The sequence below is a fragment of the Ovis canadensis genome, chromosome 18, assembly GCF_042477335.2.
Source record: "Ovis canadensis isolate MfBH-ARS-UI-01 breed Bighorn chromosome 18, ARS-UI_OviCan_v2, whole genome shotgun sequence".
NCBI classification, from domain to species: domain Eukaryota; kingdom Metazoa; phylum Chordata; class Mammalia; order Artiodactyla; family Bovidae; genus Ovis; species Ovis canadensis.
Window position 1 is genome coordinate 70,432,641 of NC_091262.1, and position 71,888 is coordinate 70,504,528.

The 71,888-nt window shown below is 40.5% G+C and overlaps 2 protein-coding genes across 7 annotated transcripts; one reads left to right on the forward strand and one right to left on the reverse strand.

The window, feature by feature from the left end:
- Positions 1-6,855: 6,855 nt before the first annotated feature.
- On the reverse strand, positions 6,856-18,034 carry NDUFB1 (NADH:ubiquinone oxidoreductase subunit B1). Of its 2 annotated transcripts, none has more exons than XM_070289371.1 (3): positions 17,950-18,034; positions 7,878-8,022; positions 6,856-6,972 (listed from the first exon to the last, which is right to left on the reverse strand). In XM_070289371.1, the coding sequence occupies exons 2-3, from the start codon at positions 8,015-8,017 to the stop codon at positions 6,936-6,938; spliced, it is 177 nt and encodes a 58-aa protein (XP_070145472.1). In that variant the 5' UTR covers positions 8,018-8,022; positions 17,950-18,034; the 3' UTR covers positions 6,856-6,935. The 2 variants fall into 2 exon arrangements, with proteins under 2 accessions (XP_070145472.1, XP_070145473.1); XM_070289372.1 differs by lacking the exon at positions 17,950-18,034 and adding an exon at positions 17,756-17,846.
- Positions 18,035-18,259: 225 nt separating this feature from the next.
- CPSF2 (cleavage and polyadenylation specific factor 2) lies at positions 18,260-50,268 on the forward strand. Of its 5 annotated transcripts, none has more exons than XM_069559686.1 (17): positions 18,260-18,435; positions 19,230-19,349; positions 21,778-21,839; positions 26,833-27,014; positions 28,095-28,254; positions 28,344-28,449; positions 29,583-29,712; positions 31,880-31,995; positions 33,129-33,316; positions 33,978-34,268; positions 42,668-42,768; positions 43,117-43,317; positions 45,648-45,800; positions 46,495-46,720; positions 47,132-47,431; positions 48,597-48,731; positions 49,122-50,268. In XM_069559686.1, exons 4-17 carry the CDS (start codon positions 26,866-26,868, stop codon positions 49,212-49,214), a joined length of 2,349 nt encoding a protein of 782 aa, XP_069415787.1. In that variant the 5' UTR covers positions 18,260-18,435; positions 19,230-19,349; positions 21,778-21,839; positions 26,833-26,865; the 3' UTR covers positions 49,215-50,268. The 5 variants fall into 5 exon arrangements, with proteins under 5 accessions (XP_069415787.1, XP_069415789.1, XP_069415790.1 ...); XM_069559688.1 differs by having other exon boundaries at positions 18,268-18,435; positions 19,124-19,349; XM_069559689.1 differs by having other exon boundaries at positions 18,268-18,353; positions 19,124-19,349.
- Positions 50,269-71,888: the final 21,620 nt, after the last annotated feature.

Consider the following 71,888-nt stretch of genomic DNA (forward strand, 5'->3'; position numbering starts at 1 on the left):
TCTGTCTAGTCAAGGCTATGGTTTTTCCTGTGGTCACGTATGGATGTGAGAGTTGGACTGTGAAGAAGGCTGAGCACCAAAGAATTGATGCTTTTGAACTGTGGTGTTGGAGAAGACTCTTGGGAGTCCCTTGGACTACAAGGAGATCCAACCAGTCCATTCTGAAGGAGATCAACCCTGGGATTTCTTTGGAAGGAATGATGCTGAGGCTGAAACTCCAGTACTTTGGCCACCTCATGCGAAGAGTTGACTCATTGGAAAAGACTCTGATGTTGGGAGGGACTGGGAGCAGGAGAAGAAGGGGACGACCGAGGATGAGATGGCTGGATGGCATCACGGACTCGATGGACTTGAGTCTGAGTGAAGTCCGGGAGTTGGTGATGGACAGGGAGGCCTGGTGTGCTGCAATTCATGGGGTCGCAAAGAGTCAGACACGACTGAGCGACTGAACTGAACTGAACTAAATATATTGGCAAAGACTCTGTTTCCAAATAATGTCTTTGATTCTGGATGAATTTGAATTTTGAAGGATCATGATTCAACTCTGCTGCTGCTGCTAAGTCACTTCAGTCATGTCCGACTGTGTGCAACCCCATAGACAGCAGCCCACCAGGCTCCCTCGTCCCTGGGATTCTCCAGGCAAGAACACTGGAGTGGGTTGCCATTTCCTTCTCCAATGCATGAAAGTGAAAAGTGAAAAGTGAGGTCGTTCAGTTGTGTCTGACCCTTAGCGACCCCATGGACTGCAGCCTACCAGGCTCCTCCGTCCATGGGATTTTCCAGGCAAGAGTACTGGAGTGGGGTGCCATTGCCTTCTCTACTGTAATTAATTGCTTGTGTGTGTGCTCAGTTCTTTCAGTCATGTCTGACTCTGAGACCCTATGGACTGTAGCCTGCCAGGCTGCCCTGTCCATGGGATTCTCCAGGCAAGAATACTGGAGTGGGTTGCCATGCCCTCCTCCAGGGGATCTTCCCAACCCAGGGATCAACCCACGTCTCTTATGTCTCCTGCACTGGGAGTAGGTTTCTTTACCACTAGCACCTCCTGGGAAACCAGATTAATTCCTTACTGGGATGTATTAATAAACTTTCCCAAATGACTGTATGCTGCTGCTACTGCTGCTAAGTCACTTCAGTTGTGTCTGACTTTGTGCGACCCTGTAGACGGCAGCCCACCAGGCTCCCCCGTCCCTGGGATTCTCCAGGCAAGAACACTGGAGTGGGTTGCCATTTCCTTCTCCAACGCATGAAAGTGGAAAGTGAAAAGTGAAAGTGAAGTCACTCAGTCGTGTCCGACCCTTAGCGACCCCATGGACTGCAGCCTACCAGGCTCCTCCATCCATTGATTTTCCAGGCAAGAGTACTGGAGTGGGGTACCATTGCCTTCTCCGAATGACTGTATAGATTTGTTCAAATCCTTAGCATGTAGAACAGTACCTGGCAATATTTAGTACTGTTGAATTACTGATTACTTCATTAGGCTTCACTACATATTGAGCATGTAATTAATAGCAAGCAGCATAAAATGAAAAGATCACTGCCTGGAAGTCAGAATCCAAGTTGTGGGTTTGGCTTTGCCACTGAAGCCATGTGTGATTTGGGTGTTAGATTTGTTGCATTTCCTATCTGATAACTCCCCTCGATATTTGGCAAATCCCAAATTTGACCTTCATAACGTAACTCATATTGTTCACCAAAACTGAGAGACCACACTCTCCAGGAAGTGTTCCCTCCTCTTCAACTAATGAAGAAGTCCCTGTCCCTGTTCTGAGCTCTTGTGTGTGTCTGTATCGTATGTGGTACCTTTTATACAGTATCATAATAGTTGGTTTGACCATATGTTTTCACTAATACCCTGTAAATGGCAGGTGCATTGCATGCTCAGTTGCTTAGTTATGTCTGACTCTTTGCAACCCTATGTAGCCTACCAGGATCCTCTGTCCATGGGATTCTCCTGGCAAGAATACTGGAGTGGGTTGCCATTTCTTTCTCCAGGGGATCTTCCTCACCTAGGGATTGAACCCTTATCTCCTGCATCTCCTTGCATTGGCAGGAGGATTCTTTACCATTGAACCACCTGAGAAGCCCATAAATGGCAAGGATCCATGTCTTATGTGACTTTATGTTTCTTGTAGTCAGTGTCTTTCAGATGAACTGATTGTTATGCTCCGAGCCCATATCTCCGAACCGACCAAGAGAGCAAGTCCACCACAGTAATGCAAAAACAAGAAGGGAGTTTATCTCTAGCGCGCTAGGGCTCAAGTCTCATCCCACACAAGGGAATCCGACAAGAGCCGCGAACAAAGGAGTATGGCGGCTTATATATAGGCAGTTATTTGTCTCAGTTACAGGAGTAGCTGGCGTTACATGATTGGCCAGGCAGGATGAGCGCATATCCTGTCTCTTTCTGGTAAACATGACTCAGGTCCTAGAGACCGTCGTTTGGTCCCTAACACTAATTAAGCTAGTATCTGAAAGTCATTCCTGATTCTTTCCCCTCCCCATTTTCCCATGTCACCTTTTGTTCCAATCAGTCCTCAAATGCTGTGTGTTCATGTCCCTTTCCTGTCTGCATTGCTACTGCTTTGCCCTCTTAGTCTCTTCTGTAGTCCAGTCCCAGGATCTCTGAATCGGTCTTCTAATTCCAGTTGTAATATGTTCAACTCATAGCGCTGTCAGTGATCTTTCAAGAATGTAAACCTCACCAATATTTCTCTGAACAAATGGAATGTAACTGTGTATCAGGCACTGGAACTATAATCATGAAAGAGACAGTTTCACTTTCACAGAGCTTATATTGGGAGAAATCTTTACATACATAATTACACAATATTACTCTCCTTGAAATCTCTCAATGCCTTCCTGTTGCTGGTTTAAAAAGTTCTTTGTGATCCAGACCAAATACGTATCTGGTTTTATCTCCCAGAATTCCCTCTGCTCCAGTCACACCAGCTTCCCTTGACTTCTGGAAATCCTCTGAGGAAAAGTCCTTTGTGCCATCACTATACCTGGCACCTGCCTGTGGGGCCCTAAATGGGAAACCTTAAGAGATGGGTTAGCTTTGCGGTGGGAAACAAAGATGGCGCCTGGTGGAAGAGATAGGGGCGTGGTCTATGTTAGTTTTTGATTGGCTCTCTTGATTTCTGTGCACGAGGACAGCATGTGATCACCATAGACTCCTGTTATAATGAAGGCACATGACGATCTGACCTTTACCGAGATTGGTGCAACTATGGCACATGACGATTTGACCTTTAAAGTGATTGGTGCAACTATAGAAAGTGCCTCCCAAAACCCCCCTGCTTGCCTATATAAACCAAGAGTTTGTGGCAATAAAGCGCAACTGCTTAGATGGAACCCCCGTGGTATCTGATTGTCTCTCACTCGCCGAGGGGCTGGGTTGGCGGACGGCAGGCTCACCTCTCCTCGGGACCCCTAGGCTTTGCTGAGGGAAGTTCCACTGCCTCTCTCTTTCTATGGAGCACCCCCTGCACCTGCCTACTTTAAACTCTCATTACAACATACTGGACTAGTTTATATGCTACTGAACTATCATCTTTTGAAGGTCAGAGTCTTACTCTTTATATCAGGGTTGGTGCAAGTAGTGAATAAATGCAAGGATTTTGGGGGGGCACAAAGTATTACAAGAGTTCAGTAGGAAGATGAGAGGTTACTGAGTTAAATCGAGAAAGAGTTCCTGGAGACAGAGGAGATGGAACAGACGTACTTCCAGGAAACACCTGTCACCTTGGATAGCTCAACTTTTCTCTAAATCTACTTCATTGAAATCAAGTAAACAAGTGAGATTGCACAAGGATAAGTCTTCTTGAGCACAGACTCTTTTAGACTGGCCTATATTTTGTTCCCCCAACCAAATAGTTTAACAGAATTTTTAATGTGTGGCATTTTAATATGTATGTATCAGCATAAATGTCCTGAGTTCTGAAAAGAATGTGACAAGACTATCATTTCGTTGTTATTTCACTTCCCCTGAATCCAATCTTACCAAAAACAAAATTTGCTTTCCAAAAAGAGGTAGTTGGATATAACAGATGACGTGTGTGTATACAGAGAAGCCATAAGCACAATCATGACTACAAACATACTGTACCTATTTCCTCATGTCCATACATAATCCTTTTCTCCAGCTCCTTCCTGGAGCCCACTCACTCCCTGGCAGCCACTGACCTGCTTTGTTATTCTAGATTAGTCTGCAGTTTCTAACATTATGTATAAATGTGTATATCAATAGACCATTGCTTTTTATTGCAGAGTAGTATTCCATTAATACAATTTACTCCTTTGTTGATGGGCATTTGGGTTCTCTGTAATTTTTGGCTTTTACAAATAGAGCTGCTATGAACATTTGTGTAGACATCTCTGTGTGGATATATGCTTTCTTTTGGCATGTATGCATTTCTTCTGGGTAAATACCTCAGAGAAGAATGGCTGGATCAGATGGTAGGTGTATGTTTATCTTGAAACTGCTCCACGGTTTTCTAAAGTGGTACAACTCCTAGCGGTTTTACATTTTCCATTCCTGCCAGCAGTGTGAGTTCCAGTTGCTCCACACCCTTGCAAACCCTTGATAAGATCAGTCTCATTAATTTTAACCATTCTTGGAGAAGGAAATGGCAATCCACTCCAGTACTGTTGCCTGGAAAATCCCATGGACAGAGGAGCCTGGTACGCTACAGTCTCTGGGGTCGCAAAGAGTCGGACACGACTGAGTGACTTCACTTCACTTTAGCAGATGTGCAGTGATTTCTTGCTGTGGTTTTCATTTGCATTTCCCTAATGACTACTGATTTTGAGCATCTTTTCACATGCATATCTGCCATTTTCATATCCCTTTTTCAGTGAAGTACCTGTTTAAAATCTTTTGCTTTTTAAAAATTTGGTTATCTTATTATCGAGTTCTTTACATACTCTTGGAGAATGGCACCCTACTGCAGTACTCTTGCCTGGAAAATCCCATGGATGGAGGAGCCTGGTGGGCTGCAGTCCATGGGGTTGCTAAGAGTTGGACACGACTGAGCGACTTCACTTTCACTTTACACTTTCATGCACTGGAGAAGGAAATGGCAACCCACTCCAGTGTTCTTGCCTGGAGAATCCCAGGGACGGTGGAGCCTAGTGGGCTGCCATCTATGGGGTCGCACAGAGTCCGACATGACTGAAGTGACTTAGCAGCTTACATATTCTAGATATAACTTCTTGTGTATTTTGCAAACAGTTTCTCCTCATCTGTGGCTGCATTTCCACTATCTTGTGTTTTCTTTTAAATTGAAGGGTAATTACTTTGCAGTATTGCATTGGTTTCTACTAAACATCATGAATCAGCCATAGGTTTACCCATGTCCCCTCCCACCTGAACATCACTTTCACCTCTCTAGGTTGTTATTGAGCCCCGGTTTGAGTTCCCTGAGTCATACAGCAAATTCCATTGGCTATTTTACATAAGGTAATGTCTGTTTCCATGTTACTACCTCCATACCTCCCACCCTTTCCTTCTCCCTTTAAGTGCCTTTAAAAAATTTTTTTTGCCACACTGCATGGCATGTGGGGGTCCTAGTTCACTGACTAGGGTCTGAACCCATGTCTCCTGCATTGGAATCACAGAATCTTGTCAGGCAAGTGTATGCTCCTCGGTTCTGTCTGGTCACAACAAAGATTTGGAGTGATGGACATTTAAGCCCTTGGTTTGTCACAGCTCTCAGGTCTTGCACAGACCATGTTATAGCTCTTAGACAAATCAGTGTTACATACAGCTCCATGCTGCAGCTCTATTTTATTCAGAAGATAGCAAGAGAATCCATCCTAAGGCGCAAGGGCATGCCGACCCAAAGACATGAAGAGAAGAGTGGGGGAGTGCGGCAACGCGTGGGGCGGGGGGTGGGGGAGAGAGAGAGCAGGCTTTGGCTCCTCTTTCATGTTTTTTCCCTCCCCCTGGGCCTGCCTTATGTAAACTGGGCTAGCCAGGAGTGCTGTTTGTTCTACCTGAGGTCCTCACTCAGGTCCTCGGACCTTCCTTTGTTCTATTTTTGCAGGCTTTTCTCTTCCCTGTCTTTTCAGTTCAGTCGCTCAGTCATGTCCGACTCTTTTCGACCCCATGAATCGCAGCACACCAGGCCTCCCTGTCCATCACCAACTCCCGGACTTCACTCAGACTCATGTCCATCGAGTCCGTAATGCCATCCAGCCATCTCATCCTCGGTCATCCCCTTCTTCTCCTGCCCCCAGTCCCTCCCAGCATCAGAGTCTTTTCCAATGAGTCCAGCTCTTCTCATGAGGTGGCCAAAGTACTGGAGTTTCAGCCTCAGCATCATTCCTTCCTTCCAAAGAAATCCCAGGGTCGATCTCCTTGTAGTCCAAGGAACTCTCAAGAGTCTTCTCCAACACCAGAGTTCAAAAGCACCAATTCTTCGGCGCTCAGCCTTCTTCACAGTCCAACTCTCACATCCTTGTCTTTTAGCCACCGCCATTTTGGACTCATGTTTCCTATTCTAACTACCTAACAAACTTAACTACTAAACCCCCAGCAAAGTCCCTGAATAGTGTCTTTTAAAGAGCAAGTTTTTAATTTTGATAAAGTATGTCTTGGTTTTAAAAACTGGCGCATGCTTTATACGTTATATTTAAGAATCTTTGCTAACCCCAAGGTCACTAAAATTTTTGGTTATTGATTTTTAGCAAATAAAATCCTACCATATTCTTTTTAAAGATCCTATGAAGCCAAGGTTTGAAAAAAATTTCTGAATAGTTGGGCTATGATTCAGTGACTATTTTTTAATCACTACGTCTGTTATCGAAATGGGAGAGATTATTTCAGCCCAAAAAGGATCACACTTGAAATTCTTCATATTAAATAATGAGTGTTTTTATTTCTCTTATAATTTAAAAAACGTGAACATTCTGTAATTTAGCTGTAGCCATTACTTCCAGGTGACTTCTTCATTAGGTTTCAATTCCCTGCATAGAAAGACAAAAAAAAGGAGAAGCAAAAGTGTAAAGAAAACTTTTATGAAAGGAATAAAAGGGAAAGTCATGAGAATATGAATTTGGTGTTTTATATTGTATTAAACCGACCCATTCAAAAATTATTAGATTGAGAATATTCATTCTATTCTATTGTAATTTTAAACGTTTTACCACCTCTTCAATTTCATTTTTCCAGATTAAACAACTGTAATTTCTTTTCTAACAACTAATTTCTCATTAGTCTATAGGAAAGCAATTATCCTCTCAGTGACTTCATTTAATGTTTTAGACCCTTTGTAGCTCATTTTATCTGTCTCGAAATCCCTAACTATGAATCTCCTCTATACACCTCCTGTGGCTGCTGCTCGATTCTCTTGTCCTGTGAGCTTCCTCCTTCCCAGCATCACAGCCAGTGGCACATACCCTGTCTTGCTAACTCTAACTCTGCTGCCAAGTAAGCCATCACCAGAGACACAATGGGACAAGGCGGCTGCCAGTTGCTATTTGATCACCCAACCATCCTGCCTAAAGCTCTTGAGGAGTGTTGCTTAGGCCAGTGCCTCAAGCCATTAGTGCTGTTGATTTCAGCTACATCATGGACTAAGTAAGATAGTATATGATAATGTATGTTAAAGCTGCATACAGAATAGGCTTTGATGAGATGGTATAAAACTGTTTCTACATTAAAATGTACCTTGAAATAAAAGACTTTCAAAGATCTGAAACAGCCTGTTCAGAAACTAAAGACTTGTTTACACTGCAAAAGTAATCATACTGCTTTATGTAAAGGCTTTGGAGGAGCAGGAATTACCCCTTCTGTTTATTTTTGGCACAAATGACATTAAGAAGATACTTCCAAAAGCTGACTGTTGGTTTAAAAAAATACAAAAACTAACCTTTTATATAACAGACTCTTGTTCCGGAAGGCAGCTAGTTTTTCATCATTCTTCCTGTCTAGATAATATCCAAAGACAAATCCCACAGGGACAAGTACATGTATCCAGTGGTCACGCACAACCTGAAGTAAGTTCATCATGAATGCTATAAAAAACAAAAAACAAAAAACCCTGAAATATAGCCACTTTTAAAATATCTTTCAAATCACACCTGAAACAGGAAAATAGCTCTAAATATAGTAGATCTTAAAAGCATAATAAGCCTCTTCAGAATGTAATATATTACTTAAAAATCTACTTAATGAAGATTACATAGGTGACAATGAGTATGAAAATTACCCTGCACTAAAGTCAGTTTATTAATTTTCAAGTCCCACCAGTGATCTGATATATCACAGGAATGAAGAGAGTATTAAAAAATTCAACCTGCAAAAGCTGAGTATTTTCACCCTTCTAGAGAATTCCAGAGCGAGAAGAAGAGAAGGCAGTGGCACCCCACTCTAGTACTCTTGCCTGAGGAATCCCATGGACGGAGGAGCCCGGTGGGCTTCAGTTCATGGAGTCGCTAAGAGTCAGACACGACTGAGCGACTTCACTTTGACTTTTCACTTTCATGCATTGGAGAAGGAAATGGCACCCCACTCCAGTCCTCTTGCCTGAGGAATCCCATGGACGGGGGAGCCTGGTAGGCTTCAGTTCATGGAGTCGCTAAGAGTCAGACACGACTGAGCGACTTCACTTTGGCTTTTCACTTTCATGCATTGGAGAAGGAAATGGCAACCCACTCCGGTGTTCTTGCTTGGAGAATCCCAGGGATGGGGGAGCCTGGTGGGCTGCCGTCTATGGGGTCGCACAGAGTCGGACACGACAGAAGTGACTTAGAAGCAGCAGCAGAGAATCCCAGGGATGGGGGAGCCTGGTGGGCTGCCGTCTATGAGGTCGCACGGAGTCGGACACAACTGAAGCGACTTAGCAGCAGCAGCTGCTGATTTAAAACTTTTACACATGTAAAAATTTTTAGATTTTAGCATAGCTCACAATGTTAAAACTGATATAACAATAATATTGTCAGAAGCAGAATTTTTTAAAGCTATGATTATTGAAAACTATTTTTTAAAACTGATTTTAGAAAGGAAATGAAAACATGAGAAATTTTTTTAAGAACCATCCTGAATAATGTCACAGTAGATCTAAATATTGAATAACTCTACAAAAGATGCAGAGAGAAGGGACCTTACACTTGTAGAATGACTACTAGGCATCAGAGCCATGACAATGTATAACATGAAAAATTATTACTCTTATTTTACAGATAACAAAACAGTTTAACCCAAATAGGTATTACATATAAAGCTGGAATTCAAACACAGGTTCATCCCAAAGGCCTGCTGCTGCCGCCAAGTCACTTCAGTCGTGTCCGACTCTGTGCAACCCCATAGACAGCAGCCCACCAGGCTCCCCCGTCCCTGGTATTCTCCAGGCAAGAACACTGAAGTGGGTTGCTATTTCCTTCTCCAATGCATGAAAGTGAAAAGTCAAAGTGAAGCCGCTTAGCCGTTTAGCAATCCCATGGACTGCAGCCCACCAGGCTCCTCCATCCATGGGATTTTCTAGGCAAGAGTACTGGAGTGGGGTGCCATCTCCTTCTTCGTCCCAAAGGCCTAGATCCTCCTATTATATTGAAATGCCTCTCATAGAGACCCGTCCCCAAATTGACATTGGTATTTATGGTACTTAAGACTTATTAAGTTTTTAAGAGTTTCCAGGGCTCCCTGGTGGTCTAGTGGTTAAGAATCTGCTTGCCAATGCAGGGTACACGGGTTCGATCTCTGGTTTGGGAAAACCCCACATGCTGCAGAGAGACTAAGCCTGTGCGCCGTAACTGAGCCCATGTGTTGCAACTACTGAAGCCTGTGAGCCAAGGGCCTGTGCTCTGCGACGAGAAGCCACCACAAGGAGCAGCCTGTATACCGCAATGGAGTAGCCTCTGCTTGCCACAACCAGAGAAAGCCCACATGCACAACAAAGGCCCAGTTTAAAAAATAGTGTTTAAAGAGTTTCCAAAAGGCAGAAGAGGATGACACCTTTATAGAAGAACTAGAAGTCATCACATGGAAAATGAATCTGCACTAATTCAACGGAAACATAGCTGAATCATCAATTTTCTGTAAAAATTTGGATCTAAAGATGAAATACATATGTATGCACATGAATCTATAATGAATAAATGCTATATAATGTCTGAGAAGACATGGCAACATCCCAGAAAGAGAATACATTACTGCTAATAAAAGGGCTTAGCTATGTTTGGGAAGAAGCTGTGCTTTCTTATCTTAGCACTCAACTGTGCTAGGATTATGTAGACTGGATTCCTGCCTCTCCTAAGAAACTGGTTCTCACACACATTCTAATTATTTCTCAAAGTCTACTCACTAGAGGCACTGAGTTAGGAAACAGACATGAAGTTAAAAGTCACACAACTATTATACACTGCTTTCATAGAGTATAGTATTACACACAGCAGATTCCAGTCTGAGTATCAGAGATCTAAGCAACACTACCTTGTTCCTAGAAGGCGGTGGTTTTCTTAGCATTGTACCTCCCCTAAGTAACATTATTTGCATTCAGATCTTTAAGACCTATTTAATAAAACACTCAGGAACTTTTTGTGATTCTGATCAAGTTAGCCACTTGTTTTTTATAAACTTGAGCCAGTCAAGTATGGGAATAACAATGTGTGCCTTAATCAAATTACGTAACCTGGAAAGCACTAACCTACAAAATACTAGACAATATAGATCTCTAGAGAAGTCCTATATTGTGGAGAAGTGGGGAAGGAAATGGCAACCCACTCCAGTGTTCTTGCCTGGAGAATCCCAGGGACGGCAGAGCCTGGTGGGCTGCCACCTATGGGGCTGCACAGAGTCGGACACGACCGAAGTGACTTAGCAGCAGAGAAGTCCAGGGATCATCTGTTCTTCCACCTGTCGTAAGTCTCTTAAGAGGTGTCAATTTTAACCCTCAGCACAGCTGACTGTTAGATAACCGTACCAACACTGACTGGACAGACAGGAATTTGAGCAAACTCCAGGAGATAGTGGCTTCCCTTGTGGCTCAGATGGTAAAGAATCGGCCTACAGTGTGAGAGACCTGGGTTGGATCCCTGGGTTAGGAAGATCTCCTGGAGAAGGGAAAGTGAAGAGGAGCTAAAGAGTCTCTTAATGAAAGTGAAAGAGCAGAGTGAAAAAGTTGGCTTAAAATTCAGCATTCAGAAAACTTAGATCACGGCACCTGTTCCCATCACTTCATGGCAAATAGATGGGGAAACAATGGAAACAGTGACAGACTTTATTTTCTTGGGCTCCAAAATCAGTCACCGCAGATGGTGACTGCAGCCATGAAATTAAAAGATGCTTACTCCCTGGAAGACAAGCTATGACCAACCTAGACAGCATATTAAAAGGCAGAGACATTACTTTGCTGACAAAGGTCCATCCAGTCAAAGCTATGGTTTTCCAGCAGTCATGTATGGCTGTGAGAGCTGGACCATAAAGGCGGCCGAGCACCTAAGAATTGATACTTTTGAACTGTGGTGTTGGAGAAGACTCTTGAGTCCCTTGGACTGCAAGGAAATACAACCAGTCAATCCTAAAGGAAATCAATCCTGAATACTAACTGGAAGGACTGATGCTGAAGCTGAAACTTTGGCCACCTGATGTGAAGAACTGACTCACTGGAAAAGACCCTGATGCTGGGAAAGACTGAAGGTGGGAGAAGGGGACGACAGAGGATGAGATGGTTGGATGGCATCACCGACTCAATGGACGTGGGTTTGAGCAAGCTCTGGAAGTTGGTGAGGACAGAGAAGCCTGGTGGGTTGCAGGCCATGGCGTCACAAAGAGTCAGACACGACTCAACGACTCAACAACCAGGAGATAGCCAAGGACAGGGAACCCTCGTATGCTGCAGCCCAGGGCGTTGGAAAGAGTCGGATACAACTTAGCGACTGAACAACAACACAACACTGAACCAAAAAAAAAATTAATTGCTGACTCTTGGTCCAAGACTTTAGCCCACGGCCACCTGTGGGTTAATAAGCCATTACTGTTTGCACTCTTCTAACAGGGCCAGCAATGGCACCCCACTCCAGTACTCTTGCCTGGAGAATCCCATGGACAGAGGAGCCTGGTGGGCTGCGGTCCATGGGGTCACTAAGAGTCGGACACAACTGAGCGATCACTTTGACTTTTCACTTTCATGCACTGGAGAAGGAAATGGCAACCCACTCCAGTGTTCTTGCCTGGAGAATCCCAGGGACGGGGTAGCCTGGTGGGCTGCTGTCTATGGGATTGCACAGAGTTGGACACGACTGTAGTGACTTAGCAGCAGTAGCAGCAACAGGGCCAGCAGGCATTTCTGTCTGCCGTTTGACAGATTGTGGTCCACTGGAGAAGGGAATGGCAAGCCACTTCAGTATTCTTGCCTTGAGAACCCCATGAACAGTATGAAAAGGCAAAATGATAGGATACCAAAAGAAGAACTCCCCAGGTCATTAGGTGCCCAATATGCTACTGGAGATCAGTGGAGAAATAACTCCAGAAAGAATGAAGGGATGGAGCCAAAGCAAAAACAATACCCAGTTGTGGATGTGACTGGTGATAGAAGCAAGATCCGATGCTTTAAAGAGCAATATTGCATAGGAACCTGGAATGTCAGGTCCATGAATCAAGGCAAATTGGAAGTGGTCAAACAAGAGATGGCAAGGGTGAACGTCGACATTCTAGGAATCAGCGAACTAAAATGGACTGGAATGAGTGAATTTAACTCAGATGACCATTATATCTACTACTGTGGGCAGGAATCCCTCAGAAAAAATGGAGTAGCCATCATGGTCAACAAAAGAGTCCAAAATGCAGTACTTGGATACAATCTCAAAAACGAAAGAATGATCTCTGTTCGTCTCCAAGGCAAACCATTTAATATCACAGTAATCCAAGCCTATGCCCCAACCAGTAATGCTGAAGAAGCTGAAGTTGAATGGTTTTATGAAGACCTACAAGACCTTTTAGAACTAACACCCAAAAAAGATATCCTTTTCACTATAGGGAACTGGAATGCAAAAGTAGGAAGTCAAGAAACACCTGGAGTAACGGGCAAATTTGGCCTTGGAATTCGGAATGAAGCAGTGCAAAGACTAACAGAGTTTTGCCAAGAAAATGCACTGGTCATAGCAAACACCCTCTTCCAACAACACAAGAGAAGACTCTACACATGGACATCACCAGATGGTCAACACCAAAATCAGATTGATTATATTCTTTGCAGCCAAAGATGGAGAAGCTCTATATAGTCAACAAAAACAAGACCAGGAGCTGACTGTGGCTCAGATCATGAACTCCTTATTACCAAATTCAGACTTACATTGAAGAAAGTAGGGAAAATCGCTAGACCATTCAGGTATGACCTAACTCAAATCCCTTATGATTATACAGTGGAAGTGAGAAATAGACTTAAGGGACTAGATCTGATAGACAGAGTGCCTGATGAACTATGGAATGAGGTTCGTGACACTGTACAGGAGACAGGGATCAAGACCATCCTCATGGAAAAGAAATGCAAAAAAGCAAAATGGCTGTCTGGGGAGGCCTTACAAATAGCTGTGAAAAGAAGAGAGGCGAAAAGCAAAGGAGAAAAGGAAAGATATAAGCATCTTAATGCAGAGTTCCAAAGAATAGCAAGAAGAGCTAAGAAAGCCTTCTTCAGCTATCAATGCAAAGAAATAGAGGGAAACAACAGAATGGGAAAGACTAGGGATCTCTTCAAGAAAATTAGAGATACCAAGGGAACATTTCATGCAAAGATGGGCACAATAAAGGACAGAAATGGTATGGACCTAACAGAAGCAGAAGATATTAAGAAGAGGTGGCAAGAATACACGGAAGAACTGTACAAAAAAGATCCTCACGACCCAGATAATCATGATGATGTGATCACTAATCTAGAGCCAGACATCTTGGAATGTGAAGTCAAGTGGGCCTTAGAAAGCATCACTACGAACAAAACTAGTGGAGGTGATGGAATTCCAGTTGAGCTGTTTCAAATCCTGAAAGATGATGCTGTGAAGTGCTGCACTCAATATGTCAGCAAATTTGGAAAACTCAGCAGTGGGCACAGGACTGGAAAAGGTCAGTTTTCATTCAACCCCAAAGAAAGGCAATGACAAAGAATGCTCAAACTACTGCACAACTGCACTCATCTCACATGTTAGTAAAGTAATGCTTAAAATTCTCCAAGCCAGGCTTCAGCAATACGTGAACCGTGAACTCCCTGATGTTCAAGCTGGTTTTAGAAAAGGCAGAGGAACCAGAGATCAAATTGGCAACATCCGCTGGATCATGGAAAAAGCAAGACAGTTCCAGAAAAACATCTATTTCTGCTTTATTGACTATGCCAAAGCCTTTGACTGTGTGGATCACAACAAACTGTGGAAAATTCTGAAAGAAAGGAGAATACCAGACCACCTGGCCTGCCTCTTGAGAAAGCTGTATGCAGGTCAGGAAGCAACAGTTAGAACTGGACATGGAACAACAGACTGGTTCCAAATAGGAAAAGGAGTACATCAAGGCTGTATATTGTCACCCTGCTTATTTAACTGATATGCAGAGTACATCATGAGAAACGCTGGACTGGAAGAAACACAAGCTGGAATCAAGATTGCCGGGAGAAATATCAATAACCTCAGATATGCAGATGACACCACCCTTATGGCAGAAAGTGAAGAGGAGCTAAAAAGCCTCTTGATGAAAGTGAAAGAGGAGAGTGAAAAAGTTGGCTTAAAGCTCAACATTCAGAAAACGAAGATCATGGCATCCGGTCCCATTACTTCATGGCAAATAGATGGGGAAACAGTAGAAACAGTGTCAGACTTTATTTTTGGGGGCTCTAAAATCACTGCAGATGGTGATTGCAGCCATGAAATTAAAAGACACTTACTCCTTGGAAGGAAAGTTCTGACCAACCTAGATAGTATATTCAAAAGCAGAGATATTACTTTGCCGACTAAGGTCCGTCTAGTCAAGGCTATGGTTTTTCTGTGGTCGTGTATGGATGTGAGAGTTGGACTGTGAAGAAGGCTGAGCGCCAAAGAATTGATGCTTTTGAACTGTGGTGTTGGAGAAGACTCTTGAGAGTCCTTTGGACTGCAAGGAGATCCAACCAGTCCATTCTAGAGGAGATCAACCCTGGGATTTCTTTGGAAGGAATGATGCTGAGGCTGAAACTCCAGTACTTTGGCCACCTCATGAGAAGAGTTGACTCACTGGAAAAGACTCTGATGCTGGGAGGGATTGGGGGCAGGAGGAGAAGGGGACGACAGAGGATGAGATGGCTGGATGGCATCATGGACTCGATGGACGTGAGTCTGAGTGAAGTCCGGGAGTTGGTGATGGACAGCGAGGCCTGGCGTGCTACGATTCATGGGGTCGCAAAAAGTCGGACACGACTGAGGGACTGAACTGAACTTACTCTGATAAGAAAAGATAACCACGCCCCACGGGCTCTTGCTTAATACAGATTCTCAAAGAGACTCTACAGATAAGGCAGTAGGAATGACAGATAAAAGGATTCTTTACACTTAGAACCCAGAGTCGGAGTCAATCACCATGATGGATTTCCCTGATTGCTCAGTTGGTAGAGAATCCACCTGCAATGCAGGAGACCCTGGTTCCATTCCTGGGTTGGAAAGATCCCCTGGAGAAGGGAAAGGCTACCCACTCCAGTATTCTGGACAATTCCATGGACTGTAAAATCCATGGGGTTGAAGAGTTGGACATGACTGAGAAACTTTCACTTTCACTATGATGGAAGCTATTTCCATCCCTGAGAGAAGAATGGCAAATCCTTCTCCCAGAGGCATTTCATATTACAACTGCAGAATCTACTACTACATAATGGGCTTTGGGACCAGTGAAATGGAACGTAAAATTTGTCCTGCATATGTCACTGCAAGTGGATGACCTGGAAAGACAAAGACTGATGAACATAAAAAGTGAGCTAGATGTCTGGAAGAAACCAACATCATTTTGTAAAGCAATTATCCTTCCGTTCAAAAATAAACAATTTTTTAAAGAAAGTGAGCTAGAATGATCCCCTTGAGAAGGGATAGGAGGAGTGTAGACAGGTTCATGGTCACAGGCCCAAGACCATAAGATGGCTCTATTTGATGGACGGAGGGCAGGAAGCATCTGGGACAGTCTCTAATGAGACAAGTCTACTGCTGCTGCTAAGTCGTTTCAGTTGTGTCCGATTCTGTGTGACCCCATAGACAGCAGCCCACCAGGCTCCCCCGTTCCTGGGATTCTCCAGGCAAGAACACTGGAGTGGGTTGCCATTTCCCTCTCCAATGCGTTAAAGTGAAGTCGCTCAGTCGTGTCTGATTGTTAGTGACCCCATGGACTGCAGCCTACCGGGTGCCTCCGTCCATGGGATTTTCCAGGCAAGAGTACTGGAGTGGGTCCATTGCCATTGCCTTTTCCGAATGAGACAAGTCTAGGTATGGATAAAGAGTGACATCCACACGGGTGCCCTCAAGGGCACTGTACATATTACTAGTGTCTTCTTTATATGAAGACTCAAGAAAAAGTTTGCTTCTACTTCAGAACTGAGAGTAGCTATGGTATTCCTGAAAGAAAGGAAAAAAAAAAAAAACCTAAATGGCTTTTAATCTTCTGAACTCAGGTTATTTTGGTATCCTCTGATACCAAAATTATCCAAAATTTTCTCCCTACTTTTAGAAATAAAAGCTGACTTTTAGAGCATTCTCTGTCAAGCATGGTTCTTAACTGCTTTTCATAATGCCCAATCCATGTAATCCTTACGTTACTATATATGCATTAACTAATGCCATGTCCCCAGTGAAGCAGGAATACTTTTTTCAGATGAGGAAGTCCAGGGACAATCAAGTTGTCTAAGGTCACAGAAGCAGTAAGTGCCAGAACTGGGATTAATACCCAGACAGTCTTGTTCCTTGGTCCATGCTCTTTATTCATGCTTTTCTGTCTTTTGCAGTAAGCATAAAGGTCAATGTGTACATTAATCTTACTCTTGGCTTATCTTATTTTTCCTACTGAAAGCATAACTTGAGATATTACAAGTTTCATTCCAAACCACTGCAATAAAGCGAATATAGAGATAAAGTAAGTCATGAGAATTTTTTGGTTTCCCAGTGCATATAAAGGTTGCCATACACCTTCAGTTTGTAAAAAGTGCATTATCTGTGAAGCACGATAAAATATTTGCCTTATTACCTTTTCTTCAACCCAATTTTTCCCGCTTAACATCTATAAAGAAAATTGTATATGGTATGATTTTTTTGAGTCCTCCTAAATCCACACCGGAAAAACATGGATGGTTAGACATTAGTCCTTACAGCAATTTATGTGTATTGATCCAAAGTGTCGACTTAACCTATAAAAAAATCAGTTCTGGATGCAAGGAGAAACTGAACTCTTTGAGGTCCGGAACCTCGATTGAATGACATGTACACTCTAAAAATCAAGAACAAGTATTACTTTCTTAAAAACTACATTTAAAAAAAGGGTGTATTTGGGGGCTTGGCGGCTCAGGAGGGTTTGAGACTTAAAAGAGAGTAAGGTTAGTTTCCAATCCTGAATAACGAGGAAGACAGAACTCTGAAACTTGGACGAATCGGAAATGCTCGCGGAGAAGCTGCCCCTTTCAGGCTGTATAGCCCGGGAGCTGTGATCCCGGCCGGTTTCCCCTCCGGTCCCATAACATCTAAAGATGTTTTCCAGTTAGGACAACCTCAGAATACCCTTCCTCAAAAGCGCCAGGCGGGAAGCATGAGCGCAGCCTCCCACCTTAAAGTCCGCTCCTTTCCTTTCTCGGTCTCCTTCGCCCAGAAGTCTCAGGAAGCCGTTCCAGTCCCGAGGAGGCCCAGACCAGCCCAACCCCGGTGCACACGCCGCCGCCGAGCGCTTTCCTAGAGGTGCACCCTCCCCGCCTGCACAATGGCGAGAGTCCCCGCTTCGACTGCCCTAGACCTGAGACCCACCTGCGGCCTCTGAGCCAACAACGACCCCGCGACCAAGGACAGCGGCGAGCGCAGCCACTCGCGCCGGCGGAAGCGGCGGCCTCGGGACCCACCATTAGCCGCGTCCGGTCCGTGAGAGGGGTGGCTCCGGGACATCATATTTCTTCTTCCTTTGACTGCTCGACTCTTCTCATATTTATTTTAGCTTCAACACGTTATAAATCCTTGAGAAATGAAACTTCGGCCCCAGGTGATGAGACTCGGTGAAGCGCCACCCCCTTCCTCCAGTTTTGTCTCCCCCCGCCGACCGCCGAAGATGGTATCACCCCGTGTCTCCCCGCCTTCGCGGGGTCGCCATCAGTTTCAAAATGGCGGCGGCCATTGCGGGGCTTCTGGCTGATCGTCACCGGCGCTGCTGAACCAACGTCAGCTTTTCTCGCTCTTGAACGTGGATTCGATTAGGGGGTTGGGAAGGGCAGTGGGCCGCGTTGGGGGAGGACTGATGAGGCAAGTGGGGGCGGAAGGAAGCTGTGCGCCTTTGGATGGGGGAGGGGGGTCTCGGCCCTCGGGGAGAGCCCGGCTCCGACTCCGCCCGGGTCTCCGCGCGGGGACGTGCCCCCCAGGGCTTCGGGTGCGACCGTCCGGGTCGTCCCTGGCTGAAGTACTCAGCGAGGGAAAGACAGTGACTTCTCCGTGGATCCAAAGCTCCCAGTCTTTCGTGGCAGTTCCTACGATTCACTCCCAAGCTCTCCTTCCCTCCTTTCTGCCGTTTTCCGCCTCCCTTTCAGTCTCTCGATGCTGGAGGAGTTAATCCGACGCCAGCTTCGGTTCCTTAGCCTTTTGGCTGACTTGCTCTCAGCCCCCTTCCTCTGGGTCTTCCCGTCGTCTCGTACTGAGAGACGACGAGGCTACTGGGCACAAAGTAGGCGTTCTTTTTAGTTAATCGACTCCATAGACCTTGAAGACGTTACCATGCTTTTGAAAACAGTCTCCGCAACCCCACTCCCGGACCCTCCCCCGATCCCCGCATCGCCTTTGCGCGCTTCCAGCGTCATCACTCTATATACATGCTCAACGGTAAACAGGAGGTCAGAAAAATTTTAACTTCGGCAGGTCTGGCTTCCTGTGACCTGGCGAACGTGCGTTATCAATTGCCCGTGCTCTGATTTTTTTTTTTTTTTTTTTTTAATTTTAGAGCCTCCTGGAGCCTTTTATGAAACTAATGCTCTCCCGGAACTGACGAAGAGGAGACTTTTCTCACTCGAGCTCCAGAGCTAACCCAGACTCTCGTTTTCCCTTAGATTTTGCATGGTTCCCCTTTGTTGTCATCAGCGTATTGCAGCCCTTATTGAGAACGAGTGGCTGTGACAGATAATTGAGGTGAAATGGTCAGCAATCCCCGCCTAGAAGGAATTTATATGGTGAGGATTCATTCCGTTCAGTACACATTTGTGTTGCTTTGAGCCTTGTGCTTGGCATTGGCGATAAAAAAAAAGATTCATTTTACTCTTTCCCCATTCATTTAACATCCATTCAACATATACGCTTTGCACATACATTCTTTGTGCTCACTTGTGTTAACTAAAAATGAAAAACATCGCCTGGAGACACCAAAATAGCTTTCAGGTGAACTGGATCATTAAGGGTCAAAAGGAAAGTACTAAAATCAGGAAAAGGTCGTCCCTGGATACAGTACAGAGATGCAGAGACTGGAGAAGTTTTGGCTTACTTAGGGAGAGCAGGAGAAAGCAGCCTTGAGCATGCAGTGCAAGGGTGGGTGGTGAAGCAAGAGGGAGAGTAAGGTAAACTTGGGAAGGACCTTGCTTTCCAAGGAAGGTGTTCAGACCTAGTAGTTAGCTGGAAATCACAAGAAAGAGGCGCGAAGATGTTTGTTTTTTAGGATGGTCTGTGATTGCTTTGTGGAGAATCAACTTGGAACAGAAAAACTAGATGAGAGGAAATTGCAGTCATTCAGGTAAGGTAATGGGTGCCTCCGCTGAGGCAGGAGAATAAAGGATGTCAGAGAGACTTCTGAAATGTCAAATAGGGTTTAACTGATGGGAGCCAATTTGGTGGTCAGAGGGTGACGTAATTTTTAGCCTGGGAGATTAAGTGGTTGGTGATACCATTAAAATCAAGTCTAAGACATGAATGTAAAAATAGTATGATGCGAGCTTACGCTTTAGGAGTGGCAAAGCACAGTCCAAAGCATTGATTTTAGAGTCTAGACTTGGGCTATTACAGTAGCCACTAGCTACCTGTAACTGTTGTGCACTTGAAATTGTGGTTGGTTTGAATTGAGAGGTGTTGTAATCATAAAATACAATGAGTTAGTACCAAAATTCATTAATGTCTTAATGACTGCATGTTGAAATGATATTTTGGAAATATTGGGTTAAATAAAATGAACTTCACAAACTTCAGTGTGACTGTGAAAAAATTTTAATTACGCTTGTGGCTTGCATGATATTTTTGTTGGACAGAGCTGTTCTAGTCTAGACTAATGATACAGGGATTAGTGATGATGATAGATTTGAGCTGGGCCTTAAGATGGTGATAGTGGTGATCTCAGGGCAGCTTGCTGGCGCCCTCTGTTGCCTGTTAAGGCATTCAGGTTTTGGTTTTTTTTTTAAACAGAAGCCTTCAGAGATTTTTCAGCAAGGCATCATATTTCAGGGGTGTTTTGGAAGGTTAATCAGCAGTTAGGTTTATGTTGAGATAAAGGAAGGAAAGGCTGCAGGCCAAGAGAAACTCTAAGGTAGTGAGACCCTGTGTAAGGGTGCTTGCAATATGAATGGAAAGAGAAGAATAAATGTACAAAAGCATTCTAAGGGGGAAATAATCAGGAGTTGCTAACAGTCTAATAGTCCAAGGAGTAAAGGAAGCAGTCGAACATCTAGAGTTTCAAGTCTTGGTTACTTAAATAACAACCAGTGGATTCTGTGTCATAGAGTTATAAGGTACATGGGGCTAAAGAAAAGTGAAAGTGAAGTCACTCAGTCGTGTCCCACTCTTTGGGACCCCATGGACAGTAGCCTGCACCAAGCTCCTCTGTCCATGGGATTTTCAAGGCAAGAGTACTGAAGTGGGTTGCCATTTCCTTCTCCAGGGAATCTTCCCAACCCAGGGATTGAACCCAGGTCTCTCGCATTGTAGACAGACACTTTACCTTCTCAGCCATCAGGGGAGTCTGGGGCTAAAGAAAGTTAGTCTCAAAATAGAACCAGTAAGTTTGAAAGGAGGAAGTGGGCTGCTAAATACTCTTTTTTTTTTTTTTTTAATCTCCTTGCATTTTCTTTCTTCTTTATCTAATAAGTCATGTATACCAGCTAGTTTTTTTTTTTTTTTAAATACAGAACTACCTGTATCGTGTCATCTTGATAATTGACCTTAAAATGCCTCTGTTGTCTCTTCTCTGTTTAGCAATTATCATTAGGTCCAAAGTTTCCAAGGTCTTCCATTAGCTGACCTTTTTCTATTCATTAAGACTTTTTCATTTTTTTGATTCCATGAAATTGTGCCAGGCAAGTTTTTGTTTTGTGCTTTTGATCATGTTTTCCCCTTGTTTAGAATACCTTTTCTCTTTATCTCTTTTTACCCATGGCCTACCAGTCCATAATGAATAATTTAAGATCCCACCTCTTTTATGATTCTCAATAATATAAATTAATGTCAGTTTTAAAAATCTTATTTCCAAGATCTTTTTTTTTAAAGGACCATATATTATTGTATTTGCTGCTGTTCACTGTCTTTATCTTAGGAGAAGACATAGAAGTTAAACACCAAAATTAAAAACAGAAGTAAATCATTATACCACATTCATGAGACTCTTATTTCTTTATTTTTTAGATATATAAAGAAGTCTTCCTTTGAATTCATGGTGTTTCATCCCAAATACAACTGAGATACCAGTAAGTAAAGATTGTCTAATAAAGATACAGCTTTATTATAAGCAATTATAATAAAAATATCTTTTCATCTGTTGCAATCTGGGTTTGGCTGCAAAAGTTATAAATGAGCTCATTCGGTTCTATCTGTAAGACGCTTTGTATTTTCATGTCATAATCTAAATATAGAAAGTGGGAGAGTAAAGTAGATTTAAGGTGGAAAAGGGTTTCTCTTAGGCCATTATTATAATTGGTACATGGAGATTTTTGACAGGGAGGTTGAAGTCCTATTTAAAACTGTATTTATAAACACGTTTCTTCAAATAGAGAATTAGTATCTGTATATTTCTCATCCCTTAAAAATAGGAACACACTAAGTCAATGTATTTTTTATTTCAGTTTGTTTGTTTTCGCAACAGTGATTGTTAAACATGCACTGTGTAAGACATGCGTATATAGTAAGGGTACAAACATAGAACAAACCTAGTCCTGCGTTCAGAGACCTCTCCCAAACCAAAGGAAGTGCATATAAATAGGTAGCTGTTCAGTTCAGTTCAGTTGCTCAGTCGTGTCCGACTCTTGGCGACCTCACGGACTGCAGTACGCCAGGCTTCCCTGTCCATCACCAACTCCCAGAGCTTACTCAAACTCTTGTCCATTGAGTCAGTGATGCCATCCAACCATCTCATCCTCTGTTTCCCCCAGTTTCCCCCTCAGTCTCTCCCATCAGGAGGGTTCCATAAGCCTCTTTTCCTTCTCCATCAGAGGGCAGACTGAATGAAAACCACAATCACAGACAACTAACCAATCTGATCACATGGACCACAGCTTTATCTAACTCAGTGAAACTATGAGCCATGCTGTGTAGGGCCACCCAAGACGGACAGGTCATGATGGAGAGTTCTGACAAAATGTGGTCCTCTGGAGGAGGGAATGGCAAACCACTTCAGTGTTCTTGCCTTGAGAACCCCATGAAGAGTATGAAAATGCAGCTGTTAATGGTGTGGAAAAGCTCAGTATTAAAGCTCATTTAATACTAGCCATCTTCATTTATTCATTTAAGAACCACTTATTGTCCACCACTATGTGTTTAGGCACTGTAGGGGTGCTGGAATATAATTATAATCAAAATAGACAAAAGTCTACTTTCATGGAGTCCTTATTTCTGGTGTAGGGGTTAAAAGGAGATAAGGGGCTGGACAAAGTGAGCAAATAAGCAGCAAATAGAGGTGGATACTGTGTATTTTGAAGAAAACAGAAGGAAAACACACATTATAGGATGTAACTGAGGTGGGGGTGGACTTTAGGTTTGTCAGAAAATGTCTCTGAAAGAATGAATTTGAGGTAGGGAAAACAATAACTCAGACTAGTTAGCAATCTTGGTGACAGCGGAGATAGAAGGAAATATATGAGAAATTATTATACTTGAGAAATATAATAGAGGTAAAATGGCAGGATTTACTGATGGATTAGATGTGAAAAACAAGTAAAAGATCAAGGATGATGCCATCAGAGACCAGATGATCTTAAAGCTGTAAGACTGGAAGATTACTTAGAGAGAAAAGAGAAAGTCCTGCAGAAAAGAGAAAAGAAAAGAGAAAGCACTGCCTCATGTAGAGGTTGGGGGAGAAGGAGGAATTAATTAAGGAGTGTGAGGAATGGCCAGTTAGATAAAAGGAAAATCAGGAGAGGGTTGACCCAGAGGAGCAGAGGAAGGTGTTTCTGGGAGGATGGAGCTGTTCTGTTGAATGCTGCTACAATTTCCAGTAAGTTGGGACCACAGAAATGTCCATTGGCTTCAGTTGTATAGAGGTTTGTCAGTGACCTTCATGAAAGCTCTTCTCATGATATGGTGGAGAAAGATATCAGATTCAGTGGTTTGAATGGAAGATAAGAAAGTAGAGACAGGTCTGTGGACAAATATTCTGAGAAATTTTGCTGTGAATGGAGAGCGTAGAAGTGATGAAGCAGTTGCAGGGGACTGTAGGATTGAGAGAGGGATCTTTTAAGTTGAGAAATTCTAGAGTATCTTTGTATGCTAATGGGAATGGTACATCAGTGATCCATTGATAATGTAGAAGGAGGGGATGACTGAAGAAGTTATGGAGAAGATAAACAGGAGTGGGATTCTGAGCACACACACAGGATTGGCCTTGAATGAGAGCTGGGCTCTTTGTTCTGAATGATGGGAGACACAACAGCGTATGTGCAGATAGCTTAATGTAGTAGCTATGGTATTTGGAAAATGTGGAGTTACTGTCGGATTACTTTTGTCTTCTAATTGAGGAATGAGGTGATATTATCAACAGAGTAGGGTGGAGGGAAGGGTGCGTGATGCTTGAGCAGAGAAGAGATGTGAAATGATGGTCTCAGATGGAATGTCAACTTACTAAGAAAAATCAGATTGGTAGGTAGGACATAGTGCCTGTTTGAGATTTGGCCATGAATTTAAAGAGCAAGTAGCATAGTTGCGTGATTGGCTTTTTCCCCCTCTGGCAGCATTGAGCTGCTAGAAAAGACAAGGTGCATGATTGGAGTGAGTGAGGGTTAGGATTTTGCCAGACTTGTACAAAGAAGGACTAGAGCTGCAAAACACTTGAGTATTTGCAAAATAATCATGATGGCTCGTGGATCCATATAACATGAGTGAAGACAGGAGGTGGTCATGGACAGTGAAAAAGTAGTCAGTAAATTAGAGATACAGTGAGGCCAAAGGGTTTTTGCAGTGGGAATTCTAGAGTAGGGAAGGTGGGAGTGAGATGGGGAGATCGTTGAAAGTGAAGTTTTGAAAGTGCTGCAGTCATGATAAGGTTGTGATAAGGTCATGGTTTTGACTGTGGTGCCGGGTGGCTGAAGTGAAAAGACTATTGGAGTTGAGAAAGTCAAGAAGAGAAGAGGTCAGTAATGAAGCTACTCAGAGGAAGACTGAGTCAGGAACTAAAGTCCTCCATTAACGAGGAAGGACAGGAAAGGCTCACAGCGAGCTGGCTGGGCAGCATGAGTTCAGCAGGACTCGCGTGTTTCCAGGAGGAAGGAGAAGACATGCACTGGAGGCTGCGGTGATGAACAGGGAGCACATGCTTCCTGCTTTTGAGGTCAGGGAATCCAGGAGATATAAGGCCTCTTGAGAAGGCTGGAGGAGACACAGAATCATTTGAGGAGAGCTAGGTTTCTGTGAAGATCTGTGGATGAGGAAAACCTTCAGAGAAGAGGGTGAAGTTCTCGGTGAGTGTAATGGTTCCAGAGGGAATACTGAAAGGATTTGGAAGGCAGAAGAGGTAGTGAATTGGTCCCACTAGGTGGACTTTGGTGACGATGGACAACCTCAGAGTCTTGGGTCTTTGGCTGTGACCGAAGTAAACAAGGATGGGAAGATGTGGTGACAGTCTGTTAAGAAAGCTGGGCAATTTACCTTAATTTGTTGATATGACCTTGGGCAGATGTTGAAGGATCATCAGCTGTGCAATGACCTCTCTCTTTTTTTCACATAATAATAATTTTAATAATAGATGCTATAGAGCAACATTAACAGTAATGAAAAGGCACATTAATTAGAGGGAGGTCTAATAACTTAGAAAACTTTTGAATCTTTCAACATCCCCTTTTCTTCTAAGCACTCTAAGGATACATAACTGTGAATGAATAATTCTCTTACTTGCATAGTTAACCAGAAAAGGCAAATTTATTTTAAGAACCTAAGATCTGAAATCTTGCTGTGGAGTTGTGCTTTGCTAATGAATGTTTTTAATAACGTCTATATCAATTCAGTTCAGTCGCTCAGTCGTGTCCGACTCTTTGCGACGCCATGAATCGCAGCACGCCAGGCCTCCCTGTCCATCACCAACTCCCGGAGTTCACTCAGACTCACGTCCATCGAGTCCGTGATGCCATCCAGCCATCTCATCCTCTGTCGTCCCCTTCTCCTCCTGCCCCCAATCCCTCCCAACATCAGAGTCTTTTCCAATGAGTCAACTCTTCTCATGAGGTGGCCAAAGTACTGGAGCTTCAGCTTTAGCATCATTCCTTCCAAAGAAATCCCAGGGTTGATCTCTTTCAGAATGGACTGGTTGGATCTCCTTGCAGTCCAAGGGACTCTCAAGAGTCTTCTCCAACACCACAGTTCAAAAGCATCAATTCTACGGCACTCAGCCTTCTTCACAGTCCAACTCTCACATCCATACATGACCACAGGAAACATCTATATAGTAGCACACAATTCTAGGTCCTAAATCCCAATAGATGTTTTCATGTTGTATCTTCTTGAAATACATAGTAAGTATCCCAACTGTATGCCATCAGATATGTTTTGAACACCTGCTATATGTCAGAATCTCTTCAGGAAGTGCAAACTATAAGGTACTACAATTGTTTATCAGTTGCTCATGTTCCAGTGCAAGGCTTCTTAACAAAATTCCCTGAAAAATATGTGAATTGCTACATGTATATGGACCTTTTTGTTTTTTTAAAGACTGAGGGGAGCAGGAAAGATCCATAGTTTTTATCACATTGTCAAGCGGTCCTTTATTTAAGGACCACTGGTTTAGTAATAGAGAAAGACACATAAACTAATAACAGTGTAATGCAGTGTAATCACTGCCATCTCAGAGCAAAATAAAGGAGGAGCAAATTCACCTTGAAGAATAAGTTTGCTAGTTTAGTACACTACATTTATTTATTGAGAAACTTGGTGGTCTCCCTTCTAGGTAATTTATACATCATTTGAAATCTTCTAACATCCTTTTAATGTATATTATTAATATTCATATTTTATAGGATACATAAGTGAGGGAAAATTTAACTAACCTGCTCAGAACCATATAAGTATAGATTCAAATACAGGTCAGTCTGATTCCAAAACCTACTACTTTTCATCAACCACATTGGGGGGCCACTGAAGGACTCTATATACAGGAGGGTGTAAGATTATGTTTGTACCTTCACACTTAACAATGATGGAAATAGGTCTTTAAAATGACTCTGCTTTTATGTTTAACCATGTTTTTATTTCTGTTGAAAGAACCTTTTGGATTGTTGTTGTTGAACCGAAAAAATGACATCTATTATCAAATTAACTACCCTTTCTGGGGTCCAAGAAGAATCTGCTCTTTGCTATCTTCTCCAAGTCGACGAGTTTAGATTTTTATTGGACTGTGGCTGGGATGAGCACTTTTCTATGGATATTATAGATTCCCTGAGGAAGTAAGTTACTGTTAATATTTCTACACTTTTAGTAAATCAACTTCTCTTTTCCATGCTGTAATACTATTTTGATGTTACACAGTCTTTGCTGTTTTGCTCTAATTTAGTTGAGAGTAAAACAGTTTCATTTAAACTGAAGAACCAAAAAATGACTTTTTATTTGCGTAGTTTTGATTGACTTGTAAGCTGTGTTTATTGAATGTCACCAAAATCTTAAGTTAACTGTTACTTGATCAATGGATCTCAATAGAAATTTTTGCACCCTAATTTTAGAAAAGAGCAAAATTAAATTTATAAGAATTTGAAGAGAGGAAAACTGTACTTGTAAAAGTTCTGGAGTCAGATCAGATTAGCTTATTTTCTTTTAATCTTTTGATGCTTAGACATTTGAGAATTGGTGCTTAGAATAAAGCCCATGGGATTCAAAAGGATCTAATCCATCAAAGAAAAACTTAGTTGTGTTAGCAGTATTGTACTAATTATGGAATGGACGAGAACTTAAATATTGAAAAAACTGAATAAGAACTTATAGCAAAGAATTTTTTTATTTCTTTTGTTAATGAGAATATATTATTCATTGACTAAAGTTACACTATCATGAATATACTGTCAGTCATTATGCTAAAAAGCTGAGACAAAAATCCATAATAAATATGTGGCCTTTTAAATGTCCTTTTCTTAACAATTTCTTAAATGCTGAGTTCTTGAACTTTAATAGTATATGAGATAGCCTCTTGAAATCAGTTTATAGGTGGTGTCTACTGTTTTCCTTCCTTTTTTGAAAAAACATGTCTAGACACTATATATTTACGTGCAACTCATACCAGTTTTGGTCTCTGTGTAGGACAGGGGTAGTACTAATTGAAATTCATAGGTGACGTAATTTTAGCTCTCAGTTGAGCATGGGTTCTCAGAGTCGGACATGACTGAGTGATTTCACTTTCGCTTTCACTCTTTTACCCCATCATAGTCTTCAGCTCAGAATACTGAGAGGAATCAGAACCGGCAAATCAATTTTGAGTATCGTGCCTGTTCCTTTAGGAACAAGACTCAGTAATAGCCGTCTTGCTTGTGTCCTAGGCACGTTCACCAGATCGATGCGGTCTTGTTGTCTCATCCCGACCCCCTCCATCTTGGCGCCCTCCCCTATGCTGTTGGAAAGTTGGGTCTGAACTGCGCCATCTATGCAACCATTCCCGTTTATAAAATGGGACAGATGTTCATGTATGACCTTTATCAGGTAATTTAAGCAATTAAAAAAAAAAACCTGTTTTAACACCCCTGCAGTGATCATTTTTAACCTTTTATTTGTATTATTTTTTTTTTTAGTCCCGACACAATACAGAAGATTTTACACTCTTTACCCTAGATGATGTGGATGCAGCCTTTGATAAGATACAACAGTTAAAATTCTCTCAGATTGTGAATTTGAAAGGTAAAACATGTTTCCAGTAGCAAATAATTGGGCAAATGGTGTTTGAACTACTGAAAAGTACAAGGGAAATTTGTAGTAAAAAATTATAGGCACTATTGTCTGAAGAATAAAAAAATAGCATTTTTTTTCAGAGGGAACTGTGAACTTCCCCCAAATCATCTGAATTTTAAAATATTCCAGGCTAAATTTTAATAAAATGTAACAGCTCAGGCCTCCTTTTCACATTTAATTTAGGAAGACTTACTTTGTGATTACTGTATATAATGCACAAAGGTAACATGGTCAGATTCTCGTTCAAAGAGCTCACAGTGAGGTTGAGGAGAAAAAGTAGCTCAGATGACTAAACGGAGTGATGGAAGTAAATGAAGTGCTGTGGCAGCACAGAGTAGAACATGACTGAATTCTAGAACATGAAAAGAATTTGTCATTTAATTAGGACAGGAAGTCATATATATATATGTCCCTAAATATATATTTATCATCTGTAGAGAAGGACATGGCAACCCACTTTCTTGCCTGGAGAATCCCAGGGACGGGGGAGCCTGGTGGGCTACCGTCTATGGGGTCACACAGAGTTGGACACGACTGAAGTGACTTAGCAGCAGCAGCAGCAACAGAGAGAACTATTTAAATATTTTCAGAAATTTGGTACCATAAATACGAAAAAATGGTGTACAAGTGGACTCTGAAGTTTAGCCAGAAGTAACAATGGTCTCAGCAGTTTGGCTGGTACTTAGTTTTCTATAGGATGCATTCTTTACCATAATGAGATTTGAATTGTCAATTTAGAGGTTAGCGAAGATGGAAACACTTCATAATTTAGGTGCACAATATGAATAGTAAAGTTTATTAGTTCATACTAAGTTATTGAATAGTAGTGGCAGTCTCTAGCCTTTTATTTTTCATGCACAAATATTATGTACAGAGGCATGATGAAATTATTAGCATGCCTCCATGAAGGTATGAGGTAGCTGGGGGACTGGAGGGTGAGACTTGCATTTCACTGATGCCTTTTTACTTTTGAATTTTGTATCATTGCACATGTTACTTATTAAAGAATAGCTAATAATAAATAACCTTTGTTTAGACTTGTAATAAGAAATCTGAGTATTGTCATTATCTTGTTGACCTAGGCAAAGGACATGGCTTGTCTATTACACCTCTGCCAGCTGGTCATATGATAGGTGGAACAATATGGAAAATAGTCAAAGATGGAGAAGAAGAAATTGTTTATGCAGTTGACTTCAACCACAAGAGGGAGATGTAGGTATATCAAGATAAAAGCTAATGGAAATGCTGGTCTTGTTTCATTGTTTGGAGGGAAATTTAAAAACAGTTTTCTTTAAACTAGAAATCTAGGGCAATTTAAAAGTACCAAGTAGTGAATATTTTCAAAGTTACTTGAATTATTTGCATTGTAAGGAAAAAAGTTTGATATGAGATATAAGATACTGTTTTGAAATTTACATGCAGATATCTACTCTATAAAAGAAGTATCTCTCCGGAGATGTTGCATAGGAGATTAATTTTTATGCATGAAATTATATTTTATATATTCTTGACTTGTTATTTAGAGGAACTTTGTGGGTGGGTTTTTAAAAAATTTTTGATAAAATTCATTAATACCATCTAATATAATGATTTAAAGTCAGACTCCCTTTAGAAGAGTAGGTAGCCTACCCCTTCTCCAGCGGATCTTCCCGACCCAGGAATTGAACTGGAGTCTCCTGCATTGCAGGTGGATTCTTTACCAACTGAGCTATCAGGGAAGTCAACTTAAAAGGGGACACAATAGTTTCATTTGAAAACTTCATTTTGTACTTACAGCATTTCTTTTGTAATTTTTATACATTAAGTACATAACTTTTATATTAGTATATAGTATCCTGAAGATCTTTTGTATCATATTAAGAAACATTTAAGGCTAATATGTTGAATTTTAGGCTCTTGTAATTACAGGTTAATGAGAAAAGACGGATATTTGAGTGAATGATACTCAAACATTTTGGGAAAAACCTCATTTTATGTCCTTTTTATCACTTAATAAGATAAATTTCAGGTGGATTAGAATTAATTCGAAAAGGAAACAATACTGGTGAGTCTGATCTCTTGATTTGGAAGACTTCAGTAAGCAGAAAGGAAATGGACCAAGTTATAAAGAAAGACTCTGCTACATTTGATTACATACACGTTCAAAATGCCTGAAACAATAAACTAAGTCAGGGCCTCCCTGGTGGCTCAGTGTAAAGAATCCACCTGCCAATTAGGAGACACAGGTTCAATCCCTGATTCGGGAAGATCCCACAGGCCATGGAGCAACTAAGCCCGTGCACCACAACTATTGAGCCTGTGCTCTAGAGCCCAGGAGCTGCAACTACTGGGCCCACTTCTCGCAACTACTGAAGCTCATGTGCCCTAGAGCCCGTGCTCCGCAGCAAAGAGAAGCCATAGCAGTGAGAACCTGTGCACCGCAATCAGAGAGGAGCCCCACTGCCGCACCTAGAGGAAGAAAGCCCGTGCAACAGTGCAGACCCAGCAGAGCCAAGAATAAACAACTAAATCAATTTTAAAAGACCTACATTAAAAGACCTATAAACTAGGGAAAATGTTTCCATAAAGTTGATCAAAGACTTATTTATAAGACCAGGTATTAATCAGAAAGCTACCAGTTGCAAAATGGACAAAAGTTATAAAGTCAAAAAGAGAAAACTTAAATGATAATGACTTTTTTAAATTAAATACCATTAAAATTGCTTTTAAATGGTAATGTTCTTCTGGGAATTATTTCATGAGTTGGTCATCGTTTCTGTTTGAACCTTTCTGGAAAAGGGAGAGCTTTCTCAAAAGGGTCAAACCTTTCTGGAAAGCCATTTAGCAATATTGTATATTTTAGTGAAAACATTTCTAGGAATGTGTCCTAAAGAAACAATCAGAAATGCAACAGAAGCTTTTTGCAAAAGTTTTCTTTGAGAGTATTTATAATGACAAAGAAAAGTAACCTAAATATCAATAAAGGGAAATGACCAAATATTTATTGTACAAACACACAGAAAGCTTTTATACTTATTAAAAATTAGATTTAGAAAATGGTTTTAATGTCATGGGAGAAAACTAGGGTATAAACTGGATATATAAGCATCTACATGAGATGCCACTTTAGTGAAATACATACACAGATACATGCATAGCGAATATGTACGTAGAAGGATATGCACCAAGATACTATGGCGATTATCTTTGGGTGATGGTACTCTGGAAGAGCTTAGTTTTTAGTTTCTGAATTTACTAGATTTTCTTATCACTGAGCATGTAAACTGTTACAGTTAGAAGAGGGAAAAAACCTTATAAAAAGGTTTTTTTTTTTTGATAAGAAAAGCTGTTGTTTATTTGAAGTGATACAAAGTATTCCTGTTCTTCAACTTCCTTATAGCCACTTAAATGGATGTTCCCTGGAAATGCTAAGCAGACCCTCCTTACTTATCACAGACTCATTTAATGCTACTTATGTGCAGCCCAGGAGAAAACAAAGAGACGAGCAGCTTCTGAGTATGTACTGCTTATGATCCTTTCTGCAGAGCTGTGGAGGTGCATGGTAGTATAATGACTGTTGGACATTTTTCTTGTCATAAGAGATTGGCTAACTCTAGTATTTTTGAAAGAATATTTTGTAACCATATCAATATTTTTACAAAAAGATGCTTTTGTTGGTTTGAATTTAACTTTCCTGGGATAGGTATAAAGGTTGGTTTCTTCCTGTTATTCAGCACATAGCTAGCTTTCCTTGGCCTCATTGAATGTCAGACAACATATTTTGATGTCTAGCGAACATCACAACATATAAAGATCTCACATAAATACTAGAAAAACGCTTATACTCAGAAAAATGAATGAAGGAGATAAATGAGGGTGTACATAGTCTGTGACTTTGGTGTTTGGGTGTTTTATACTCCAATACAGTAGTCTTGGTTCTAAAGAGATGCATCCAGGCCCTCCCTGGTTGCTTCTGCTCTGGCTTGAGCCCTTTTATCTTTTATTCTGTTTTTGTAAGCTGCATTGGAATTCAACAGGGTAAATCGGACTCCAATTTCAACATGTTTGAAACCACCACCTTCATTTATCTACTTAAAAAGTATGACATATACTGTGTTACTCTAAGATGATTTTCAATTCTTGGATTTTTGTTGTCGTAATTTATTTTTGCTAGAGTTTGATTTGACTAAATAATTCCAAGCAGATTTTCATCTAGAAAGTCTTTTATTGTAAGAAAGAATGTTAATTTGTCTTTTATTCTATAGGCATACATACATATAAAGCATGTATGTATTAAAGTATAAGTGTGTGTGTATAAATTTGGGAATTATGTTTCATAATGAAATTCATGGAGGTGAGAGGTGAGGTGAAGCAGGTGAGACCAGAGTGACCTGGAAACACAAAGCTGATTGCATTTGGCTTGTTAGCCCAATTTTCCCGATACATTATACAAATGTCATTATCTGTGTGTACTATGGGTGGAAAGGGTTAGACACCATGATTTATAATTTTTCAATTAAAAAAATAGAGTTAATGGCATTGTTATAAACCATAGTCTTAATAGTGAAAACATGAAGATAAAAGTTATCTTTATTCTTACAGCAAGACATTGATATGTCCTGTTGGGATTTTACATTCTTGTTTTCTAGCAAATGTCCTGGAAACACTCCGAGGTGATGGAAATGTATTAATAGCAGTGGACACTGCAGGCAGAGTTCTGGAACTTGCTCAACTCCTTGATCAGATTTGGAGAACTAAAGATGCTGGATTGGGTGTTTACTCACTGGCGCTCCTCAATAATGTCAGTTATAATGTGGTGGAGTTTTCTAAGTCCCAGGTTTGTTTTCATGTGATGTGTAATAAAGACGTTTGCTACAGAAATTGGACTTACGGAAAACAGTATCTTAAATGATCTTTGAATTTTCTTTTTCTGTTGAGGTTGATGATGATAATGATGATGATATAAACTAAAAATCAACCACTTAGTGTTATGTATTCTTTACATGTATTATTTCACTTAATCCTTAAATATCCTATGAAGTAGGTTCTGTTTTTGTTCCCCTTTTACAGATGGGGTACTCTAATGCGTAGTATCACAATCTGTAAAATAGGGACAGAAATAGAACCCACCTCATAGGATATAAATGTTAGACTTCATTTTTCTCTTCCTTTTGAATAAGCTCTTTTTCTTGAAATAGCAATATCTTGGGTAAGATATTCATTTAGAACTTATATACTACCTTCTGAATAAGATTTAAGGCGACATAACTGAAACGTGGTGTAAAATTACAGATTTTTAAGGATGAACATTTGGCTGAGGAGATTTGTTGGGGAATAGAAACAGACAAAAAGCTACTTGTCAGCATGGTATGAATTTAAGCAACCATTGGTGGAAAAAAAGACTTAAGATGGACCTTGAACTCCTGAACTATTGTAGAACACATTCAAGTTATAATGCAGTATTTTCTAATTATTGCCGTCTTTCCCCCCATTATTAGGTAGAATGGATGAGTGATAAGTTGATGAGGTGTTTTGAAGACAAAAGAAATAATCCGTTTCAGTTTCGTCATCTCTCTCTGTGTCACGGTCTTTCTGACTTGGCTCGAGTACCTAGCCCTAAAGTTGTACTTGCCAGCCAACCTGACCTGGAATGTGGATTTTCAAGGGATCTCTTTATTCAGTGGTGCCAGGACCCTAAGAACTCGATCATTCTGACTTACAGAACTACTCCTGGGACTTTAGCACGTTTCCTAATTGATAATCCTTCCGAAAAAGTTACAGAAATAGAGGTAAGTGCTTGTGTGTGAACCTCATCTTGAAATTGTTTGGGGGATACGTTATGCATGATGTTTATAACAGTCAGTGACCAAAAATAAAACTTGAAGTCGTTCCAGGATTTTTATCAGGGTGACAGTAGAGGGGCTTTAACAGCATGCCTTTCAGAGCTCCTAAACTGAAAGTTCTCAGTATCGAACCCTTAGAGTATCGAACCTAGAGAGTATGCATATATACTGTATTCTCACTCACTCTGAAAAATTCCTTTCACATTCTTCCCATAATTGAAATCTGGCTATCTCCTAAGATTTCTTTTTCCAGTAGCCTTCTCTTTGCTGCGTCATGTATCTGAGTGGCATAGGTGTCCTTGTTCTGCGTTGTAGCTTTCAAGCTATTTCTCTTCCCTCTGTAGCTCATGCCGTCAGACTTGAAAATAAGCTGGCCTCCTCTTGTTCCAGACACTTACTGTTCTCTTGGTCAGTGTCTGTCATCCATTGGTGCCTTGAGACCCTGGTTCACAGCCTTCCTGTCCACTCATGCTCAGGACTCCGTTTGTGATGACTTGAGCATCCATATGTATTGCCCTCTCAGTTCTTTGACACTATTTCTTTTCTTTTAAAAATTAATAACACTTTATTATTTATATCTTTGTGACCCTATGGACTGTCACCCCCCAGGCTCCTCTGTCCATGGGATTTCCCAGGCAAGAATACTAGAGTGGATGGCCATTTCCTCCTCCAGGGGATCTTCCTGACCCAGGGATCGAACCCCCGTCTCCTCTGTCTCCTACACCTTGGTGGACGGATTCTTTACCATTGAGCCACCTGGGAAGCCCTGACACTTTATTTCTTAATTTTTTCTTCCACTCCACCTCAGCCATCCCTTCCCGTGATCTTGCAGTCCACTCCCACGGTCCTACCTTTAGCCTTGTTATGATCTGCAGAGCTCTCCTTCAGGCAGACCGTTCTGGTCTCATAGCTGACTTTCTCTGGCACTCCCATGCCAACAGTGTTTTAGTCCCACTGGGACTTTTGAGTTCATGAACCTCATCACTTCTACTTAATCATCATTGCTGTATCTTCTGGTCAATGGTCCAGCATTATTTTGCAGACACCTTTCTTTTTATTTATTTATTTGAAGTATAGTGTGATTTACAAGGATTCAAAGTGATTCAGTTTTACATATGTATATATATATTTTTTTCTCAGGTTCTTTTCCATTATAGATTGTTAGAAGATGTTCAGACAGATAATGTTACAAGATATTTAACTCTTTTACCCTTCTTTCTGTTTATTGTACTTGCGTAGCAGGCTCTAGTTAAACCATTTGCTTAATTCATGCCTATACGCAAGCAATCTGATGTTATTGGGGTTAAATACACTGTGTGGAGAGGTTTTCCTTCACATTATTGACCTCATGTCAGACAGGCACCCAACACCAGCACTCCACACTCTGTGGAATAATGCGTCTCCCATTCTCTAGGAAGACAGTACTTTCTTTCTCCACAAATATCTTTCAGCCCATCTCAGCCCTCACCTGTAGCACATGACCTTGTTTCAAACTTAACTGAGAAGTAGAAGCAGTCAGGGAGGAATTCTCTTACCTTCTCATCACTAAATAGCCTAATCTGTCCTGCATCCACATTGCAGCCTTGTCTCCTGTTGCGGGAGCAACACTTAGCCAAATGACCCAAAAGCCAAGAGATCATTTTGCTTAGTAACCAACACATCGAATCTGCCAATTTTTCAAAACTAATATGATTTGTAAGGCTTCCCAGGTAGCACTAGTGGTAAAGAATCTGCTTACCAATGCAGGAGATGCAAGAGACGCTGATTTGATTCCTGGAGAAGGAAATGGCAACACACTCCAGTATTCTTGCCTAGAAAATTCCATGGACAGAGGACTACAGTCCATAGGGCTACAGTCCATAGGGCCGCAAAGAGTTCAACATGACTGAAGCGACTGATACTGAATGGTTAAGAGCTGGCATTCTTGTGCACACTTTTAGATGATTACTGTTTATTTTGTCTTCCTAGCAGTGATTTTAAGGACTGTTTAGTTTGTGAAAAGCTAAATGGTAAGGGTATTTAGTCTTTAACTCTGCTTAGTGCATGCATGCTAAGTCGCTTCAGTTGTATCCCTAACTCTGCTTAAGAAAAGCATAAATAGTAACTAAAATCTGATATACATTCACTATAAAAGCAGAATTATTGAGGAAAGATTCAGAGCGGGCATATCAAAGTAAAATACATACTATCTTTTGGGCTATTTAATAGCTTAGAAATATAAAGTTAAAAGAAAATATGAAGTTCAGAACTTGAAATAGTTTCATCAGATATGAAATACTAAATTTGAAAATATTAATTACTGGAAATACAATGATGGCTGGTATGCCATTTGAGGAATTAGTAAAAGACTATGAAAAGTGATTTAAGTTTGAAAAAGAAAATGACATTCTGAGCTGAAACTTGAAAATGTTTTAGGTTTTTAATATTTTGGTAAGTAATACTTGTGTCTAGGGTCTTTGCCCTCTCACCTTGTTAGGGATATTTCTTCTGTGGTTATCCTTTTTCTCTCCATTCTCTATCACCTCTTTCCTTTATCATGTCCAAAGTAGTTTTTACTGTTCCTTGTCCCCCGTTCCCAAGCTTGTTCTTTTCTGAGTCTTCCTCAGCTCATGGAATAGCAGCACTTTCCGCGTACTTACTCAAGCTCTAAGTGTAGATAATTTTAAAACATTCATTGACATATAATACATACATATAATATAAAGTTTGTGTATTGTAAGCAAACAGCATGATAAATTTTCACAGATTGAACACACAGGTTCTAGCTTATACCCAGATCAGAAATAAATTATTACCAATTCTCCCAGATGCCCCCTTCCTCATCCTCCCTATGTTTCCAAGGGTAACCACTTTCCAGACTTCCAGTACATAGACTATTAAAATTTATTTTCGATTCCTTTTCTCTCACTGTGTGTGTTAGTCACTGTGTGTGTGTATTAGTCCCTTAGTCGTGTCTGACTCTGTGCGACCCCTTAGACTATAGCCTGCCAGGCTCCTCTGTCTGTGAAATTTCCCAGGTGAGAATACAGGAGGGGGTTGTCATTTCCTCCTCCAGTGGATCTCCGCGACTCAAGGGTGGAACCTGTGTCTCTTGAGTCTCCTGCATTGGCAGGCAGTTTCTTTACCACTGGTGCCACTGGGGAATTTTCTCTCATTACCCATGTCCAATCCAGGAGCAATTCCTATTGACTTGACTTCCAGATATATCCTAAATCTGTCTGCTTTTCTCCAGCTCCACTCCCGTCATCCTAGCCCATGGTAAGGGTCTTGCCTGGGCTGTGCAGTAGTTTCCTAATTGACTTCACTGTTTTTACTTTTATGCTCCCTTAATGCTTTATTCTCGTAGCAGCCAAAGGCATGTCTTTTCCTTTCTCTCTGTTTCTGTCTCTCTCTTGTTTTATTGTTTTCAAACCACAGAACATGAAATTTACCATCTGAGCCATATTTACGAGTCCAGCACAGCAGTGTTAACTGTGTGAACACTGGTGTGCAACAGACCTCTAAAACTTCTCAACTTGTGAAACCCAAGCCCTGTAACCATCGAACAACCTCCAAAGGCATCTTTTAAAAATTTATCGTTTCGTGTCACTCCCTTGCTTGAACCCTCTGGTGACTTCCTTCTCTTTGGAAAAAATCCAGACTCCTTTCCCAGGGTTTCAAGGTCCCGCTGACCTGATCTCCGTCCACTTTTCTGACCATGTCTCATTCTGCTTTCTTTGCGCTCCACACGGCTTCCCTGCATCAGGGGCTCCTCTGCCTCTCCTGTTCCTTCACAGCTTTGCGCCTGTTTACTCCTTTACTCAGGTCTCAGTTGAACGGTCGCCTCCTCAGGTAGGCCTTCTCTGACTGCCAGTCTCCTACTCAGTTGCCAGCCCATCGCGTTATTTTCCCTGGCTGTCATTACTGTCGGGTATTTTTTCATGAGAAAAGGATCTTGTTTTTTTACACCCACTAGTACGTGGAAGGTCCTCAATAATGTGTAGGTTAACTTCATGAAACACCAGATGAGCGAATATGTAATAAACCAGACTTCTGATCATGTTAGATAAGAGTTTACTATGTATGGTTTTTTTCCATCTACATTTATCCTTCTCTAGAGTCAAATCTTATGCATTTAAAAAGAGCCAAAACAGTAAATGACTAAGGATTAAATGACTAAGGATTAACGAATTGGAGTAGATTTGATTAAGCAAAGGAATAACTTGGAGACAATGCAATGAAGAACTAGGAAGAAAAAATCTTAGGGTTGATTATCCTAGAAATCTGCTTTTGAATGTAGCCCTTAATTTTAGCTATCTTATGTGAAAATAAGATGGAAAGTAAAATTTATTATAGCAACGGGCATAAGCTAAATCATGGGGTAAATGTTTTTTTCAAGTTTATTTGTGGTTAAAACAGACAACTGTGTAAATTGCCAAGCGTGTACTACAGGAAAATAATGATACTTTTCTAAATTGAACTTACATTCAAGTATACTGCTAGGTAAATGTGAAATGCCAGAGGTAACATGTAAATCACTCTTTCATCCTACATAGTAGAATCACTTGATTTTGGTTTTATTTTTTTATTACTTTTTATTGTAAAATAATTTAAAGATTAACAGAAAAGCTGTAAAAAATAGTATACCCAGATTTCCCAATTGTCAGCATTTTATTGGCTTTGCCTTATGACTTCTTCATACACATACAGACACAGTATGAGATACTGTTTTGAAAGTAAGCTGCAGATACTCCATCATTACCTCTAGACACAGCAGTATGCAATACCTAGAAATGAGGACATGCTCCTGTAAGACTGTATCTTTATGATACATTGCTTAAATAAGGAAATAAATACTGATATCATACTGTTGATATTAATACTGTTTCATCCATTGACCCCACTTGACTCTTGGTGATTGCTCCAACAATGGCCTTTCCTTTTTGTTTGGAATGCCATCCAGGATGACACATTGCATTTGCTGTCAAGACTTGATATTTTTGAAGCATATATGTTCTAGATTTTTTTTCTATTCACATACAAATATCTATATGATCTTTTTTTAAAAAAGAAATGGGACCAAACTTTCCATATATTTTTGAATAATGAAGGTTGCTACAGATTTACCTTATTCAATACTTGGTATAATAAATTTTAAAATGTTCTTGAATAAGTGATTGAATTATTTGTAGTGATTCTTTAATAATACATTATATATACATACTTTGATTATTTAACCCAGTGGTTCCCAAAAGGATGGTGCAAGGACCCCTGGGGGCTACCTGAGACCCTTTTTTGGAGTCCACCAGTTGTTTTTCATGGTGATGATGTTATTTGTCTTTTACTGTGCCTACAATATTGACAGGTGAAAGCAGTGGTGGGTAAAGTGCTGGTGCCTTAGCATAAATCAAGTCTGTGGCACCAAGCTAGGTTAATCACTGCATTTTTCATCACCGTACACTTGTCGTTCAAATAAAGTTGCAGTTAAGAATATCCTTGGTAAAGTAGTAAAAGTTATTTTATTAAACTTACAAACTTTTATTAAACTTTAATAAAGTTGTAACTTTATTAAATCCTTTCATAAAGAACCTCTTAAAATAATCTTGGTGTCAAGATGGTAAGTATACAGAAGCACTTGTGTTACATACTAGGTTGGCCAAGAGTTTGAGTTTTTCCCTAACATCTTACAGAAAACCCAAATGACTTTTTTTGGCCAACCCAATATGATGTTTGTCTTGAAGAAATCACTTGGGTAATTGCTTGAGTTGTTGAGTTAAACTAGCTACTTGATTTCCTGGAACACCAGTTTTACTTGAAATGACATGGTTATTCAGACTTTGTATTTGGGAAATATTTTCCCAAAAAAGAATAATTGAGCTTGTGACTCTAAGGAAAACAGTTGACAGCATTTCTTGCCTCAGTCTGATAAAGCTGAAACTTTCAAGTGAAAAGTAGCATTTTGGAAAATTTAGCCTGTCACTGTCAGATTGACAACATGACTTTTCTGGTGAGATGGTGGTGTTATTTGCAAATGTTGATTTTTAAAAATATTGTCAAATTTGTGTAATATTGTGTAATTTATGAACTAATATTCATAAGTTAATGAACTTAACTGTGTGACTTAATGAACTAATCTGTGTAACTTAATGAACTAATATTTTCCAAATATCTAATGCATGAAGTTGCAAAGTAATGTACAAGTGAAAAATCCAAGTAAAAAAAGATCAATAAGTAAATTTTAATGTAACAGAGTACAGAAGTTATGGGTATGATGAAAGATTCCACATTACAGCTAGCCTTTAAGAAACCACCACTTTTTGAGTTTTAATGTAATATCAAAGAAGAATATTCATGAAAAAGCTATTTAAAAATTTTTCCAGCTATTCATCTGTGTGAGGCTGGATTTTCTAAATATACTTTAACCAAAACGATATATGGCAAGAAGCAGAATGTGAGAATCCAACTGTCTTCTATTGAGCTAGATATTAAAGAGACTTGCAAAAATGTAAAATAATGCCATACTTTTTACTATTTTTTTCTTGCTTTGGAAACTGTCATCTTTTGTGAAAAATGATGTTAACATTAACATGATATGAGTGATTTTATTTTTAATGAACAAATTTTAAAAAATCTCTTAGTTTTAATTTATGATATGGTAAAATATAAATAAATATAACCTACAAAAAACAAAAGTTCTTCAGGGTTCTCAGTAATTTTTAGGAGTTTGAAAAGAGATGAGTGGAGAAGGAAATGGCAACCCCTTCCAGTATTCTTGCCTGGGAAATCTCACAGTCAGAGAAGCCTGATGGGCTACAGTCCAGGGGGTTGCAAAGAGTCAGACACAACTTAGCAACAACACCACACAATCAGGTAGATCGTGATTTGGGGAAATACTTCTTGATGGAAACGTGGCATAAAACAGAGAGTGATACGACATAGCAATATGGAATATGGAGTTTTGCAAGAAATAAAAATATGTGTATGGAATGTGCCGTGCTGTGCTTAGTCGTTCAGTTGTGTCTGACTCTTCGCGGCCCCAGGGACTGTAGCCCAGCAGGCTCCTCTGTCCATGGGGATTCTCCAGGCAAGAGTACTGGAGTGGGTTGCCATGCCCCCCTCTAGGAGATCTCCCCTACCCAGGGATTGAACCCCGGTCTCCCACATTGCAGGCAGATTCTTTACCCTCTGAGCCACCAGGGAAGGCCATGTATAGAATGATTGTTCCAAATATTCAAATAATAAGGTCTGGGGCTAAAGAGAAAAAAAAAATAGAGATCAGCAAATTTGAGAACTACTGATTAGATCATTCCATGCGGATGGATTTTAAAGTTGTGTCCGGTTTTTCAGTCTTGTAAACATTGCTGCCATGTACTTTTTTTCCCCTCACGTGTGTGTGATCATTTCAGTAGATAACTTCCTAGAAGTAAAAGTGCTGAGTTAAAAGGATAGGTACATCTTTAGTTTTAGATGTTGACAAATTGCTTTCGAACATAGTCGTCGTATTTTCCCATAGTGGATGAAAGTAACCTTTCCCTATTAGTGATTACTATAGCCAGTTTCATAAATTAAAAGATGGTTTTACATTAAAAATTTTTGTATTTTTCAAATATCATTTGGGTCAAGTGGTAGAGAATCACCTGCCAGTGCTGGAGGTGCGTGTTCGATCCCTGGGTCAGGAAGATCCCCTGCAGAAGGAAATGGAAACCCACTGCAGTATACTTGCCTGCAGAATCCCATGGCCAGAGGATCCTGGTGGGCCACAGTCCATGGGTTGCAAAAAGTAGGGCATGACTTAGTGACTAAACAACAACAAAAATTATTAGTAAAATTGGATATGTTTTCATGACTATTAATCATTTTTATAAAGTGCTTGTATATCATTTTGTCCTGTTTTATTGTGTTGACCATCTTTTTCTTAACATATTTGGAAGAGCTCTTAGGAAAAAGTAGCTTCTGATAGTCAATAGTGCTGCAGATAATTTTCTCAGTTTCTTTTCATTACATGAGATTAGAATATCAGAGTTTTTTTTCCCCTCGTTACCATATTTATTCACCTTTTCTTTTCGGTTTTGTGTCATTTGTAGCTCTCACCTACACCAAGTTATAAAAATACTTTTCTGTATTTTCTTTGCCTGATTGGTGATTTTTAACCAGTTTGATTTAAATTAAACCCATCCTGGAAATGTGACAGCTCAATTTTAGTACTAATCTAAATAGGACCTGTGATTGCACGTAATAGAAACTTGAATATTTCAGAGGAAAATTTAGTTTAAAGATGATGAATCAATTTAGAGATGTATTTCTCACACCTCACTGCCTTAACCTCCTAGTATTAATGCTTCCTTTCATCTGCTGTTTTTCTGTAGTTGAGGAAACGTGTGAAACTTGAAGGGAAAGAACTTGAAGAATACTTGGAAAAAGAGAAACTAAAGAAAGAAGCTGCTAAAAAGCTTGAGCAGTCAAAAGAGTAAGTTGTTTTCAGGCAGATTAGAAGTTTTTATAATTTGAGAACTTGTTTCTACACAAAAATGTTTAATTGAAAATACTTAAATTTTCTTTTGACTTTATTGCTTTCCATACATCTTTCCAGTGGTGCTAGAATTCTAAATTCTTCTCAGTGCTAATGTTAGCATATATTGACTAGTTGGCCTGTTACTAATTGGCAGTTTACACTATATTTCACAAAATAGCAGTCCAATAATACTGTATTATCATTGAATTAATATTGACTGTTAATTTAAGAATAATTTTATAAATATTAATTAAAAATCATTTGGGGACTTGCTGATCTGTACCTTTTCACAAACTCCCTTAGGGCGGACATAGATTCTAGTGATGAGAGTGACGCTGAGGAGGACATTGACCAGCCATCAGCACACAAGACCAAGCATGACCTGATGATGAAAGGTGAAGGCAGTCGTAAAGGAAGTTTCTTCAAACAGGCTAAAAAGTCTTATCCTATGTTTCCTGCCCCAGAAGAAAGAATTAAATGGGATGAATATGGAGAAATTATCAAGTACGTGAGCGAAACAAGTTTTCTTGCTTCTAGATTGGAGGTAGTAACTGTGTTATCATTTGAGTGCAATGAATTTGGTCCTTCTGGTCATCATGTAGTTTCTGAGTAGCTCAGCTTGAAAGATACAGAAAACTTTTAATTTAAAATGGAAAAATAGGTTGAGGAACATCTAGAAAGTTACTATTAAAGGAGAACTGATAATTTTATTACTTAGGTATGTGAAATGTTTTAAAAGATGATTACCACTCTTTCCCCTCTCCCCACTCAAAAAGAGGTAAGGGCCATGCAGGGGTTCCCAGGTGGCGCTAGTGGCAAAGAACACCAGTGCAGGAGACGTGAGAGACGTGGGTCCGACCCCTGGGTGGAAGGATCCCCTGGAGGAGGGCATGGCAACTCACTGCAGTGTTCTTACCTGGAGAATCCTATGGACAGAGGAGGCTGGCAGGCTGTGATCCATAGGGTTGCAAAGAGTTGCACACCACTGAAGTGATTTAGCACGTGTACAAGGGACATGCATTGGAAAAAGATGTATGATAGGAAGAACTTTTGACAGCTAGAGTTAAGTTTGGGACATGGGTTATGTTTCAAGTATTGCATACCTGTTTTAGTTATAAGAGGAATAGGAGATATCATTAGTGGAACCATGGAAAATCTATCTACACCTTTAGAAAAACAACTGAAATCACATGTTCGAATCACAGATTTGAAAACACTAGTGTCCTGGATAAAGATCAGTAAATGTCAGATGCCTTAGCATAGTGCCCGACGTCTTTCACAGTTGGGTCTCTCCCCACTTTCCTATTACATTTTTCTATATTTCTGTTACATTAGTGTGTGTTCTCCATTCTGGTGGTACCAGCCTTCTCTCAGTTTCTGCCTGCTCAGCCTTTTCTTTTTTTCTTAATTGGAGTATAATTGCTTTACAGTGTTCTGTAAGTTTCTGCAGTATAATGAAGCGAGTCTGCTACATGTAAACATACATCCCCTCCCTCTTGGCCTCCCTCCGACCGCCCCTCAACCCCACCCATCTTGGTCTTCATGGCTGCTCAGCTTTTTCATGTCATGCGTTTACACATTTCTTTCCTTCAGCCTTGTTCCACCTTCCCACCCCAGGCTTTCAGGCTGCTGAGTCTGGCCTCACAAACTCCTGGAAAGCTTCCCTCTTCTCCCCCACCACCCCAACACAGTTAGCTCCCTCTCTTTTACCTTCTTTGTTCTCCTTTAATGGTATCTTGAGCATATGGTCTTAGGTCATCCTTGGGTTTAATTAGGAAAATTCTACTGTTTACTTGGCCTGCTAAAGTAGTAGGGAAAAAAGCTAACGATCTAAACAGTGCTGGAGAGTTTGCTTACCGCTTCACTTAATTAGTGCCAGTCTGTTTAGCATATGGACAGGGCTCTTTAGCTTCAATTTTCTTATCTTAAAAATGGAGGTAAAATAAAATAGGTTGTGCTTTTAAGGCACTCAGCATAGCACCTGACTCGCGGTAAATGCATGTTGAGTGGTTGCTGCTTGCCATTGTTATGTGGATTACAGTTGGCAGTGGGCTACAGTTGCTCTGTGGATTACAGTTGGCAGTGGGCTACAGTTGCTCTGTGGATTACAATCAAAGATACTGGGCTCCTGCAGCAGTCTAGGTGCTGGTGGTAGAGGCCTGGATTGTCAGAGAGTGTGAGGGGATTTGGGGCTAGGGCATGATAAATACTGAGATTAGAGAGAATGTTTAAAAAAAAAAAGTTTGCCTTTAAAAGTTTGCCTTTTAATTTTAACATAGAACTCTCTCTGATACTCAAAAATAAATGTGCTAGTTAGTAGTTTGTTGAAATAAAAGTGAAGGCTTTTGAGGGAGCTAATGATTTGTATCTTGGTCTTCTCTGTAATAAGCACAAATGGAGAGTCCTCTGCTTTCATCAGGCAGGGAAGGAATAATGGGTGGAGGCCCGTCTTAGGGAAACTAAAGGAGATCTGAGATTTGTAAGATTGGAAACTGACAAGAGAAGCCACAGAAACTGAGAAAATGAATAACTGGAACAAAGGAAGGGCCAGGTTGCAGTAGTGCTTGTAGCAGCCTCTGAGGTCTTTGAAAGCCTGTCTAGATAGGGCCTTTTCACTCCTCACATGGTGTGTTTTAAAGTGTACTTAAAGAACCTAATATATGCTGTCATTTGATTACTGAAATTGTGAAGTTGCATTGACTTTGCATCAAATGTGTATTTGAATCCTGAGATATGTGAGGAGTCTAAAAATTGTGCCATCTACTAATTAGTTGTATATATTAAATAACATTAGCTTGCTTGTTACTACTTCTAATTAGAGGCTTATTATTTAGACCAGAGGATTTCTTAGTGCCAGAACTTCAAGCTACTGAAGAAGAAAAAAGCAAATTAGAGTCTGGCCTGACAAATGGAGATGAACCCATGGATCAGGATTTATCTGATGTTCCTACTAAGTGTATTTCTACAACAGAATCTATTGAAATAAAGTAAGTGCGTTTGTTGCATTTTGCAAATAGATTACAAAGTAAAATTTTAAGTACTTGAATTATATAATTGACATTGTTTCAGAGGTTATATTTCTGAATATTCACTAGCAAGTTTGTGCTTAGTTAATTTTTTTTCTTCTTGTGATATATGGGAGTTGTTCCCTTTATTAATGACATTGGAATGCCAAAGTGAATTGGTGGTGAGGAAGGGGTTAAACTTCACATTGTACATTTATATGAAGAAGCATTCTTTCTGGTGTTTTTAGTAAGTTGAGTAGCAGGTGAACTTGTGTAATTCACAAGTTTAATTTTTCTAAGAACTTGTTTAGTAAAATAAACACCTTGACTCAATTACCTCTAGGGCACTAATATCTTAAAAACACCACTGTGTCTTAAAAATATCAATTGTGAACCTTTTCCCCCTTTCTGTTTAGTACAGTTAACAGCAGCAAATGATCATTTTGGAATATATACATTTTTAAGGTTATCAGAGAGCAGAGTGGCTTATTTGTCTAGTATCATTTAGTATACATTCTTGAGTATAGCTAAGCACTTAATAATACATGTTAACAATATAACACAGGTATATTCCTTAAATCCTCATGCTACATGTTGATACATTTCTTTCCTGATGATCAAAGCTATTAAAAACCTAATTTTAGAAAAGGAAACTTGAATAATCATCTAATTACAGAGCCAGGGTTACTTACATAGACTATGAAGGACGCTCTGATGGGGATTCCATTAAAAAAATCATCAATCAGATGAAACCACGCCAGCTAATCATTGTCCATGGACCACCAGAAGCCAGTCAGGATCTTGCAGAGTGCTGTCGTGCATTTGGTGGGAAAGATATTAAAGTATACATGCCGAAGCTGCACGAGACAGTTGACGCCACTAGTGAAACTCACATCTACCAGGTAAGCGTGCTGGCCTTCAAGCAGCAAGTCCTAAGGGGTGAGATTATTGGTGGTTTCCAACCTCAGCTCCACATCAGGAGAGCTCTGGGGGAGTCAGGGGGGTGCAGTGTTTTCGGTACATTAGAATCACTGCAGGTGGGACCCTGGCATCAGTAGAAACGAAAATTTGCCATGTGGTCCCAGTGTGCAGTCGAAGTTACGAACCTTTACTTCGGGAAGTATACAGGGGCCCTAATGATCTTACGGGTCATTGGGTCATTACCAGTTACAGTGAAAATCAGATGAGTGAAAGATTTTTAAACTTTAATACACAGTACTAAAGTTAGAAAATTATAATAATAGGTCATATTTAATTGTCAAGTTATACTCTGTGGGCTTTATTTCTCTTTTTCCCCTTTGCATCATATCTAGGTGAGATTAAAAGATTCACTTGTCAGCTCCCTCCAGTTTTGTAAGGCAAAAGATGCTGAACTAGCTTGGATAGATGGTGTCTTAGACATGAGAGTTTCCAAAGTGGACACAGGAGTTATTTTAGAAGAAGGAGAACTAAAGGATGATGGAGAAGACTCCGAAATGCAGGTGGATGCGCCTTCAGATTCCAGTGTCATAGCGCAGCAGAAGGCCATGAAAAGTCTTTTCGGAGACGATGAGAAAGAAACAGGTGAAGAAAGCGAGATCATTCCTACTCTGGAACCTTTACCACCTCATGAGGTAAAAAAGCACGTGGTGCTTCTCCTCTCTCCCTTAATTTACCCTTTGAATTTTCCTTCTATGTTTTGAACCATTTAAAATGTGTCATATGTAGACTTATTTTGAAGTTTTTAAAAAAATTACTAAAGATAACGTCCCTGTGCTTGTGCGTGTGTGTCCTCTATGGCAAGAGAATAACAATAGTTGAGAACCCTTCAGCCAATCTTCCTTCTAAGACATGTAATTGTTCCGTGATTTGTTTTTTCCAGAATAGATTTTTAAACGTTAAGTTTGATGATTGGGAGGGTCCCCTATCTACTTCTATTATAGTTAGGAGATTTATAATTCCATTTTCTATGTTGCCTATTCAGTTGAACCACTTTTGTTTTTGATATAGTTAGAAATGTTTTATTTAGTAGAGATATAGTTTTAGCTTGGTATTTTGTTTACGTGTTCTCAAGAGATAGCTAGTTAACTGACAGAGCTGTAAGATAGTTTAACATACGATAATGTTAAAAGCACATCAAGAGAGTCTTACACGACTGTCCAGTTGTCTTTAGTCCTTCTATGCAATAAGGAATGAAGAGATGGCCTCTTTCATCAGATCCCCTTTGAGCACAACTCTTGAAATTACAGGAAGGAATTAGGAACTTTTCTGTCTGCGCCAAAGCTGGCACTCTCCAAAACAACTTCAAAGTAATGGCATTACATTGAACCACTTGCCTTTCTGATTCTAAAACCCACGGTGTCCACCGCATTCACAGTGAGGCGGGAAGGACAGTGGAAGCGGGATCAGGGACAGTTATCCTCTGAACCATATACAAAGGACTGGGATCTGGAAAATGAAATTTCAGTTCAGTTCTGCCTACTGGCACTCTCGTTGACCCCCTTCGGCAAGTGGGTGAGTGAAGAGCATAACATTATCAAACGTCTTTCTGTTATTATGAGGCATGACTAATAAACTTAATTGTGAAACATTCAGAAAATGTGAAGGGCTTTGTAATGTTAAATAAGGAGGTAAAACTCAGAATAACAACTGGGAATGTGATTTATAGACTAGAAATGATCTGTCAAAGGAATTCAGGGGATAATAGAAATTATCTTTGAGATCATGTGTTACTTCCCTTTATTCAGTACAACTCTGTGTCTGTTTGAAATTCTTCTTTCCCCTCTAACCTTACCTCAGGTTCCTGGACATCAGTCAGTTTTTATGAATGAACCAAGGCTGTCAGACTTCAAACAAGTTCTTTTACGGGAGGGGATCCAAGCTGAATTCGTAGGAGGTGTGCTCGTTTGCAACAATCAAGTGGCAGTCCGCAGAGTAAGTGTGTTTTTAGTAAGGAAGGACCGAGTGAACAAATGCTTCCGGTATTTTGTCATTTTGAATTCTGTAATTCTTGATTGAGTTAATTTTACAAACTGGAGATCAGTAAATTAAATTTATAGTGATGACCTTGAAGGCTTTTAAAAGGGACTGTCAAAGATGTGATATATAATTTTGTTGTAGATTTTTATTATTTGAATCCTCTGACATTTATATGTCTATGTAAAATTCATGACTGGAATATTATGTTCATGTTCTGTGAATCAGAACAATCACTTCCTAATCAATCATAAAGTAACCTAGTTAATATGTTTTGGTTATCATGTCTGCATATTAATGGATAGAAAATGTACTAAAGAACTTTTTTTTTTTCTACTTGGTTTCTAGACGGAAACTGGACGCATTGGATTAGAAGGCTGCCTTTGTCAAGATTTTTATAGGATAAGAGACCTTTTATATGAACAGTATGCCATTGTGTAAAGGACATGATGTCAAAAAGTATCTGTTTGACCTTTCTAAGAAAAAAGGATTTTTATTCTAAGCTTTTGCTTTTTTGTTTTGTAACATATAAAAAGAATCTGCCAGAAAAACTTAACATGCATTTGATTTTTAAAAATGTAAATAGAAACCATATTGCTGATGCTCAAATGAGCATGCTGCCTTTTGGCTTTCAGAGTATCAGAGATCCTTACAAGTGCACAGGCCTTGGAGTTGAAGGTAACTGGCTTCCTTTACAGACCTCTTATTTTAGAAGGGCTTTTACTTGAATTAAACAATGCAGCTTCGCAAACCTGTTCATGGCCTTAGAGAAGCATGTTTGCATGAATTCTTGCAAACTGTTTCTTATATTTTCTGGAATGAAAAATTGCTATAAAAAAAACCAAACTGAGAACACGGTTTTTTGAGGCCTATGTATTTAAAAAACAGAAAAACCAAGAGTATGTGCTGTAACTCTTGAATTCCTGTATGCAGTTTCCTTCACATGGAGCCTCTCTTCTCCGTGGCATCTTTCCCAGTGATTCACTCTTCCATGAGATGGGATACATTTTGTTCAGAAGTCAGTTTTTATTTCCCCCATTTCTTATTTTATCAAGATTTTGTTCCTGTTATTGTTGTTCAATTTGAATTATAACACTGTCATTTGGATATATATAATTGAAAAAAACTCCTAGTCTTAAAGTTTAAACACATAACTCACAGCTTGGTTACTTTATTGGAGACTGTTCAGTGCTTTGCTTTCAGAGGAACAAATGTTGAACTTTACATTTTTATAAGGTAACAGTATAATTAAGAGTTGTAAATGTGTTCATCTCTTAGGTTTGCTTTCTCCTAAGGTTGCCCAAACAGTGGTTGAATTTTATACATATTGCTACAGAAATAATACTGAAGTTGTACAAGACCATCCTTCCTATGTTCATGTCTTTCTTGGGGCCAGCAGCCTCGATACAGTGTAAACCACTTGTGTTTAAGAGTAAAAACAGTACATGCAATTTGCATTGAACTTAAAAATGAAAATCATGTCACCCTGTTGTAATTTGTTGGTGCTTTTTTTAGAATGTAGCTTAATCATGACTGACCCTTCTTAATTATTTAACCCCTCCTTTCTCTACACTTTTAGCATTTTTAGAAGAATCAGTCTTCTTGTTTAACTTATATGGAACTGTGCATAGTACAACCCAGTGATATCATACAAGAACTCTTTTCAAATGCTTACAGAGCTCTTACTGTGAGTTAGATTGCTGATGCAAAGTTTACAGCCTTCTGGTACTGAAAACCAGATATACAAAACAATATTGCAGGTGATGAAGATAAAGGGTATGTCTTTTTTGTAGAGCTTTGAAAAAAAATCACTTCAGCTCTTACTGCTGAATAGAGTAAGCCTAGAATTCTATTTATATTCCAGGGAAAAGAAAGTCTGCACTTGTTTGATGGCTTAAAGCATCAGGTTATACATATTACATTGCAGTACTGATATTGAAAAATCATTTCTTGCTTTGTCTTCCTATTGTCCTATGAAGAGGAATTGAAGATTGCTGTGCTAACTAATGTCAGTGTAGGAGCAATGGTTTTCATCTGTTTCTAGATGACAATATTACTGAAATATCTAAAATGAAGATATTTGTTTAGTCTCAGTTGCATAAGAAAAATGTAAATTTTAAAAAGGACTCTGAGATAAATCATGAGCTCAGAGGAACTTTAGATTATTATTTTTCAGAAGCAAACTAAATACAGTGGACCATCAGTTGATATCTATAAATAATTTGGTTAAAAAGAAATTTTATTCTGTGATTCGTGTCAGTGGGATTATAAATGTCAAATATTACAGACTTTTAAAAAAATTCTCATGAACCAGTAGGTGGCCTGAAGCAGAAGTGAGGAAATCAGTTTTCTAAGGAGGGCCTTTGCCTTTAAAAAAATTTTTTAGATACAATTCACATATCTTTAAAATTCACTCTTTTAAGTTACATTCATTGGGGTTTTTTTTTAGTATATTTATAAAATTGTGCAACCATTACCAGTGTCTAATTCCAGAGCACTTCATCACCCCAAAAAGAAACGTCATATTCATTAGCAGGCACTCCCCATTCTCACTTCTCAACTCTGGGTAACCATTAATCTGTTTTCTGTCTTTATGAGTTTACTTATTCTTGATAGTTCAAAAAAATGGACTCATACCGTGTGTGGCCTTTTGGGTCTGACTCTTCACTTGGCGTAACTTTGAGGATTCATCAGTGGTGTAGCATGTATCAGTATTCTTTTTGTGGCTGAGTAATACTCCATGTGGACGCACCACATTTTGTTTTAGTCCATTCATCCGTTGAGAGGCATTTGGTTTGTTTCCACTTTTTGGCTATAATGAATAATGCTGCTCTGAATGAATATTTGTGTACAAGTTCTTGTATGGGCATGTGTTTTCAATCTAGAGAGGCATATACCTAAAAGTAGAATGGCTAGATCTTACGGTAGCTCTGTGTAACCTTTCAAAAAATTGCCAGACCGTTTTCCAAAGTGGCTGCACCATTTTCCATTCCTGCCAGCAATGTATTTGGATTCCAGTTTCTCCATGACCTTGGCAGCACTGATGAACCATTATCTTACTTTAGCCATTTTAGTGTGTATGAAGAGGTATCTCATTATGGTTTTGATTTCCATTTCTCTAATGACTGATGGTTTTGAGCTTCTTTCTTGTACTTATTGGCCGTTTGTATATCTTCTACAGGTAAGTATCTGTTCAGATCCTTTGCCTATTTTTAAATTGGGCTATTTATCTTTTTATTGCTAAGTTAAAGAGTTTATTTTTATTTTTCTTAATGTTTTCTGGATACTAAATCCTTAACATATGTGACTTGCAAATATTTTTTCCCATTTGTAGACATTTTTTCCCCTCTCTTGATGGTGTCCTTCAAGACACAAAACTTTTAAATTTTGATGAAGTCTAATTTATCTTTTACTTTTTAGTTCCTTGTACTATTAGTGTCGTATCTTAGAAAGCCATTGCTTCATCCATTGTCACAAAAATGTATGCCTATTTCTTTCCTAAGAGTTTTGTGGTTAAATATACTTCTTACATTTAAGTCTTTGATTCATTTTGAGTTAATTTTTATATGTGATGTGAGGTAAGGGTCTGATTTCATTCTTTTGCACTTGAATATCCAGTAGTGCTGGCATCATTTGTTGAAAGACTATTTCCTCATTAAATTTTATTGCCACTTTTGTTGGAAATCAGTTGCTCGCGAATGTATGACTTTCTTCCTAGAGTCTTAGTTCTGTTTCACTGATCTGCTCATCTACCCACATCTATCTGTATGCCATACCACATTGTTTGGAATACTGTGACTGTATCAAGTTTTTAAGTCAGCAAGGGTACATCCTCCAACCTTTTTCAAGATTATTTAGGCTATTCTGGTTCCCTAGCGTTTTCATATGGATTTTAGAATCAGCTTATCAATCTCTGTAAAAAAAAGCCCCCTCACTTTTAATAGGGAAAAAAGGTAGTTAGAATTTGTAACTTAAAATCTTAGACCATTAAGGCTGAGCGGGACTGTAGAATTCATCTAGTTTGACACACTTATTTCAGTGTTGAATGAATGGGCCTGTGGAAGGGAAGGGATTTGCTTAAGATAGGTAGCTAGTCAGAGACAGAGGTGGAATTGGAACCTAGCCTTCATAGCGTTCATTCATTTGATACTAAATTAATCTAGAATCCTTACAGAATCCACGAATTCAATACTAAAATAAATATGTTGAACTAGATGAATTCTGCAGTCTGAGATTTTAAGCTGTAAATTTCAACTACGATTTTTCCTGCACTGCTGTACTACTCTGGTTCCTTAGTTATAGTCACTTTGTTTAGGGTGAATATATTCACTTTATCTGCTGTAAGAACAGCATGAACAGTACCTGCTCAGAGAGGACTGCTTCCATCCTGTGTGATGGCCAGTAAAGGTGGGGCGGGGAGGTGGGGGGGTGCAGACAGGGTGGGGACAGAAAGGGTAAATGTCACATCCTGTACTTTCCTTTGATTTTAAGGTTCTAGAGGTTTACATAAAATAAGGTTTATTGTCCTTTAAATATTGATGAGCACATTACCACTTAAGTCAAAGGGTGTAAATAGTGGTTGGTGATTGAGAGATCGATTGTGTTTGCTTGTTTATTTGGGTGGTGGTTGCTCCCCACCACCCCAACCCCTTGTTTATCCAGCCATGTGGCATCTACAGAGTGGATGGGATATGTGACGATACATGGAACTAGAGAAGGAACATTCAGATCTGCTGCCTGGGTGAGCATCAAGGGAAGGTTTTTCTCTTTCTTGTGCTTTTTCTCTCACTCTAACCACCTTAATTGTGTTTATGAGAAAATACCCCAGATTGTCAAAATAAAAATGGAGGACTTTGCTGAAAGTGAGGGTATCTTTGTTTCTCTCTCCCATCCATCTCTATGCCCACCTCCCCTACCCCACACACATACCCACACAGCTCTAGTTTTTTGGTGCTTTTTCCTTCATTACTCAAGTCCATTTCATTTCAGTTCGTGAAGTTAAAATGTGATTTCGAGGAGCAAAACAGTAGAAGTTTGGAGAGTTTTGCATCTTTCCTCACTGTTGAAGAGAACCGCAAGTGAATGTGCTTCTTTTGTGAAATTGTTACTGATTCCGTGGATCCTACTCAAACTTGATACTGACTGATAATTTCAAGTGGAGAATACACAAAGGATTCATAAGGATGTACTATATCACTTTCTGAATTTATTTTTAATGTTCAGTATCCAATTTATCATATGTATTTCCTTTTTTCCTCCCTTGACACAATTGTAATTTTTTTTGAAAGTGAAAATCCCTCAGTCTTGTCCAACTCTTTGGGACCCTATGGATTGTAGCCTGCCAGGCTCCTCTGTCCATGAGACTCTCCAGGCAAGAGTACTAGAGTGGGTTGCCATGCTCTCCTCCAGGGGAATCTTCCCGACCCAGGGATCGAACCTGCCGTCTCTTACATCTCTCCTGCTTTGGCAGGCAGGTTCTTTACCCCTAGCAAAAGGCAGTATTAATTGTTCATTGGAAACTAGTGAAGGCTTGAAACAAATCTCTCTGGGAAGCTGTTTTGATTCTAAGGGTGCTGCTGCTGTCCTTATTTATTTTGGGACCTCTCATTTCTCTTCAGATTCGTGTACCAAGCTTATGAGAAATGTAATTTATTTCAGAAACACACTGTGGCCTTGGCCCAACATGCCATTACCATTTGACTCTAAATGATTCCCCCCACCCCCGCAAATATTTAAAAACTTTTCTTTTATAGACAGACATTTGCTATCATAGAAGATTTTTTATATTAAAGAGTTATCTATTAAATACCAAATTATAATTGAAATAAAAGTAGTGAAATATACCACAAATCATAAAGATACTTATGGTTTGGGTTAAATTTCATACTTAAGTATCAAAGGATATATGTCTCTGATGAGATTATGGAAATCCTGTTATAAGAAAAATATTACTTGAACCTAGATGTACAGGATTTAAATTCTCAAGGTTTCTCAATATCTCCCATATGTAGTTTTTCTTAAGGAGACAGACATATTGTAGGAAGAAAGAAGTATGTCTAATGAGAAAGATTCAGTTCAGTTCAGTTCAGTCGCTCAGTTGTGTCCGACTCTTTGCGACCCCGTGGACTGCAGCACGTCAGGCCTCCCTGTCCATTATCAACTCCCGGAGTTCACTCAAACTCATGCCCATTGAGTCGGTGATGCCATCCAACCATCTCATCCGCTGTCGTCCCCTTCTCCTCCTGCCCTCAATCTTTCCCAGCATCAGGGTCTTTTCAAATGAGACAGCTCTTTGCATCACATGGCCAAAATATTGGAGTTTCAGCTTCAACATCAGTCCTTCCAATGAACATTCAGGACTGATTACCTTTAGGATGGACTGGTTGGATCTTCTTGCAGTCCAAGGGACTCTCAAGAGTCTTCTCCAACACCACAGTTCAAAAGCATCAATTCTTCGGCTCTCAGCTTTCTTTATAGTCCAACTCTCACATCCATACATGACCACTGGAAAAACCATAGCTTTGACTAGACAGACTGACCTTTGTTGGCAAAGGAATGTCTTTGCTTTTTAATATGCTGTCTAGGTTGATCATAACATTCCTTCCAAGGAGTAAGAGTCTTTTAATTTCATGGCTATAATCACCATCTGCAGTGATTTTGGAGCCCCCAAAGATAGTCTGACACTGTTTCCCCATCTATTCACCATGAAGTGATGGGACCAGATGCCATGATCTTTGTTTTCTGAATGTTGAGCTTTAAGCCAAATTTTTCACTCTCCACTTTCATTTTCATCAAGAGTCTCTTTAGTTCTTCACTTTCTGCCATAAGGGTGGTGTCATCTGCATATCTGAGGTTATTGATATTTCTCCCAGCAATCTTGATTCCAGCTTGTGCTTCATCCAGCCCAGCGTTTCTCATGATGTACTCTGCATAGAAGTTAAATAAGCAGAGTGACAATATATAGCCTTGATGTACTCCTTTTCCTATTTGGAACCAGTCTGTTGTTACATGTCCAGTTCTAACTGTTGCTTCCTGACCTGCATACTCAGTTTTTTTTTTTTTTTTTTTTACTATACCTAGCCATTTAATTTTAATGACAAAGCAATATTAAATTCTGGTGACAAGCTCAAAGTCATACATACAGTCTGAACAGTAAGACAGTTTCCTGCTTTTAGACCTATCTGAGAATGTTATAACAATAAAAAATATTCAATTCAAATTAATAGTAATAAAGTTCAGATTTTCTTCCCATTCTTCTTTGTGCTAAAATGGTGGTCTGGTATTCCCATCTCTTTCAGAAAACAGTTTATTGTGATCCACACAGTCAAAGACTTTGGCATAGTCAATAAAGCAGAAATAGATGTTTTTCTGGAACTCTCTTGCTTTTTTAGTGATCCAGAGGATGTTGGCAATTTGAAAGATTCAGAACATTGTGCATTTTTAACTGTTAAGCAGAATCTTATATCTACATTATTGCCCATTAAGAAAAGCTTCCTTCACATTTATTTCAACTATTCTTTTGAATAGTTTTACTCCTTAAGCAGAGATTTTTGTAGTATAAAAACCAGATTAAATTCCCAATAGGTCAAAGACCACTTGTGTGTGTCTTATTTTTTCACTTATTATTTTGAAATAATTTTAAGCTGACAGAAAAATTACACAGATAGTTTAAAAGATCCTTTATAGCCTTCTGCTAGTATCCCCTGTTAACATTTTTGCCATATTTATTTATCTTTCTATGTGCACACACACACATATGTAGAGTTGTTCAGTTGTGTCTGACTCTGCAACCCCATAGACTGCAGCACACCAGGCTTCCCTGTCCATCACTGTCTCCCAGAAATTGCTCAAACTCATGTCCATCGAGTCGGTGATGCCATCTCATCCGCTATTGCCCCCTTCTGCCTTCTGTCTTTCCCAGCATCAGAGTCTTTTTCTAATGAGTCAGCTGTTTGTACCTGGTGGCCAAAGTATTGGAGTTTTGACTTCAGCATCAGTCTTTCCAGTGAGTATTCTGGATTGATTTCCTTTAGGATTGACTGGTTTGATTTCCTTGCGGTCCAAGGGACAGACTCTCAAGAGTCTTCTCCAATGCCACAGTTCAAAAACATCAATTTTTGATGCTCAGGCTTCTTTATGGTCCAACTGTCACATCCCTACATGACTAGTGGAAAACCCCACACATATATACTATTTTTTGAACTGCTTGATAGTAAGTTTTTTTCCTTTAAAGCAAGGACTCTTCTACCTAACTACAGTACTTCAAATCAAAGTCAGGAAAATAATATTGATAAAATCCTACCATTTAATCCGCAAACCCCATTCACATGTCACAAATTGGTCCATAGTGTCTTTGTAATAATCCTTTCCTTTATGGTCTAGGGAGAAGGAAATGGCAACCCACTCCAGTGTTCTTGCCTGGAGAATCCCAGGGACGGGGGAGCCTGGTGGGCTGCCGTCTATGGGGTCGCACAGAGTCGAACACGACTGAAGCGACTTAGCTTAGATTAGCTGATGGTCTAGGGCCCCGTCCAGGATGATGCATGTGTTCAGCTATGTTTTCCCTTCAGTGTTCCTCAAATCTGGAGGACTTCCTCAGTTTTTCCTTTCCATAAATTTGTTTTGTTTTATGACCTTGACGTATCTGAGGAGTGCTGGTCAGTTGCTTTGTAAATAGCCCTTCCTTTGAATTTGATGTTTCCTCATGACTAGATTCAGGTTACAGGTTTTTGACAGGAATACCAGAGAAGTAAATGAGGCCGTGTTCTCTGTACAACATAAGAAAGCTCATAAGAGTCCATTTTTCCCATTACTGGTGATGTTAATTTTTCACAGTTGGTTATGTTTCCAAGGTTTCTCCACAGTCAGTATTTTGTGGGGAGCTACTTTGAGACTATGTCAATATCATGTTCTTTATAAATATTTATCCTCTAGCTTTAGCATCTATGGATGATTCTTATCCGAATAAGTTCTTGCCAAAATGGTGATTTTCTAATTAAACTGTGGCTTCTGTGTCTACTTGGCATTCTAGTGTAAGCACTTTCTCTTCCCCTCCATTTGTTTATGCTTTGTTTATGTCATTGTGGAACATGGATTCTGTTTTGTAATCTATAAATGATCGTGATTCATTTTGATTCTATACAGTGCTGTCACTAATTTTCAAGCTGGCTTCTGTGCTCTTTTGACATAGTCTCGGGTTCTTTTTTGTTGTTGTTGTTAATTGTGGTTAAAAACCATTAAATTCACCATGTTAACCTTTTTTAAGTGTTCAGGTCCAGTAGTGTTGAGTGCATTCACGTGATTGTGCAGCAGACAGTGACCATCTTCATCCTGCAACGCTGAAACTCTGTACCCACTGAACACGAATTTCATTTCCTGCCTCCCCCTGCCGATCCCCCAGCCTTTGGTCATCACTTCCCTACTTTCAGTTTCTATGATTTTGATTGCTCTAGGTAGTTAATGAGTGGAACCATACCGTATTTGTCCTTTTGTCCTTATTTAACTCAGCATACTATCCTAAAGTTTCATCCATGTAGCATGTGGCAGGATTTCCATCCTTTTCAAGGCTGCATAATATTTCATTGTATGGCTTCACCGTGTGTTCTTCTTTCATTTGTGTATCTTTGAACATTGGGTTGCTTCCACCACTGGGTTCTTGTGAATCATGCTGGCATGAACGTGGGTGTACAGATACCTCTTTTGAGATCCAGCTTTCAAGTCTTGGATATATACCCAGGGAGGTTGCTGGGTCACATGGTAATCGTGTTTCTATACTTACTTCCTTAATGGCTGCACATCCCCCTTGTTCTTTGAGCACTTTATTACTTTGAGTCACCACAAGATGTTTCAGGCTCCATCTTGAATTTTCATTACTGCAGTCCTGGTTCACTCTCGGGGAGAATGTCATTTAAAGCCAAGATTTGGGCGCTGTGTTGTATGCATTATCACGGTGCCATCACTCCTGCCAAATCCTCTCAGTGGACAGTTAGGAAATACCTCCGTCTCTGCTTGTTTCCTCATCATCCATCTCGCTGTGTTAAAAACCGCAAGTTCACACTGATCTACGTCCAGGTCCACTTCTACTCCGCAAGATTCAGTCTAGCTTTCCCTCTCTCTCCACCTCCTTTGTGCTCAGTCGCTTCAGGTGTGTTTGACTCTTTGTGACCCCAGGGACTGTAGCCTGCCAGGCTCCTCTGTCCATGGAGTTCTCCAGGCAAGAAGATTGGACTGGGTTGCCATTCCCTTCTCCAGAGGATCTTCCTGACTGAGGGATCGAACCCAGGTCTCCCGTGTTGCAGGAGGATTCTTTATCATCTGAGCCACCAGGGAAGCCCAAGAATACTGAAGCGGGTAGCCCATCCCTTCTCTAGGGGATCTTCCTGACCCGGCAATCGAACCAGGGTCTCCTGCATTGCAGGTGGATTCTTTACCAGCTAAGCTGTCAGGGAAGCCCTAATCTTCAGTACAGTCACTTACTTGTTCACGTCCCTGTGATTAATCAGTTTTTGACCACACAGCTGGCTGCTTTGCTCGAAGCCCCCTGCACACGGCTGTCACAGCGAGGGGGATTCTTTCCATTCCTCGATCCGTGGCAGCCCCTGCCAGCTGAACCCCGTTGGCAGTGCCTCAACTGGTGTTCTGTCCCGGTTCACGTGATGGTCCAGCAATGGTGAAACGGCTGTTTCCAAAGGTTTCTACTTTGCACGGAACTTGGATAGTCTTTGGGTATTTGTCTTGGTTATTTTGCTACAATATTTTCCTCATTATTTTCTAGGTTTAAGTCAAAGTAATGATCACTGTGGAGTGGGGTTAGTGGAGAATATGAAAACAAAGAAGGTGGAAACCCAGTCTCAAGGGAGTAACAGGTATGGCGGGAGGATACACACAGTGGTGATCACCATCCAAAGTGCCGTCTGATCTAAACACAGCAGTGAAAGATCTTAAGTTCTGCGTTAATATTATTTTATAACTGTCCTTGCAAAAATCTTTGCCTGTCAGTTCATCATTCAGATCATCCACCCCCTTAACTCTTAAGCTTTAGGAGTGTCAGGACCAAGTTCACCCTATTGAGTGCTGAGATGTTCTTTTATTAAACAGTCAGTTATCCTTCCTTCTTAATAGTTTGGAGTGGGAGGAATTATATCATGCCCCTGGACGAGTGATTTCTTAGTAAGTTCAAGATGAAGTCCAACAGTTATATAACAAATGTGGGAACCTGTATAATACTTATGAGAACTTAATCCTACCCATGGAAAATGGAGATTATGGCCATAATTATTTCCATATTAGAGATTTGGTTCACCTAATGGGAATCATTGCTCAAGTGCTGTTTCACTAAAAATAATAACAACTGAGCCCCCACCTAGTAGCTGACACTCAATATTTTCTTTGTACCAAGTACTGTACCAAGTATTGGGTTGGCCAAAAAGTTCGTTTGGGTTTTGCCGTAAGATGTTATGGGAAAAGCCAAATGAACATTTTGGCCAACCTGCTACTTTGCATGCATTGCCTCATTCAATCCTAATTATCATGGGCAGAACAGATACTGTGATTAGCCCCATTTTACAGATGTGGAAACTGAAGCTTACGGCCTGTTGTCAGCCTCCCAATTTTCACATATAATAGGTGTTACAGTGTATACTAGTTTTGACACATCATTAGAGTTCTTTAGTTTTGGGGTACCTCTTTGTGTGGATTGGGCCTGCTCCTTTAAATCTTGTTCAGTTGCTAAGTCATCTCTGACTCTTTGAAACCCCATGGACTGGAACACCAGGCCTCCCTGTCCTTCACTATCTCCTGGAATTTGCTCAAACTCATGTTCACTGAGTTGGTGATGTCATCCAACCATCTAATCCTTTGTCGCCCCCTTTTCCTTCCCTCAATCTCTTCCAGTATCAGGGTGTTTTCCAATGAATCGGCTCTTCTCATCAGGTCGCCAAAGTATTGGAGCTTCAGCTTCAGCATCAGTTCTTCTAATGAATATTCAGAGTTGATTCCCTTTAGGATTGGCTGGTTTGATCTCCTTGCTGTCCTTTAAATCTTAGCACTTCAAATATATGGGGATATATATGATGGTAGAAGTAGCATCACCTAGGGTTGCATGAGGATTAAATGATGTGAACCTTGAAAGCACGTGGAGTGTCTGGCACATGGTAAGCAGCTCACTACGTAATTATTTAGTGCCACTTCTACATCCATCACCTCATTCAATCTATTACAACCCTAAAGGCTGGGTATCACCTCATTTTCACAAAAAAGGAAACTGACTCTCGGGGATCTAAGTAGTTTATTCAAAGCTACATGGCTGATCAGTAGTGAACTGGGTGCTTTTACCACTTGATCTGTAAAAGTGCTCTAATATTTATCCTTTCAGCTTCTAGATAAGGGTCCTTTAAAGTAACTTCTAATGTATTACAGTTTACTTTAAATAACAGTGGAATTTTCACCATATGACCTAATGTAGATCAAAGACGTTTTTATCTTCAGACTTTTCTAAGACAGTTTAAATGCAGCAGATATTCTGATTTGATCAAAGTGATAATGCATTAATCTAAATACTGAATCTTTTGTCTTTACTGCTGACTTTATGCTATTCCCCATAGAATTACAGAAAAGTCTTCTCTTGGTCAAAATGAGAAAATCCACAGGCTGCTTGAGAATCTTGGAACATATTTTTCTAGAAATGCTTATATACTGATTTCAAAAAGCCATCTAACACTTTTGCATAAGATCTTTATGGATAAGACAGAGAGATGGGGGTTGGGTTAGGGTTTAGTCAAGTGGGTTTGTCCAAGGTCATTTCTAAAGGCTGGCCATTGATGGATTCATGGAGGGCTGAATTGGCAGGCTCTGTCCTTGTCTTCCCAGGTGGCCTTCCCAGGTGGCCTTCCCAGGTGGCACAGTGGTAAAGAATCCACCTGTCAGTGTAGGAGATGCCAGAAGCACCGGTTCAATCCCTGGGTGGGGAAGATCCCCTGAAGCAGGAAATGGCAACCCACTCCAGTATTCTTGCCTGAAAAATTCCGTGAACAGAGGAGTCTAGGGTGGCAAAACAGTGCATGGGGTCGAAAAGAGTCAGGTGTGGCTAATCAACTAAGCACACTTGCATATCCCCATCTTACCTTACATGACATTTTCATAAATTTTCTGGTTGAGGATGTTGGTAGGTTAAGACAATTGCAAATGACCTGCCACTCAACAAAATAGCTCTTGAATGAAAAGACAACATTGATACCCAAAAGCATCCTGGTAAGTTTGGACTATGGTAGAATCTGAGAAAATGAAATTTCATCTGTCTTTCCAAAGCAATGGCACAAATATATAACGGAGAGAAAAAGCCTAGCCTAGAATGCTAGGTTTATAAGAAAGCATTTCACTGGACAGTAAGCTGAGTATAAATATAGCTGCCAGAAAAAGTAATGACTAAGAGCCATACTACTAATAGACTCATGGGCTTTTTAATTACTGAGACACTCTTTGAAGGAAGTGAAAGTGAAAGTGGCTCAGTTGTGTCTGACTCTCTGTGACCCCATGGACTATACAGTCCATGGCATTCTCCAGGCCAGAATACTGGAGTGGGTAGCCTTTCCCTTCTCCAGGAGATCTTCCCAACCCAGGGATCAAACCCAGGTCTCCTGCATTGCAGGCAGATTCTTTACCAGCTGAGCCACAAGGGAAGCCCAAGAATACTGGAATAGGTGGCCCATCCCTTCTCCAGGGGATCTTCCTGACCCAGGAATTGAACCAGGGGCTCCTGCCTTGCAGGCGGATTCTTTACCAGCTGAGCTATAAAGATTCTGATAGGCCTGGTATGTCATTCTACTGCTGAAATCACGCCTAGTTCAATAAACATTTTCTCCCTTCCCCCTTTTAAACTTTCCCCTCTAATAAGTAATAAACGCATGTCATAGGAAATTTAGAGAGTATAGAAAAGCATAAAGAAACAAGGCCCATACTAAATGCAGTACTTTTATCATTTTGGCCCCTTTCCATCTTTCTCAACAAAATGTTTATGTAATTATGTGTACAATTTTGCATTTGTCTTTAGAGGAAAATTTCCTATGTTTGTAAACACATTTTCATGGCTGCAAATATTCCATCATATGGCTGTATCATTATTTACTTAGCTCTTCCCAGTTTTTGGATGGTTTCCAATTTTTCTCTATAATCTGAAATGCAAACAGATTTATTCATAAAGTCATGTTTCATGGTGATATTCGTACTAGCACATAATTACAAACAGCCTAAGTATCACATTTAAAGACATTGATATCTGAATGAGGCCCAGAGGAGAGTAGCTTTATATCCAGCTCTCTTTCTTTGGAGAAGCAAAATAAGTCTTTAACATTTAACAACTAAGTGAGAGTGTCAGTAATATACCCACCACCAACCCTCAAACGTAATTGTTCCAAGAATTCACTTCCAGTGCCAGCCTCTTCTCTGTAAGTATCTATGTCAATCTTTCCTTCTCTTGCTGCCTTTTTCACCCTCAAGGTTTCTCTCTCAAAACTTATAGATCACATTTGACCTTGATCATTCTGGGGTAGACAGAATGAAATTTTTAAAAGATTTGTTAGAACTTGTATTCTCTTCATTACCTTATTATAAACTAATAATGATTAAAAATGTGTTTCACAGTGGGAAAAAGCACACGAGCAATTGTACAGAACTGGCCCACAGACATTAGCCTCTAGCAGCCATTCGTAGAAGCAGCAATGCTTTAGTCTTGGGTGAGTTCTTCATTTCATGACCTTGGTTTCCTGAAAAATGGTGTTGATATAAGTATTTAGCTCCCAAGTGCTCAGAAAGGATTAACTCCTTTTGGCAATCCTACAAAATTGGTGGACAACAGAAATAAATTATAAGCCATAACAATAAAGTATGTAGTACACTGTTTAATACACTAGGGAAAGAAACGATCTGTGTTTCCATTGAGCTGCTGACCCAGAATGAAAAGGACTATGATTAACTCTTACTGGGTATCACACACTTGCTCATCATTACTTTTACTTAACTCTTGCAGTTATCCCCACTTTACAAATGACAAAGTGAAGACTCAGACTGAGAATTTCCCAGGTGTCAATCACTAGTAAACAACGGCAGCCAGGATATGGATCTATATTTTCTAAGTGTTCCAAAGTCTACACTTAGGATTAGAGCTTCAAACGGTTGACTTACAATTGTAGACCTGTCCCAACATGGCAAAAAACAGATGTTCATGAAAGAAGAAGGGAAGAGTAGTATGGACTGAAGGGATGTGAAGATACTAATAAAACAAGGCAAGGGTGTTTCCTGTCTTTCAGAATAGGAAACCATGTTTCTCTGTCCCTTGGGTTGAAACTTCAGGATCCGTTTATTCCCAGGACTTCAACTGTCTTTCCTCATCACTATTTCAAAATAGAAGCAGTGGTCATCTTAAACCTGACATTTAATCTATGATCATGTGATGTTCACCCTGTTCTAAATATTTCCACAGCACTTTTGATGCATTTTTCTGCTGCCGCTAGAGTTGTTCCCAACCCCTTTAACATTTTGAGATGTCCTTTGAAATATATTAGGGAAAGGACTAGTGTCAAACGCAAATTCAAAAAGTAAGACATACCCACAAACTCAGGAAGCAAAGCTGTACAAAATGATTAGTGGGTTTTTGGAGTTGTTAACTTGGACTCCCATTCTAATTCCATTTCTGGTTACGAAGTCACCAACAGCCAAGGAAGCCAGGGAACCTGACATTCGGTGTGTCTCTACCACAGGCAAGGGCCTGGGCCTAAGCGCTTTATCACTGCATTCTTTGTTGTTTGCAACAGCAAATCTGATGAACACTGAACATCCATGAAAAGGGAGAGATTGAGTTGATTACCATGTATCCGCACTGTGAAATTTTTTAAAAAATTTATTTATTTGGCTGCATTGGGTCTTAGTTTCAGTACATGGGGTCTTAGTGGTGTCATGCCAGATTTTTTGTTGTGGCTCACGGACTCTCTAGTTGTGGCGCCGGCTCCAGAACCTACAGGCTCAGCAGTTGCAGCGCAAGAGCTCAGCTGCCCTGTGGCCTGTGGGATCTTGGTTCCCAACCAGGAATCGACCCCACGTCCCCTTCTTAACCACTGGACCACCAGGGAAGTCCCCACACCATGGCATATTTTTTTTTGCCGTTGCTTAGTTGCCAAGTTGTGTCTGACTCTTTCGCAGTCCCATGGACTGTAGCTGGTCAGGTTCCTCTGTCTGGGATTTTCCAGGCAATAATACTGGAGTGGGTTGCCATTTCATTCTCCAGAGGATCTTTCCTGACCCAGGGATCAAACCTGATTCTCCTGCATTAGCAGGCAGGTTCTTTACCACTGAACCACCAGGGAAGTTTATGGAGAGAGAGAGAGAGAGTGTGTGTGTGTCTGTGTGTATCTCTGTGTGTCTGTGTGTCTGTGTGTGTGGCTCAGTTGTGTCCCATTCTTTGCAACTCCATGGACTGTAGCCTGCCAGACTCCTCTGTCCATGGAATTCTCCAGGCCAGAATACTGGAGTGGGTAGCTGTTTCCTTCTCCAGGGGATCTTCCCAACCCAGGGATCGAACACAGGTCTCCCATATTGCAGGCGGATTTTTTACTGTCTGAGCCACCAGGGAATATTTAGCACCATTAAAAAAAATAATTTTGATTGATACATTGATATCAATATATCAATGAGGGAGCAGGAGAAGGGGGCAACAGAGGATGAGATGGTTGGACTCAATGGACATGAATTTGAGCAAACTCCAGGAGATAGTGAAGGACAGGGTAGCCTGGCATGCTGCAGTCCATGGGGTCGCAAAGAGTCAGACATGACTTAGCGACTGAACAACAACATTGATATTACCTACTGATCTGGAAAGATGTTCACATTGATTAAAATGACAAAAATAAGTTGCAGAATAATATACGACTGCATTTTTGTGAAACCATATATGCAGATGGCTGAGGGAGGATTTTATCCCCAGTCTACTGAAGATGAAAAACTTCCCAGTTTTCAGCTTATAATTTCACTAATTTGTTTCTTTTGCCTCAGTGAGTACTCAGTCTGAAAGGACAGTTGTGTGGATGTCACAGGAAATTCCCACCTCCCCTTTTCATCAGCAATCCTCAGGGCACTATACACAGGAGCTGTAGAGAGGCAGCAGGGGAGGGGTGGGGGGAGAGGGGAGGAGGAGGAAAGAGCAGGAAGGAGAGAGGCTGCCTGGAAGCGTCTCTCTTGAAGCCTCACTGCCCTTGGCTTTCATTGCCCTCCTTTGCCCACTTTTGCAGTGCACCGACCCCTGTCCATCCATCGAGGCCCACCTCATTTCCACCATATGATTCACTGCCCTTGAACAATGCTACAGGCTGGACTAGTTCTGATGTCAAGTGGTTTCAGGCGACATGTTTAAGAACAGGTACATTTGGTTTGGTGTGAGTATTTTGGGTCTTGTCCTCAGCTTGGCCACCCAAAATGGATAAGAAAGCATGGTGAGTGAGGACCAATGAGTCTCAGTGCAGGAAGAACACTGACTAGAGGTTTGGAAAGATGGTCTTGTCACTTTCTCGGGGACCCTGACCATGTCTCTGGTCCTCTGTGGTCCTCAGTTTATTTATCTGTAAAATGGGCCCGGGGTGGAATTAGGATAATTTACAAGACCTTGCCTACATGGTGATTTTACCACTCAAGTAAACATGGTATGGTGCTTAGGGTGTGAGATTCTGGGTTTGTTTTTGTTTTTTTTTTTTTTAGATCCAGGGCACTGTGGGGAAGAGGTAATAAAAGCAAGACCTGGCAAACGAAGTCTTTCTGATCCCCATAGCTCTCATCTTCCACCAGCAACACCCCCCCCCCCGCCCCACTCATTAATTCTCATTACCATTAGAACCCAGTGGGTAGAAAACAAATATCACATTAATTCAGCCCATTGCTCTCAGCCAAGGGGAAAACTGCTCACGTAATTTTAGTACTTCCGACCGACATCCCTTTGTTGAAAGGATTTACTGTAGATCTCCTCAAACTTGAATTGCAGAAAATCTTGTACAAACGGCTGTCCCCTGGAGGTATGTTCATATTGAAACCACATTTTGTTCATAATAAATTGGTTTTATTAGTAGTTTTCAATGGAGGGAAACCTAAAACCTTTTACCTAACATCTAATCTTAAAAAGGGTAATTAGTTGGAGTTATTAAAAACTCACCATCCAACAGATTTTTGAAAACTCATGCAGAGCTTCAGAAAATATTAATTCCTTTTTCATTTGCAAAATAACCTAAGCAAATGAGATATTCCTTAGAAATAAGAGAAGTCCCATGAAGAACGATGGAGGTGATAAATCTTTAATGCTCTGGATATTCTAACTCCCTATTCTCAGCCTCAACTAGGGGATAGAATCTAAAGGAGACACATTAAAATTTGAGGGAAATGAAATATATTTAATTCATCTATATCTATCTATAGAAAAAAATGAGGGCCTCAAAGAATGGAAAGAAATATGAAAGGGGGGCTTTTATTGGGAGGAATTAGGTTAAGAAAGGACATGATTTGGAGAAATTATTTTCTAAAATATACACTGTAATGCAACTGAAAGATGCTTTGATTAGAAAAATAACCCTAAGAGCAATTCATACCCCATATAATGCTTATGGAATTGTTCCCATCCACTCTGGAGCAATCTGTGGCTTCTGGAAAAATCTGTGGTCAGAAAATTTAGAGAAATGAGTATGCCTATCATTACTTCTTCTCGTAGTCTATTGACTGTTCATCTTTAAGATACCCCCAAAGTAGGGATAGTGCAAGTCAGAATCATTTATGAAAAACCAGCCACATGCAGGGTGCTGGACCAGTCACTCTGGGGAAAAAAGAAACAAGGTGCCATCCCTGGCATTAAATTGCTGTTGTTCCATTGCTAAGTCGTGTCCAGCTCTTTGTGACCCCATGGACTGCAGCATGCCAGGCTTCCCTGTCCTCCACTAGTCTCCCGGAGTTTGCTCAAATTCATGTCCATTGGGTCGGTAATGCCATCCAATCATGTCATCCTCTGCTACCCCCTTCTTTTGCTTTCAGTCTTTCCCAGCATCGGGGTCTTTTTCCAATGAGTTGGCTCTTCCCATCAGGTGAGCCAGTTTTGGAGCTTCACCTTCAGCATCAGTCTTTCCAATGAATATTCAGGGTTGATTTCCTTAGGATTGACTGGTTTGATCTCCTTGCAGTCCAAGGGACTCTCGAGAGTCTTCTCCAGCACCACAATTTGAAAGCATCAATTCTCTGGTGCTCATTAAATGGTTATATGTTTAAGAACATATGCACAACAGTCCCTTAAATAGATCAGAGATGTATTGAATAGATCTGGGCTCCCCAGGTGGCACTAGTCGTAAAGAACTCACCTGCATGCTGATCCAAGAGACATCAGAGATACTGGTTCGACCCCTGGGTCAGGAAGATCCCCTGGGGGAGGGCAAAACAACCCACTCCAGTATTCTTACCTGGAGCATCCCTTGCCTGGTGGGTTACAATCCACAGGGTCACAACGAGTCATGACTAAAGCAACTTAGCACACACACTTATTGATTAGACACCCACAAGCAGAGTGATGGAGACAAGTAGATAAGCAGGAGGATTAGGACAAACACTGAGCTCCTCCTACTAGCTGGGGAGCAGGAGTCAGGCAGGGCCAACTCCAGGAAGAAATGGAGGCTGGGACCTGGCTGGCTTTCCTGTTGTCTCCTAGCAGATCTAAGGGAAGAGCATGAAAAAGCTTGACCATTGACTTAGTCTGGGCCTGAGAATATATTCTCTCTAAATGACTGGTTGCTTTACTGGGGTGGTGGAAGCTGAGCCAACAGTGCCAAGAATAGTAGGATGGATATAAGCTCGTATTTCTGGCAATGAACATGAGCTTTGTGCCAAACAGCAGATGGACCAAGTTCCAGTATCAGTTCACCCACTTTAAGGCATGTTGATGGATTTGTCTCCCCCAATATGCAAAAAGGTCATGGCGTCTGGAGTCTGGGATCCGGCTACAAGTCAGGACAATGCCTCTGTACTTGAATTTTCTCAACCGAATGATGAGACTGGTGAATGGAACAGACTTCTGTAGGGTCTGTCTACCCAGCAGCCATACCCCCTCCTGCTGGTTACAGCACCTGGTTTGCCTGAAAGAGACGTATCCTCTTCTTGGCTCTTGTCATGTGACTGGAAGGGGGATGACCACACCCCAAGGAGCAACTGGTGCAAGGCAGAGCCCCAGTGATTGGTTCAGGGTTGGAAATGGGACTCGGCCAGGCCAAAGAGGTCCAGCACCAGACAGTGATGGGAAAGGACCTTACTTTCCACTGGACTGCTAAACTGGCAACATCTGACCCTGGGGATGGTCACCGCTGCTCCTTGGGAAACAGCCTGCTTGAGAATGAAGCCAATACAAAAGAATGATAAAGCTGGAAACAGAAGGAGTGAGGGGGTTGGAGAGGGAGAGAGAGAGAGAGAAACAAAAAATGGAGTCTGGTCCTGGCTGCTCTGAAGTCAGCAAAGAGGCAAGGTTGGTGGAAAGGAAGATTTGCTTTATTTCAGAGGCCAGTAACCTGGGGTGTGTGTGTGTGTGTGTGTGTGTGTGTGTGTGTGTGTGTGCAAAGGGCAGACTCCTGTCCAAAGGCTGACTCCCTGCCACTGACAATTAGTGGGCATGAGCTTTTATATAGACCGGTGGAGGAGGCTATATGCAGAAAGAATACATTCAGCTCTGACGGTCATCTTGAAATTAGTCATGTGGTGGGCTAGTCAGCATTATCTTCATTGTTTTAAGTACAGTTAACCTTTAGTTCCAGGGATGGTTAATTCCCATTTATTCGAGGCCAGTTCTTATCATTGTGACAGCTTATGTCATGGATATCAGTGAAGGACAGGGAAGCCTGGCATGCTGCAAAGAGTTGGACACAGCTTAGCAATAGAACATGTTATGGCTACAGTTTGGTCACCATGTAGCTGACTTCTTCCACTGGTGGGGCTTTCAGGATCCATAAGGCAGCTCACACGATGGGGCTCAGAATATCATCTATAGCACTTGAGGAACTGAACATCCTAGACTTACTTTGCTTTAATGACTAAACTATCATCATTGTATTTGGTCTTATTTGACTGTTTTCCTTTATTTCTGCATGTTCTCACTTCTCTGATTAAACTTCTTGTTTGGCTAAAGTTTTGCCACAGACAAAAGGCAGACAGAGGACAGGGAGGGAAGAGACCACAAGGTCTGAGCAGGCTCAAGTTGGGGTGGGGGTGGAGAGAGCTGAATTCACCCCTTGAACTTCTTATATGAACCAATGAATTCCCTTTTTTGGTTTTGTTCATTTGTTTTAACTGGTTTGAGCTGGGTTTTCTGAAACTTGCATGAGAAGTGTTTTAATTAAAGAGGGCATACCCCATAGGACCAAACAACTGTGAGAACTGCCCAAATTCTTGTTAGTTCTCATTTTTCTCTAAACCTAAATCTTCTCTGATCTCCAAACTGGAGATAATACTTGCTCTGCTTACTTTTAAGGGTTGCTGGGGGGATCAAAGAAAATCACAGCACTACACAACTGTGCCACTAAATAATTTTTAGTCAACTCTTCCCTTGAATCAAGATTCTTTAGGGAATACTGAGTGGAAATGTTGCTAAATCTGAGATTTTCCTTAATTTTTCTTATTTTAGTTTTTCAAAACAGGACCACAAATTCCCTTCACATTTTTTTCTTTTTTGCTTCTTGTCATCCAGAGAAGCACTAACCAGTCCCTGTGGAGAGGAAAGCAAATTGGGTTTGGATTTCTAAAAGTTCCTTAATGATAAGGAAAATGATGAATTGCTGGAAAGAGGTGAAGGGTAGCTTGGATTAGAATTTGCTAATGCTTGATCTGGAAAATTCTATAGACATTGAACTGAAAGGGGTAAATTGTCATTAGTTACATCTTCGAAGGCAAACGAGGAAATCAGACCTCCACTGGAGGGGGTCATTTCTCTCTTCTTTCTGCTCTGTCCCACTCTTCTCTGAAGAATTCTGGGAAAGCCAGGGCTTTCATGTTATAGCTGGGACATTTTCGCTTTAGAATCAATCTCTGATGAGGGAACCCTGCCACACTGTTGGTGGCAATGTAAACTGGTACAGCCATTATGGAGAATAGTCTGAAGGTTCCCTAAAAAACTAAAAGTAGAGCTCCCATATGACCCAACAGTCCTGGCTTCCCTGGTGCCTCAATCAGTAGAGAATCTGCCTGCAATGCGGGAGACCACATGCAGTGTGGGAGACCCAGTTTTGATCCCTGGGTTGGGAAGATCCCCTGGATAAGGAAATGCAACCCACTCCAGTATTCTTGCCTGGGAAATCCCCTGGACAGAGCAGCCTGTGGGCTACAGTCCATGGAGTTGGAAGAGTCAGACATGGTTCAGCAACAATCCTACTCCTAATATCTGAAAAGATACGTGCACCCTGGTGTTCACTGCAGCACTGTTTACGATAGCCAAGACATGGACGCAACCTAAATATCCACCAACAGATGAATGGATAAAGAAGATATAGCATATATACACAACGGAGTATTACTCAGCCATGGAAAAGAATGAAATAATGCCACCTGCAGCAACACGGATGGACCTGGAGACTGTCACACTGAGTGAAGTAAGTCAGACAGAGGAAGACAAACGTCACAGATGCTGCTCATGTGTGAAATCTAAAATACAAGTACAGATGAACTTATCCGCAAAACAGAAAGAGTTACAGATGCAGCAAACAAACCATTGTTACCACGGTGTAAGTGAGCGAGGGATAAATCGAAAGATTGGGATTGACACCTACACACTACTGTACATAAAATAGATAACTAATAAGGATCTACTGTACAACACAAGGAACCCTATTCAATATTCTGTAGTGGCCTATATGGGAGAAGAATCTAAAAAAAGAGTAGATACGTGTGTGTATAACTGATTCACTTTGCTGTACACGTGAAACTAACACGACATTGTAAATCAACTCTATTCCAATAAAAATTTTTAAAAGTGTCTTGGTTACTAATACCTGCAAATACCTAGAATTCTTGCAACTATTAAGCAGTTACAACATTCTTATATATATATTAAAAAGACCGAATGAGAAA

Coding starts and splice junctions, on each gene's coding strand:
- NDUFB1 (XM_070289371.1), bottom strand. CDS start 8,017: ATGATGAACTTACTTCAGGTTGTGCGTGACCACTGGATACATGTACTT. Junction 6,973..7,877: donor AAGAGTCTGTTATATAAAAG/GTTAGTTTTTGT, acceptor CTTTCTATGCAG/GGAATTGAAACCTAATGAAG.
- CPSF2 (XM_069559686.1), top strand. CDS start 26,866: ATGACATCTATTATCAAATTAACTACCCTTTCTGGGGTCCAAGAAGAA. Junction 29,713..31,879: donor TTCAACCACAAGAGGGAGAT/GTAGGTATATCA, acceptor ACTTCCTTATAG/CCACTTAAATGGATGTTCCC. Junction 43,318..45,647: donor GAATATGGAGAAATTATCAA/GTACGTGAGCGA, acceptor CTTATTATTTAG/ACCAGAGGATTTCTTAGTGC.